Below are 72089 nucleotides of genomic sequence, written 5' to 3'. Positions count from 1 at the left end.
TGACCCCCCCGCCCCCCCTCCTTGTCCCAGCAGATGGACACTGGGCTCACACACACAGCCAGCGAGGCATGCAATCCACTTTGTACTGTACCTTGTCAGCTGGTATGGGAGCCCCACTGTGGTAAGGAGAGACGGCAATAAGAGCTGTGATTTGGCAGGTCTGCTGCTTTTCTATATTCCAGATGTGCAGTTTGACCTTTCAGCAGTTTCTTCACAGCCTCCATTGAGGAGAACAATGGGGCCCGTAGTACAATCTCCACAAAACCACTGCTGTTTATCACTCTAGCTCACAAAGCAACACTAAAGCTATTTACTGTTTCTGAAGCAGAATGACCAAACCTACAGTACAGTAACTATATCAACTCTCACTTGTGCACTTGTATGTTTTCATGTCTTAACTCAGGTATACATAGTACAAAAAGTGTCCTTTTTGTTGACTATGCGCCACAAATTCACCAGATGTTCAGTGCTGATCAAAGTAAAGACTCACAAACGTTTCATTTAGAACATCCATAAATCATTACAGATCATGTTCGACGTAAAAGCATTTAAAACGTGCACGAAAACCCCCCTCACAAGACATCACACTGGGATGTGATGTTCACTCTGGCTGCCTGAGTGGGTGTATATTTGGGCTTTGTGTGTGTTGGTGTGCTTGTGTTAATTAAACGCCTTTCTCCATGCATGCCCACAGAGTCCTTGTTAGCTTTTATCAAACTAAAATGATCACAGCAGGTCCTCCTCATAGAACGACATGAGAAACGGATTGTGCAAAACAGCAATAAACAAGTATTTTATTCTTTGTTTTGGTTGGTGAGTCGGGTTGAATGGCATCAAGGGAGACAGCATAGTCCCCTTTAGTCTCTATCTTTCTCAAGCTGAAAAACACTTTCAAAACTGCAGAAACACCAGACTGACACTAATGAACAATATGCAACAGTATTTGTGGCAGAGGAGGTAAAACAAACTCAAAGGGAGATGGTCTACCAAGAACCAGTGATCATTTAATACACTGGACCAGCCTTCGAATGAGTATGGACCATCTCTTTTGATCAGGTAATAAAGGAAATGTGTATAAATAAAGAAATCCACACTGTACAAACAAGCTGAAAAGGCTGTATGCAGTTATCCTTCTTCAATGGAGAAGCTGATGTCAAATACAATTGATTTGATTCCAGTGAGTCATCCAAGTGCAAATGTTGGCCAGCTCATGGTTCATGGGCTTTGCCATCACCTTCAGCTTGTGAAACCCATGTACGTTCAGTCATTCATTTGTGTCAGAGCGGTCAAACCCAAGAGGGCCAATATATACATGCAAGATGAAATAAATGACACTGTCAGGGCAGTTAATTGGTGTGTAACCTTTCCCTTGGATATTGCAGTGAAAGAATGACACAAAATGTAAAGGTTATACCACAACTTACATATACTATATTAGAGTCCTGGACCAATATCCCAAAGTACACAGGGTCTCTATGTTGAGTATCAGTATCAACATTTAGCTTTCAAAAGCATTGTTTATTTTGCAAAAGCAGATTCACAGCTTCTGTGAAAAACAATCACGTGCCCTCAGACACTGTACACACAAACAACACAGATAACCGTACACACAAACTCATACACACACTCTTACACACACATACACACACACACAGATACATACACACTTACACATGCACACAAACACTATTCATGTCAAATAAATGCTTGATTATAATGTATACAATGTTTCTGATCAGTCATCTGAAAAACTAATTCCATTTTCTCATTAGAGCTTTGTGCCCTAGGCACATTCTCATGTCAATGTTTATTACAGTAAAAACAGAAAATTAAAGTCATTGGCTTGTTCAGAACCAAAGCTGTGATTCATCACATTTACCAATGAGAGAAAAAGAAGAAAAAACGAAAGAGGGAGAAAGAGCGGGAAGAGTACTACACATAATGATATTTGTTATATAGATTTCTATAGATTTATAGAAATCTTACTTATTGCTACAGAGGGATTGCATTTACATAAAGTCTGACCTTTTTACCTGTGAAGAACTGCCACCATGCAATATTTGTATACTGTATATTTCAATACGTTAATGGGGAATATTTTTAGTTGACAAATTGTTTGGAGTAGGAATCATGTTCTATCAAACTACTACCCTCCTTTTAAAAATCAAACTATGTAAAATCTCTCCAGGGATATCCACTGGATATTTATAGTTGACTTTAATAAGAGGTCTTAAAGCCAAAGGGCCAGATATTATTTATGACTCCTCCAAAGCTTTTCAAACTGCCAGCCAACCTCATCTGACGCAAACAACAATTTGACCATTTTGACCCATTCTTTTCTAAGTCAATGTCATGTCCTGTCAAGGACAGTTAATTTTCCACAATGCATGATATACTGCCATGACATGATTGTCCCTCATTTTCACAATGTCCTATAGCTACCTTCTACTTTGGATGCAAAAATCTGAGGTGTGGTGAGATGAACTGAACAAATATTTTTTGTTCAATTCAGTTTATTTTGCCATAACGATAACTCATGCAATAGGAACAGTGTCGTCAGAATGTTTGTATGCAGCTTTTGTTCCTCTCACATGGCAGAAATTATCAATGGAATTCTAAACATGAAAATTTAAGCAACTTATCAAGAGACTACATTTACATTTAGTCATTTAGCAGACGATCTTATCCAGAGCGACTTACAGTAAGTACCGGGACATTCCCCCCGAGGCAAGTAGGGTGAAGTGCCGGGAATCGAACTAGCAACCTTCAGATTACTAGCCCGATTCCCTAACCGCTCAGCCACCTGACTCCCTTTAAGACATTAACACAATTAACAGTGACTGCCATCTGTAAAGAAAACAAAGGGCAACACTATCACAGTACAAGCCAATGAATAGTAGTTAATATAAACTTTGGTTGCCAAATAGGATTTTTTTTTTTTACTTAAGCGTGTTATTTCCACCAGGTATCTTAAATCAATGAAATATATAGAGGGGTGGATGGGAGGAAATCTGGTTAAGAAAACATTTGCCTAATTGGGTGTGCTCAAGCCTTCGGCGAGAGCACAACCTTTGTTCTCTCACATATATATTTATTTATTTATTTATTATTGTTTATTTTCGCCCCCCTAAGGATCAGTCAATATTTGGACTACATACACAACGGCGGTGTCAAAAGGTTCGTCTTGGTAGCGATTGCGTTGGTTGTATTTTTATTTACGTTCCGTTGCATGGTTTAAGTAGAAATTGCGTTTTTGTGGTGAAAAGTGAAGCTAACGGTGGCTAATTTGCTAGCCACAGTCACTGACGTTACTAACGTCACTACGTCACTAACGTCACGAAAACACACGTGACTACCTGTAGCAGAACATTCGTTTCACATCTGTTAACTTGGGGGATAGCTAGGCTAACTATAGCTTTACTGCAAGGCAGCTGCAGGAACGCCACAAGCAAAGAGGCCAGGGTGATAACTATTTACTCATTTTACTTTGTGATGTGAAACACAATTATGAAATGTAATGTACAATATTAGCTGATATTATTAAGGAAGGGGCCCACATCTACTTTTGGAAACGGTAGTCTACTATTTCACTGAAGCATTAGCATCATGACATTAGCCTCTGTTGCCCGGGCAACACATACTACAGTGGTCTATGATGCATCTGTTTTCAATCTTTAAAATAAACATTCCTCACAAATACATTTTCGTTGTAGGATTTATTATGACATTACATTACAAGTAAACGATTTGTGGGTGAAATTATCATTACCTGTGGTTTCAAACCAGTGTAGCTCACTGCAACGCTGTAGCCTACGCGAGACACTACAAAAACATCTACACAACATGTTCGGCACTCCCCTTACTTAAATCAAAAGTCTAACTACTAACCTGAACTTCATTGCCACAGCCTAAACTTTGTCAATCTGTTCATGAAAATAATTAATTTCAGCCTAAACCGTACAACGGAACGTTAAATCCAATTCAACCAACACAATCGCTACCAAGACAAACACAGCAGTAGTCTAGTACTGTACTGTAGTAGTAGAATTTACCGGGGCAGCTTCTCCACACAGGGCTATATCGCATTTTGCGTTGTTACTGACAATGATCGCTACCAGTGAGCTTTTTATGAATGAGCGATTTTCCACTAAATAAATGTCAAGCTTATTTACGTTTTTGGGGGCATATTTTCAGTTAGCAGATGGTACTGTTTGAATCGCGATTCCATCTTCTACTGCCGGGTAACGTCGTAGAATAATCTTCAAAGGGGGTTCTTTATTAATGAATGAATGCAATATGAGTAGGCTAAATGCCTGAAAATATCACGAGAAGGGAAAACTTAAAAGGACATTTAAGTCATAGAGATTAGGTCCATTTTTACACCGGTCTGCCAAATTTATTCGTTTTGATTCAGCTATGAGGCTACCTCTTGCAGGGGAAATGAGAAGACATCATATTTAATTCTACACTTCACTCGTATTTTCAGTTGTAAATGAGCAGCACAAAAAAAATGCTTTTAAATCTATGTAATGTTTATAAATAATAAGTATGCATTTTAATATAAAATATACAGATATATCAGTTGTAAAAATGTCATTCAAAAACGGACCCCTGTGCAACCGACGCAAGCAAGCACACCCTACAATTTCCCCAGAAATTGTACCCTCTAGTTTGCATTAGGATGCAGACTCATACACAATCCAAAATAAGTGAACAGCTGCTCAGATAGGGATTGCTGTTCAATAAATATTGTAACCTCTGGCTCAATGAACATTGTAAAAGATAAATACATTCATTATTATAATCTCACCAAATCTGTGTCTTGTTTCAAGAAAGCATACATGTAAACTCAAGGCTTTAGCCATTGATCCATAAAACTTCCAAACCAATATGAGCCTGTGATTGGAGATTATCTAATAAGACGTGAAAAACCTTGGATCGAAAGGAACAGAAGAGTGACAAAGTTCATCAGGGTGTGGTCGGTTAATTTTACATAATCCCAACATTGCAGCTGGTCTGTTGGAACCTTTTTTATCAGTCTGTGGACTCTCCACAATAGCCCTCCCTCCCCTCTTCTGGTCCAGTGACCCTTGAATGCACCCAGTGACACCGCCCCCCCCCCCCCCTCCCCCCATACCCCCTTCACAGGAAAGAAAGACAGCTCACACAGCCCTCATGTTTGAGAAGACAAGACACTGATGGGTCAAAGCCACTGAAACTGTTCACTGCCAACTCGTGTCCCATCCCTTACTGTTGTCCTAAAGACCTGCTTGCAAAATGTTCTGGTTGTAAAGTACAGTTTTTTTAGGGTGCTCACCAAATATATCATGACAAAAACAAATATTTATCGAATAAATATGAATAAATATGTCACTGGGAGTGTTAAGTCTCACAACATCTGTCAGGCAACAGTCCAGGCTAAAGGCCAATCATTTTCAAGGCCTCATTACATTTGTCTAAGACCATCTTGAATTCTCCTTCTTCATCTCACACGTCCAGACGTCCAGGCTTCAGACACATACCAGACATCTCGGAAACATGTGTCCTGACCTTTCCAGCAAGCCCCTCCATTTATTTTTTAATACACTTCCCCTTGTGAGGTGCCCTGCTCTCATAGCCACAGAAAAGGTCAAAGCAAGCGCTCATGTTTGATGTCCGCTCGCTGAATTAGCAGCGTCACCTTTAATCTTTTATAGAATAAGACCTTTTCACACTTTTTTTTGTGTGAAAAGGTGTTGTTTGTCTGCACTGCACTTTACTATGTAAAACTTATGATAACCTTGATACATCAAAATATGAAGTTACCTAGACATGACTGTCTGTTGTAAATGACCAGAATATGAGATTGCAGCCATCATGTTTTACTCAAGATGTTTTACATCAACAGTATATATGAGAAAAATGTTTTTGTTGCAGAGCTCTCATCCCACTTTGTCTCAATCTTACTAATATTATTCCAGTTGGAGCCAGACACAAACAAAGCTTTCAGAAAGTGTGCAGTGATACCCAGATAATTTTTCTTTGCCACTCTCAATTTCCTCTAATGGAAAAGGCAGCAGCAAAACAGACTGAATACTATGAAAAGGCTTTACAGCTCTTGCACAAACTCCACTCATCCCATATACAGACGTTCATTTAAAAAGCATGAGGGAAAAGGGGTTGGTGGGGGGAATTTATATTTCATTAATCAACAGTGGCAGGGCAAGCTCATTTGTAAGATGAAGAGAAATTCAGAAATTTAGGACATTGTGAAAAAATGACCCCCTTATGCGTGTAGACAGCTTCAGAGGGGGAGGCGGGGGAGGGGTCTGTCAACCTGACAGTGATCGATGATGCTGCTGGCGATCATGAACACAGAATTAGCGCATTAGGACTTGTATGATAAATAGACCGACCACCTCTCAGCCCCCCCCCCCCCATCACTTCAAAAGTGCAAGACAAATTGACTGCGCCTACTGATGAAACGGGTTCCAGTCACCAGCGTTTGCATGAAACCCGTCACCCATATTACCAAGCCTCAAGCCTGTCCAAATTAGGCTGGATTGGTCCTGAAAGAGCGGAAGTGGGAAATGGTGAGGATTAACCCTGACCATTGCTACAGGAGGGGAATAGGCTTTGGACTATATGGATTGCTGGGGTAGTTGACCAACTGACCTACTGGTAGGGCAAAGGCAAACTGACTATATACTCTATAGATTCAAACAGAACATCTTAAGCTACAGTGGAGCTACGGACATTTTCAACACTCTTGAGTGGTTCTCCAGCATGAAAGGTTTTAGGCTGCAAGTAAAGACCATTTTACAGCAAAGTTGCTGATCTATTTTTCCACAACATGTCAAAACTTCTCTGAAGTGTTATTAACCATAGTGGTTTACAACAATCTCTCTCAGTCGATGGTCCAGAAATATGAAGGGGCCAAATTCGACACGATATACTGTTTTAGGTACCTTGTACCCCTTTACAAAGCTGATATTTTGGCAAGTGACTAAATGTGTGTACTGTTACATGCCAGAAGCTTGGGAAACTGGCCCAAATGTGTTTAAGAGTGGGATGACTGTAAACCTCTGGCACTGAGACCACGGCTGCCCTCCTCTCCTTTCCCTTGCAGTGGCCCCTTCTCTCTCTGTAAAGTGCAAACAAAAAGAGGACACAAACAATGGATCACTTTGAGAGCTGAATGGCTTTGCGGGTCAAGCACTAAAACCCCCTTTTGACAGAAACACAGCCCATACTTGTTCTGCTGAAGAGAGGCCGACCCTCTCTGCAAAAAAATAATGAACGCTGCCTGTGCATTAAACTGATAAAACTGCTGGGACTGGAATCAGAGCTGCAGACAAATCACCTCTAATGGAAACAGACTGGAGCCTGTCCTCTTCACTACTTCTTCCCCTCACTCCAGATATACACTCTCCAGACCCCCAGGCATTCCAGTCTTTTCCTATGGTTAGAGTGGATCTGGCCATGTTTTTTATTTGGGTGTGCTTTGCCTTCGGCAAGGGCACAACCTTTGTTTTCTCACATATATATTATTGGGTGTGCTTTGCCTTCGGCAAGGGCACAACCTTTGTTCTCTCACATATATATTTATTTATTTATTATTTATTTTCACCCCCCTAAGGATCAGTCAATATTTGGACTACATACACAACGGCGGTGTCAAAAGGTTCGTATTGTTAGCGATTGCGTTGGTTGTATTTTTATTTACGTTCCGTTGCATGGTTTAAGTAGAAATTGTGTTTTTGTGGTGAAAAGTGAAGCTAACGGTGGCTAATTTGCTAGCCACAGTCACTGACGTTACTAACGTCACTACGTCACTAACGTCACGAAAACACGCGTGACTACCTGTAGCAGAACATTCGTTTCGCATCTGTTAACTTGGGGGATAGCTAGGCTAACTATAGCTTTACTGCAAGGCAGCTGCAGAAACGCCACAAGCAAAGAGGCCAGGGTGATAACTATTTACTCATTTTACTTTGTGATGTGAAACACAATTATGAAATGTAATGTACAATATTAGCTGATATTATTAAGGAAGTAGGCCCACATCTACTTTCGGAAACGGTAGTCTACTATTTCACTGAAGCATTAGCATGACATTAGCCTCTGTTGCCCGGGCAACACATACCACAGTGGTCTATGATGCACCTGTTTTCAATCGTTAAAATAAACATTCCTCACAAATACATTTTCTTTGTAGGATTTACTATGACATTACATTACAAGTAAACGATTTGTTGGTGAAATTATCATTACCTGTGGTTTCAAACCAGTGTTGCTCATTGCAACGCTGTAGCCTACGCGAGACACACGACAAAAACATCTAACTTACACAGCTGTTTAGGAAGTCAAACGGCGACAGAACATGTTCGGCACTCCCCTTACTTAAGTCTATCTAACTACTAACCTGAACTTCATTGCCACAGCCTAAACGTTGTCAATCTGTTCATGACAATAATTAATTTCAGCCTAAACCGTACAACGGAACGTTAAATCCAATTCAACCAAAGCAATCGCTACCAAGACGAACACAGCAGTAGTGTTGTACTGTACCGTAGTAGTACAATTTACCGGAGCAGATTCTCCACACAGGGCTATATCGCATTTTGCGTTGTTACTGACAATGATCGCTACCAGTGAGCTTTTTATGAATGAGCGATTTTCCACTAAATAAATGTCAAGCTTATTTACGTTTTGGGGGGCATATTTTCAGTTAGCAGATGGTACTGTTTGAATCGCGATTCCATCTTCTACTGCCGGGTAACGTCGTAGAATAATCTTCAAAGGGGGTTCTTTATTAATGAATGAATGCAATGAGTAGGCTAAATGCCTGAAAATATCATGAGAAGGGAAAAACTTAAAATGACGTTTAAGTCATAGAGATTAGGTCAATTTTTACACCGGTCTTCCAAATGTATTCGTTTTGATTCAACGATGAGGCTGCCTCTTGCAGGGGAAATGAGAAGACAGACATCTATTTCATTCTACACTTCACTCGTATTTTCAGTTGTAAATGAGCAGCAAAATCTATGTAATATTTATAAATAATAAGTATGCATTTTTATATAAAATATACAGAAATATCAGTTGTAAAAATGTCATTCAAAAACGGACCCCTGTGCAACCGACGCAAGCAAGCACACCCTACAATTTCCCCAGAAATTGTACCCTCTCTAGTTGTGTATTGTGGCTCCAAAGCTGGAGCAAATGATATGTTAAAGACTTGATACTGTATGAGATTAAATGCATCGTATGGGCATACAGAGTCTGTGGCAGATTATCACCAATGCGTACTACTGTATTTGTTAGTCAAATTTAATGTTCACCGGTCATCTCAAACAGGTACACTCTGCCACCCTTCCTACAGCAGCAGGTGGAACCACAGGGAGCTCACTATCAAATAAAAGTCAACATAAAACATAGAATATAGTTCCCATGCACACTCAGCCTACTGTGGCTCACATATGGCCTGTGGACTACAACCAGGATGTGTGTCTTCAGATGCCATATCTGTTGAGTTCTTGTCAGTTGTGTCTGTCTGTGCCTCAATCCTAGCTGAGATCCCCGGATCTGTCGGGGGGACAGATCAGATTCAGATCAGATTCAGGGATCAGATTCAGATTCAAGACCCTGGTATTGACCTTCCGAGCAGTGAACGGGACTGCACCCGTCTACATCAAGTCTCTCCTGCAGCCCTACACCCCCACCCGTCACCTACGGTCTTCTTCAGACTGGAGGTGGTGCTCGGTCATCCAGGCGGAGATGTCTGTGAGGCAGGCCTCAATCCTAGCTGAGATCCCCGGATCTGTCCCCCCGACAGATCCGGGGGGACAGATCGCCAAAACAGAACTTCTCATCATCCCGGCTAAACCCTCCATCTCCCACGATCTCTCAATCACCCTGGGATCTGCGACGGTGACCCCTTCATCCTCTGCCAGGAACCTTGGGGTTACCATGGACGACGAGCTCTCCCTCACGGCCCACATTGCTGCGGTCTCCCGGTCGTGTAGATTCACCCTCTACAACATCCGGAAGATCAGGAGATACCTGTCTGAGCACTCCACCCAGCTGCTAGTCCAAGCACTTGTCCTCTCCACTATTGCAACTCGCTGCTCGCTGGTCTCCCAGCATGTGCAACCCGCCCTCTTCAGAGGATTCAGAACGCAGTGGCCCGCCTGGTCTACAATCTACCCAGACGCTCCCATGTTACCCCGCTCCTCATCTCTCTCCACTGGCTACCTATCATGGCCCGTATCAGATTCAAGACCCTGGTATTGACCTTCCGAGCAGTGAACGGGACTGCACCCGTCTACATCAAGTCTCTCCTGCAGCCCTACACCCCCACCCGTCACCTACGGTCTTCTTCAGACAACCGCCTGGTGGTCCCACCGCTCAAGACCGCCCGGTCCCAACACAAGCTCTTCTCCTGTCTGGCCCCCCAGTGGTGGAATCAACTCCCCACTTCCATCAGAGACACTGACTGTCTCTCCACCTTCAAGAAAAGGCTCAAGACGCACTTGTTCCGGGAGTACAACGGTAATTAGGAATGGTTCGCTTGACCCGATGTTAGTTTCCTCAAGGATCACAATGACTCTTGCTTAGAGACTTGTTGCTCTTGTGGTTAATGGTAACTGACTTAAATTTTTGTACTCGCTGTGATATATTGTTTTATTATTGTTGCTTGCTTTTTTTTTCCACATGTACACTTGCACTTATAGCAGTTCATGTTGTTTAATTGTAACTTGTTTAACTACATGCTCTTATGGTTCTTCCCTTTGGCACTTATTTTGGTTGATCACAATGTGTGCTTCATGTTTTGGCTACTAGCAATGTTTTGTGGCTATCTCGTTGTTATGATCAGTGACCTATGCACTTTGTAAAGCTCTCTCTTGGAAGTCGCTTTGGATAAAAGCGTCTGCTAAATGAATAAATGTAAATGTAAATGTCTGTGGTTGCCCTAGTGCTTGGTAGGAGGTCAGTGGGCCTCTAATAGTGGTTTTACAGCACAGGCTGCAGGAGCAGCTGAGGTCTGAAGGCATGCAAGCTGTTCGGCCTTTCACATGTCCTGGCTGCTCCTCCCCGAGGTCAACAGCCATACACTGGTAGAGGGAAGGCCTCCCAGAGTTTAGGAACCCCATGCCAGTCATACTACAATGCGGTGTATTGCAGAGGTGGAGAGGAAGTGAGCCCTTACAAATGCAGTGGGACATTTATTTATGACAGAGCCACCAACATCATAGATTCAAAATCATCAGTCTTTATTTATTTATTTATTTTTTGGTTTGGATTTTTGTGAAGTCTTATTTAATATGAGTAAGAACAACATTGGAAAATAAATCGTTTAATGGTATAATTTGAATATAATTAATATCATGTCAAGTATTTTGTCTCTATAATCACTGAAATCTTCATTCAGGGAAACTGTTTAATGCAATATCATTCTCACCACATTTGTGTGTAGCATGCTTTTATAACTAATGTTCTGCATTACAGGCTACCACATACCTCATTTGGTTTACCCCCTACCCTGCAGAACCCAGGGCAACTGTGTGAGACTATCTTTCTCAGTGTCCATCTATTATCACCTGACAACTGTAGTTTCAGGGCTCCACCAGACATGGGGATTAAAAGTCTGACCTTTTACGATTGCTTTACTGAAATGATCTATTTTTTTTAACCATTTTATTTGAGAGAGCCAATGTTTTCCATTGCCTCCTTCACTGAGTAATTTTCAGCATTGAACTTGCGTCTAACCTTTTCCTGCTCCCTTTGTTTGGCTTTTGTTTGGCAACAGCTGTTATCATGGTTTTTTTGGTCAGCTGTGATTGCTCCAGGCAAAACAGGAGCAGATGGTGTTTTGCTATGCATGAATGGAGCGTTGGAGGAGTTTAGATTGAATAGGCCAAGTTTTGAATGGTGTCTACACAGCACCTGCCTCTTGTAGCAGAAGAGACATCCTAGTGGCATGATCTGTCTTGGCTTCTCTGCCTTCAAAAGGGGGATAAGAAAGGGAACAGAGGGGGAACCTTGTCGTGCACCGTCCATTTTTATTGATTTTCTTCAGAGCCATGGAATAATATAGTATACAGTCGGTTTGACTTAATTGGATATGACACAGCATGCACGTGTAATCTATCACCATGGTCTCTCGGTACACTTTATCAGTTTTGTTGCCATAGAAACACGTGAGCTCAGTAGTAGCCTGCATTAACAGGATACATTAGTTGCAATAAAAAGCTATTTCAGAGCTGGATCCTCTGCTGAACACAAAGACTATAAAGTACTGATGAAAAGAATTTGGAAAGTTACAATAGGCCAGAAGAAAAAGCAGGATGGTGTAATCTGGATCCAAACGAGTCTGAATTTAATGAAAGTGCCTTCCCTTCCTTGCAATCTGGGGACATCTGTCTGACTTCTGGGGACTTCGAGAACAGCTTTCTCAACTCAGTGATAGTTTTTTGTAGTTTTCAAATTGTCTACAACTCAATATAACATAAACACCTGCAAAGACATTCGGTGTGCAAACTGCTTAAAATCCTAATTGGGATTAGGCCAATTGCTTTATTCATTGCATGCAAATGTGTAACAAGCCTGAATCTTGGTATTATCAGTGTTGTATTATCATTGACCTTTCTGTAGTGGACAATAAGGTCTGTGGAATTCTCTCTCTCTGTCTCTCTGTTTGAGAAATGTGTTTGTGTTGGTTGTTCATGGTCAAACTACTAAACCTTTTGAAGCACTGCATAGACCTCTACATAAGACAAAAGACTGAAAAGCAATGAGAATGAGATTGACCTTTTTGTAGATAAACATCATTACATACTCAAAGACCTAAAGATCTTGGGTTTAATGTACAATAGAATCTAGATTATTGACTCTTGCAGGTGTCTCAGTGTAAATACATCACGTTCTTGGTTTACGGTATTGCATTCTGTGATTCCAATCCAATATAACAGAGATAACGCAGAGATATTTGAAGGATAAACAGAGTGCCTGTGATAGTGTGCGAGCAAGTTCCTGGCAGACCAGGGTCAGGAGAGTGGCAGATCAGGCTTACCTTGCCACAATTCAACAAAAGTGAGAGGGATAAGCCTAAAGACCGAATCACTATGTCACCAAGGCAACATCGTTGTGAAGAAATCCATGTGTGTGCGTGCATGTGTGTGTGTGTGTATTTCTAGCTATTTCTAGCCTATAAATGAGCCTAGCTCATTTATAGGCTCAGTTGTGCAAGTGCTTTTTTTGTAAAATACCCTAGCAGGCAATCATGAAGAAAAACTTTTTACATAGAGGAAATTGCTGTGGAATAAATTATATTTTGAGACATGTTCTAATGGCTCATGCTATAATCATTATGATAAAATGTTGTTAGAATATGGATTCATGATACATTTTTCAATGGCTGCATGAGTCATCACAACCTTTTTCAGACCCACCAAACCACTCTAGAAATTATTCTCTGAAGATGCTTTTCACCTCAACTATGTCAGTCCACCATGTAAAAGATTTCAAGTACTCTAAACAAAGGTTACCAGTGGTCAGAAAAGTCAACAGTGCATTTACCTAAGCCAGGGCAGCCAACAGGCACCTCAGAAAAGTTCACCATTGAACCATGAGGTCAATAGTGCTCTAAGCAAAGCCTCCGCAATTGGACTGCAAGGTCAAGAATTCCTTAAACATAGCTTGTCGCTGGGCTCAGCGCGTAATGGTTCTCTGAACAAAGCTAACCATTGGACTTGAGGGTCAACTGTTCTTTCTCCAGGACCAGGTGTGAGACTGAAGTATTATTTTGGTCTTGTTAAGATACTGTTTTGATTGGTGAAATGACAGGTCGGCATCTGAGAGCTGGTTCCAGACACGAGGACTGGCTACTGTGTGAGTCGACCAGTCAACCCGGTCAGTGGCAGCCGCCTATTGTTATCCCCACATTGTATCTGTGCATTGAACAGGAAAACAACAAAGGACCCAAATAAATCATTAAAACATTAGATTGCTTAGCATCCACATCTGGCTCCTTAGTCAAATACAGCATAATGCCAAGCCCCCCACTGCAGTGGGGAGTAAGACAATTGGGTCAATTTGTGACGACATGAATCACAAGACGTGTTACTGTCATTGTGTCCCTCATAAATTTGATCATATTTGCTTAATGGCAGGAGGTGAATATAGTGCAGAATGGCATGCCATCTACTATTTTGAGTAGATTTGAGTCCTTAAATAGTGATTCATTGATCCCACAGACAGCATTTATTTTTGCCTGTTTCTGCATTTAGAATGTATTCAAGTTGTAATTTTACATCCCCTAAATGGATATAATCATCTGAAATGTGTTGTGGATGCAGCAGTGTTTGGAAAACAACTGTAACCTTTTTATTGGGGAGTTCCATAACTCCATCCCTGGCTGTGAGATATTTGTACACACAGTCACCGCAGTGCTATGGGGTTATGGAATAACAAGGAGGCCCATGCATTATTAATGCCCTCCGCCGTGAATCTGTTCAGAATAATAACAACCATTTCCCATAGCCTCATTACTGTGTGTTTTTAAAGTATGTGTTTGGTCGCCATGGACACTCCACTTTTACATTCCCTCCCTCTGTTGTGATTCAGGTCATGCGCGATCTTGCTGCTTTTAATTTTCACTCCATCATAAGCGCTTTATGACCACTGCCAGTGCTTATTTGCAGTTTTTCAAGCGGGTCTCTTCACCACGGCTTCTGACAGGACAGATGCTGCAATTAATCACAGCCGAGAAATGGGCATCGTTTCCACACAGAGCTGAGGACCCAATCACAATAGCAGCAGCTCAAGCTCAACCCAAATTACAAATGCCTTCTCAAACTAAGAAATTGAATAGAAAGCACAATTTGAAAATTCTATCAAGGTGGTATAAAATATGCATGAGAACAGATTCTCCCCTTAATTTGTATCTAACACTCGTCTAGATTTCACAATTGCTTCGCTGAAAAAAGGCTGTCCTAGTCCAGAGGCTTCTGTTCCCTAGTGTGGAAATATGATAATGATTGTTTGCTAGCCTTACCTCCCCCCACACACCGTATTCAAGGCAGCTCAGAACCCCATGGAGACAGCTTGGATGAAGTGGTTCATATGTAGCAAGAAAGAGTCAGAATCCAAACCACTGATCAGTGAGAATGGGACTGTTATTGAGACAAGTACCAGTTACATGGTGATCTTGTCAGGACTCAACACTATATATACATATGCGTATACATATATACATGTATGTATATATATATATACATATATATATATATATACACACTTTTTGCACACAATCACATTTGTAATCACTTTGAAACTGTACACACTATAATCATGGAAAACATGAATGGACATATCCCTGCAAAGGTTTTGTTTTTTTACATACTGTACATACGTATATGACTTTTTAGAAAACATACAAATCTCTTTTTTCATCTTTAAATGATTATTTGAATAATTATTAATTATCTTTTTTATTTTCAATAACTAACAAGACATGAAGAAATACTTCATACAAAATCATAGTTACTATCATTTTTTAAATGAACCAATTCCTTGAAATAAATATTTGTGATTGTTATTTTAATTTCAAACAAGGAGACACAATGAAATATATAATACTTCATACAAAATTATGGCTACTATCATATTAGTGATGGAATGTCTCTGTTTGTTTTTGTTTCATGGCTAAGAAAAACTCAAACTAACGTTCCATTTAAGAGCTCAAAGCAAGTTCATACTGAAATGCATTTATTCTATGGACAATTTTCCAAAGCAGTTGATTTTATCTGTAAGCAAAATACAAACAAATGAAAAGCTGCTTATGTAACTCATAAAAAAGTATAAAAGAGCAGAAATGCACTATGTGGTATAGCAATCCACAGGTCATTTACCAATGTTTTAATTAAAGCCTCACATATTAAAACTTTACAACATGTGATATGAAAAATTTACAACTGTTCTCCTAATGGATGTAATTACGTCTGGCAAAAAATACCTCCTTTACCTTTTCAGTTACTTTTTCATTGCAACAAATGGCTCTGCTAGTTTTTTTTTCTTTTACTTTCAATAAGATTACTGTATCAAGGAGATGTGTAAAAATACATCAATCGTGAAACCATCAAACTTGATCCTGGACTTTACCATAAAATATCCCCTTTATTACACAAAATAAAACATAATTTAGTTGTGAAACATCTGAGGTAAAAACTAATACATAAAAGGAGGATTTTTTTGGAGTGCCAGTTACACACTTTGGAGTCAACGAGCTTGAGGGTATTTTACTGGAAAGAGGACATCTGATTTCTCCCAACTCTACAAAACACATACAGCAGATTACAGTTACAGTTTGATGACATATGATGACATGAATGATCTAAGGCAGTTAATGTCTTCGTTCCTCCATCTAGCAATTCCCATCCCCTGGACATTTTTCAGTTCCCTTTCTTTCCTCGAGACATTGTCTGCCTTCATGACATTGGATGAATGTGCTCAGAAATGGCCTGAAATGCATGATGATTTGTTCGAAAAGTTCCCTTAGGCCATTGTTAAACAGTTACATCTGCAGGAATGTGGGGGGTAGAGAAAGAGAGGGACAAGGTAGAATATACTGGCCAGCGAGGAAACAGACATTTTCCATGTGTGGGTTAGTGTGTGGGTTTGTACCTATAAGTCTCTCAGTTCAGGTGCTCTTTTCGAGAGGCCAGAGCTGCCAAAAGCTCGGTTGAAATCCATTCATCTGTCCAGTAGTTAGGCTGAATTGACTGCTTTGACCCCATAAATAAAGCTTTGTCGTTAAATAAAAACAGGCCTTTTCCCTGTGAAGGGTATGCCAGTCTTTTCAGAAATGTGCCCTACCGCCCCCCCAAGTCATTTTACAAATTGACAATTGAGAGTAAGACCAACAAACAAAACAACAAACGAACAATCAATGGGCACACGCCTATAGACTTTTCCTTGTAGCACGGCCTATTTTATAGACAAAAATCCAGCTAAGGTATTTGCCCCTTTACATGTGTATGCATATCCGTCTATAACAATGGACAGTTCTTTGTAAAACATTCTAATTCTTACACACTTCTTAAGTGCAACTTAAAAAAGCAACATGAAATGATGCTTTTATTCTATTCTTCTTCGAGATAAGAATTCCATTTGGCTCAGTAGATGCTGACCTGGGACAGGACTTGGGCGTGGGCCTGGATTTGAGAGGGGTGAGGCTGTTGGGTGGCGGGCTGAGGGCTGCCCAGGGAGGCGGAGCCGCCCACTGAGTGTGGCGTACCGGGTGAGTGATGTGGTGGGGAACACTGGGACTGATGCTGCTGCTGCTGCTGTTGCTGCTGCTGGATATGCTGCTGCATCTGCTGCTGGTGCATCTGCTGCATCTGCATGTGTTGGATCTGCAGTTGCTGTTGCTGCATGTGCTGCTGCTGCTGTTGCTGCTGCTGCTGCTGCTGCTGCTGTTGTTGTTGTTGTTGTTGTTGTTGCTGCTGCATGTGGTGCTGCTGCAGTTGCTGCTGGAGGTGGTGTTGGAAATGCTGATGCTGCATCTGCTGCTGGATCTGCTGGTGGTGCATCTGCTGCTGCTGCAGCTGGTGGTGCTGCAGGTGCTGCTGCATCTGCTGCTGCTGTTGCTGCTGCTGCTGGATATGCTGCATGGCATGCTGCTGCACTGGCTGCATGGGGGGGCTCATCTGGGACACGGCGGTGGACTGGGCTCCGGCCACCATGGCACCTCCAGCGCCCATCTGGCCCAGCAGCTGTGATGGCACTCCGCCGCCAGATGGCATGTTCTGGTGGGCCACCGCCACAGAGGTAACGATCTGGCTGCCCCCCAGCCTCATCTGCAGTGGCTTGGGGGCGATGGCCCGGGGCATGGCGTTCTGGAGGGCCTGGGCAGCTGCGGACATAGAGGCGTGCTGGGAGAGGGGTGAGGGCAGCACCAGGCCTGGGGATAGGCTGGTGGAGGCCAGGGTCTGTTGCACAGAGCGGATGGTCTGAGCTTCTGCTGACTCTGCTGCAGCCTGGAAGAAACAATAATGTGTTAGTCATATGTAAAGAATGATTATACACAAATGCAGAACCCATTTGAACCCGTTTGAAAGAGGACTCTCTCGCAGAAGTAAAACAACAACAGCAGAAGGGTGACAAGCTCCGTGTGAAAATGTGAATATTCAATTTACTGCATGTCAGTATCAAATTCCTGTTTCTGTCAGGTGAAAAGTGAAAGCAGAGTCTCACCTTGGAAACCAGGCTGGCACGGTATGCAGCAAGGGCTTTCAAATACTCCTTTTTGGCAGCCTCTGTTTTGCTTTTGTACACCTGCAATGACAAGAAGGACAGGTGTGAACGACAGGTGAGAAACAAAGGGTCTCTCAATGCTTCTTTTCACCTGAGGCAATTTCATAAAGTGTCAAAACTGTCTGCTTTGTAGGTCTGGGTCTATCAATTTCCTTTCTCTTTTACCCATGAAGTCAGAACTCAATAAACCTGGAATTTAGTATCACACTCCATACTGCTAAGCAACAAAACTGCAAGGTATTGATTGACAAACAGAGAGTTAAAATTGCAATTTAACTTAATTCACACTATTAAAGTAATTATTTGTATTCGCTAACAATCAAGTGGTACGTCTTCAACCAGACGGAAAACATGTTTGTCTCACCTGCTTCTGTTCCTCTCCCAAGCCATCCCACATCGATGCTACAATCTTGGAGACTTCTCCAAAGGTGGCGTTGGGGTTCTGGCCTTTAATGGCCGCCTGTGTGTCTCTGAAGAACAGGGCGTAGGCCGACACTGGCTTCTGGGGCTCATTGGGATCCTTCTTCTTCTTCTTCTTGGGGGTCTTGGGCTTCTTCCCAGCATCTGGAGCTGGGCGCTTTTCTCCAATCACCTGCCACAATCAAAATAGTCTTCCTTAGACAGAGCTTTTGTTACACACACAAGGTTTGTGACGCCAATTGACATCAACCTCATGTTGAACCTCAATGCAAAGCATTTCTTTGATAATATTTTGTTCTGATGGTATCCAAAAGGTATTTGGTCCCAACTCACCCTGTTGCCATCATCTTGGTCGTCCTCATTGATGGAGCTGGAAGGTGAAGGCGTAGCAGACTTGCTAGCGGGCGGAGAGGGTGAGGTGTGGGCAATGTTCGGTCCCATCATGTTGAGGCCTAGCTGGGCGTTGAGCTGGGACTGGTTGATGGTAGTGAGCTGGTTCCGTGACATCATAGCATTGGGGTTGTTCATACTGATGATGGACCTCATCACCATGGCAGGGTTGGGGGGATACTGGCGAAGGTGGCCCTGGCCAATGTTCTGAACAAGAGGAGGAACACCCAAAAAATTGAATCAGTCCATTGCATTCCTACATTCAGCAGAAGAATCAGGCCATCATTCTCCAGTGTGTCAGTTATCACATGATACAAAACCCTTGTACACACACCCTATATGAATCAAGGATGAACAAAATAAAAAACTGTAATCTCAGTTACTGAAAATGAAAAACTATCTAGATGCATGCAAACCCAACTTGGTCTGCCAGAAATACACGGTTGCATAACTTGCACTGACTTGGTTGAAAACCCCTTTGTGTGCTTAGGCTTTTGAATGTCATATCCCTAGTCCGTATGAATGGAATGGATCATAGCATATTCTGTATCCTTCAGATGGGTACATCAACTCAAAATCCATTGAAAGGGAACAGTCACATTTTGTATGTGCCATAACTAACTTTGGATATCTGCTCCCCAACAACTCAAAAGGCATTTTTGAAAAGTGTGACATTTCGAAGGTAAAAACTTTCACTGCTTCGGTGATTGAAGCATACAACGATAACTCCAGTGCATTTAAGAGATGAAATTATATCTGCTGGCAGCTTTCATAGATCACACTTTGACTGCAAAAGAGTGAAATAATGTAGTTCTGTATAATCAACTCAATAAATCAACTTGCTGAGGGGAATCAGATTTGAGTGTCTTGGACATTTTGCTCTCTTTTACTATCCTGTGTCTAATCAAATAACACATTCAGTGGTTTTTATACATTTTCTTGATAAAACGTTTAGGTCTTCAAAATGTATTTTTGGAGAGGGGGGAGGTGAAGTGTTTGCATTGATTGCAGTGAGGATGAAATGACTAGGATTCCCAGTCTGCCAAGAGGGAAGATAGATCAGAGAGCCAGTACTGCTGACAAGGAACACAGAAAATGAATGAAGAAGGAGGAGGAGAAGAAGAACAAGAAAAAAGAAGTGAACACAGAAAGGTGATTTGTTCTCCCTGGGCACATCCATCTGGTATTCAGCAGCACAAACTCAATCTCTACCAACATCAACACATCATAACACCACGCACCTGGATTTATTGCAATGGAAAAAAACTCATGAACTCCCGGTCTTCAAAACAATATTCTTACACCTTCTCAGACAAAAAACATATTGGATTTACAATCCATTTCTTTCTCATATGCCATGTCTACTGCTAATCATAAACACAATCTACCAGGCGAAATGTATTCCATATTTACATCTGCATAGAAGCTTCTGTAAAAGCGGGAGCATTATTCAGAGTTGTTTTTCATCCTGATATTGCAAATATGGTGCCATTCAATTCCCTCCCTGAATAAATGCCGTGAGCCTGTGTGAGCGACTATGATTTACATATCTGCAGTCTAGAATGTTCTAGTTGATGTGGAAGTCTCATTGTCATCTCCATTAGTGAGCACACAAGGGCTCTAACAGTGCTCTCTACTCCTTGAGAACATCAAAGATGCACACTGAGCTCATTAGCCGTGACCATCTGTATAATAACACTTTGGTCCAATCCCACTGATGCAATTTCACTTACTGCAATGACTCATTCTGCAGTTTTTTCCCACACATAATTTTCTCTCCAAATGGCCTTTCCTTGTTCAAAGGGCACTTATAAAATGCTTTTACTTTAAAAAGAGAAGGCCACTGATAGTTCTTATTGGTTTGTGTAAAATATGGTCACATCTTGTCGATCTCTCTCAACTATTACTCAACTGTCACAGGATAGATGAATGAATGGAGTGTTGATTTTATGTTATCCAACATAAAAAGACATTAACCAATACTAGTTCAAGTGATATAAAAAAACATTTTACAGTTACCTTGATTAAGAAGCTGTGTGTGAATCTGCAAAAAGTCAGTTTATTCCAATCCTTCTGTTTTCTCATTTGCATTTTGATTGCAATATTGTCTGCAGTCACAGAGTAGACATCTAACTACTTATTTTGATAGTCATCATAAATCTGTAAAAAAGTCCTTATCTTGAGTGCACAGTGGCCAGATGTGCCCAGCCCCCGACCCACTCCAACCCCCTCCTAAACCCCTCCTAAACCCCTCCTTTGCCAGTCTCCATCCACATCCTCTTGTATGGGTGTGTGTGTGTGTGTGCGTGTGTGTGTGAGAGCTTGTCTTTGTGAATGAGTCTGTGCATGTTTGTATATCAAACACTAGTAAGCTAGTAAGAGCCAAAGCAATCTATCCTCCAATCAATAAATCTGTCTGATGGAAACATTGAGAGGAAAATACTCGACTTGTACTCTTTAAAACCCTGAGCTCAGGACAACTCCAGTAAAAAGGACCCAGCTTGACCCATGTACCGGTCAAGCCACCACAAGTCCATTGACTTGTTTGATGGAAGACTGTTTTCTGGAAAAATCATTCTATCCTCTCCTCAACATCAAAGCATTGCAACAACTATCAGACGCAATAAAACACAGCAACAATGACCAACATCCTTCTGTCACACACAGGGCAATACACACAGCAGCTGGTTTTGAAAAATGCTATATTACTTATTCACACGCACAAGTGCAGAGGATAAAAATCTCAATAGGGAGGTCAATGAAAACAGCATAGAGTCTGTTCTTGAAGATATTGGAATCAGAATTTGGGGAGGTGGGGAATTTATTAACAGTGGCACTGTGTGAGCTGTAACAGGCTGAAAAGAATGTTAACAAGTTCAATTTCCATTCAATCAACGACAGAGCTCTTGGAAATGTTCCATTGCAGGCGAAGGGTAAAATCATCTATATGGTAATTATAGGATGAATCCCCCAGTAACTTTCGCCAGCATGAAAGGTCAGTCCTATTAAAGATAGTTTATCAGTCCTCTGCACATATTCCTTTACTGGTCTTCTAAACGGGAACATCATTTTATTTTCATTCCCATTTTCGGCTACCTGCAGAACTCAGTGCTTAAGCCAAATGAGAAAAATGGAATTTTGAATGCTGGTAAAGCTATAATAGCATGAAGATAAATTGTTTTTCTCTCTTTACCCCCTGTCTCAGGGCAACACACCTTATTTTGTCCTCCTCTGCATACATAGTTCAGCCAACCTTTCTTAACCTACACAGCCCCCCAAAACTCTCCACCCCCACACCCAGCCTGAAATGTATTCTAATTCTCCACACCCCTCCTTTTTTTCCCTGACCATGACTCCCTCCCCTTGCAACAGTGCCTCGCACCCTTCCCCTGCTTCTCCTCATGCACTGTGGGTATTTAAAACTTGTTCAACATGATATCATTTCATTTCAAGCACTGCCTGAGAAAACCAAATTAAAGAATCAATCACATAGAAGGTCAGGTTGAGACTTCATTACAAGTATTGCATGCCTGCATGAATATCTTTCATTTCTGTCTGACCCAATATGTCACAATAGCTGTCTGCAGTAAGAAAAAGGATAGAAAAAAAAACAGGACGGGAGGGAAAATCCACTCTCTGAAATTGATGTACAACTGATGTCAGTCGTACTAGGCTTGGAAGGGAGATAAGAGCGCGAAAAAAAAAAAAAAGACATGCTCCCTGCAACAAGGGTCACATTTTCCAGTACATTTAGGACACACTAGTATGAATTGGTTCAATTTCATCATAGAAACCACCATCTGCAAATTACTTACTTATATCCGATTGCGTTGTTGAGCATTGTCTAAAGCTCAACTATTCAATCAAAATTGTCATGGTCCAATCGATAATCACAAAATGTAGCTAAAGGTGCATATCTACAAACACAACCTAGGTCATCTCTCACAACAAATGTAATCATGTGCACTACATCTCTGTATCTATTTATGTTAGAAAACACAGCAAAAGTATAAACAAAATGGATCTCTATTCTGATCTCCACTCTTGGTGGCTACTGTACATTTCCAACCCAATTATAAATGACATTCTGTAGAGAATGTTTCATGTACTGCTCTGCTTGTGTTTACCTGTGAAGGGAAGCAAGCTAAAAAGATGGAAGAGATAGCCTGTTTTTTTCTGAACAAGAATAGAAGACCTGTGCAGCAGCCAGTGAAATAGGTCGAGCTGTGAGTAAAGCAATACTGGCAGCTCTACCTCCAATACTATTTGGCACCATTGAGACCCAATCACAAATCAGGAGGACACATGCTGGGAGACAAAAATGAGAGTCAGGAGCTTGTTAGGAGAGCAGATTAAATAAATAATGACTTCACATTCAGGGCTTGCCAGGCGTTTTTGCAGCCGAGAAATGTATTTCTCTTTGTAGAACCACAGCATCTGTGGCCAATTTGCAAGACATACGCAAGGCATTAGGGGAAGGGAATAGAGGCAATTCTCAAAGAGTACAGGTACAGACATTGGTTTGTTTCTAATAACGTTGGGACAGGCTATCACAGAGAGGATTTATTTACCGTCAGGCAGTTATGAGAAGAAAACTAAAAATTATGTTTGGGGAATATGTGGATCATAGAAAAAAGTAATTGTAACACTGCATGGTTTATATGGGTGTCAAATAACTCATATTGTGATGCTGAATGTTGATATCACTTTGAAACACATTGAAAGACCTTTGCTTGTGTAGTGTCGTTCTATATAATGAATTGCAAAAGATAAGGTTACTTATTTAATCAAACTTTGATTTTCCCCTTTCAAAGCCAAGACAATGACGTAAATCAATGGAATTTTCAATGCCTTGTCTCACTGTTCAGGACTTTTGGGGATCAATCCCATTTGCACACAAAATAAGAGGCAACCGTAAGCCTTTCTGTGGTACAATGTGCGGTGAGTGATAAAGAGAGAGCAGTGTGCCAGTGACAATGCCACAAGGCAAGGAGCAGAAACCTACATTCTCAACTCACTTTTAATAGAGTCTCCTCACAATCGGAGACATGAGCCATGCAAATGGTGTTAAAGAGGAATAATGTTTGAGAATCAAATCTAATCCTCCACCAAGTCGTGAGAACAGTCAGGACGGTAATTGTGTCAAGGTTTCGTTTCTTCCAGATGTAGAAAGCTTAACTGACCATGAAATGAAAATTCTTTAGGCAAAAGCCTTCTGGGACTTTATTTTAAAAACTGCAATTATTTTACATGCCAACAGCATTGAAGGGAAAAAAGTTATAAAATGTGTGGTGCCTAGTCATATAGCAATGTAAATAAATATATTTAATGTGACAGCAGTGTGTAACAAAAAGGTGGGGGGGTATAAAGCCTATTTGATATAAACAGACAGTAAAAAGATAATGAAATTTTCCCTCAATGGTGGTTCACAAAACAAACCCGCTATCAATATCATCATCTCTGCCAGTGATACTCTTGGCTTCCATTTCTTTTCCCCTAAATGAATCCACAATTTTCTGTAATAGGGCTCTAAGACAACTAGTCAGGCAGTGACATTTCCATTTTTCCTCCTCAGTGCCTCTGTGTCTGTGGCATTTGAAAATGCCTTTTTCTATCAACAATCTTAAAATCTTTACCACGTAACATTATCAGTATAAAATACGTGATTGCTTGGGACCACTATTCCACATTTTAGTGTTCACATCAATGGGCAGCAGGGTTAAGCTTCAAATCCATTCATTGACTTCTTGGCTAAGTACTAGCTCTGAAAGGTTAATTCTAGAAGCCCTTGGTTATTCAACACATAGAGTAAAAAAACTAAACTGCAACAAGGTATTGTAGTTGGGTTTATTCAGGCGCAGAGAACTAAAGGCATGGAATTCCTATGTGACAGCTAGTTGACAGCACAATGCATCAGAATTTGCTGTCGGTCTTTCTGGAACATACATCATAAAAAAAAGGAGTGTAGTATTAGGGTGCACCAATATACCACAGTAAAAAGACGAGTCATGTTGAACACACAATGTTTGACCCTCATTACTGCAATGTTGTACTTTCTTTCTTACTTTGTAAACAAGACCAGATGCTGTGGCAGGTGCAGCAACTGCAGGAGGTGGGTGATTTACACAGTGAAGGTTATGGCTCAGTGGAACGGCTCATGTAGGTCTGGCTACTCATACTTTCATAAGTGTCATGGAGTCGAAGTTCCAGCATAGGGCCAGTTTGTCGTACTCACCACTGGAAGGCCGTTGTTGCCAGCCAGACCCTCTTGATCCATCATGTTCCGTGAGATGGTGATGGAGGGCAGCTCCAGACTCTGAGGCGGGAACTGGGGGGTGAAGGGACCCCTGTGGTGAGGTGGAGGGTCTGGGACTCCTGGGAAGGGTGTGTCCACCTCTGATAAGCCCAAGCCAGACTCCGTCTCTGGAGGGGGGGTGATGGGAGGGATTTCGAACTCCTCATCGCCCAGGCTGGGGGTGTGAAATGTCTGAAGAAGAAAGAGGAGAGTTCCATGTTGTTAATGACAATACATACTACATAGACTCTTAGGATCAAAGCAATGGTTTAAACTATCTATCAAGGTGTGGTGGATCTCTCCATTGCACATCAAAACTTGTGTTCCAGTGATTAAAGGAAAGAACTTTGCTTTAAATTGGAGTGGTGATACACTTGCCTATTAACAAACTGAGATATAACATTTCGTAAAACCTATTCAAGTCCACTCTGAGCTGAGGCGGGGGAAGAATGTGCAGAATGGAGACGATGTCAAATCCGAAAATATCAAGCAGCAATCATGAGAGAGGAGCAACATGAAAAAAGCTCTTAATCTTAGGGGGGGGGGGGGGGTTAAGGTGGGTAGGGTTGGAAGATGTTGGGCGGAGAAAGTGCGGAGAAAACACACGTCACACAGAGATGGGTTTAAAGAACATTTTCAGAGATTATTGCACTTTGCCAGAAGTGTTTCTCTTTGTTCCCCGTGCTTGCACCCTTAAATCTGCTCATCAAACAGCCTAATCCCTCTCCCTTCTGAATTAAAGCTTTTGGACACACTTAATTTGCTTATTTGGCTTCTTGGAGATGGGACTGCTCACCTACTCCGGGCTTGTCTTCATCTGCACATTCCATAAGCCAGTCTTCGAAAGGCCAATGTATTCACGCCTCAACAATGACCACATTTCAGCAACATCCAGATAAGTTTGGTCACAGGCATGTTGGGAATCAACTGCTCCCTCTCCTCCATATCAAAGTTTTACGTTGAGTTCAAACCCGTCTCTCTATGCCTTGGGTCAGTGTTTTATCATTGTTGATTCACATGTTGCCAGGATAGGCTTGGGGAGAGAACATATGTCAATCTCATTCTCCCTCTCTCCAGTCTGGCAGTGGAATAATACAAAAGGAAAGCAGTGGGGGGAATGTGCCAACATAGCCCTTGATTAGAGTATATTAATGTTCCCCTCGCTTGCCTTAGCACACAGACACTTGAAACTAAATCATTGCCTACTCAAGGCAGCTGTCTTAACAAGCGCTGAAAAATTCCAGTGGAAGAGATGGCTAGTAGAGTTATCTTTAAAAAAAGTTCCCTTAATTTATTTCCATATATCAGTGTTTTGGTTTAAATTTGCTTGTTTCACAACTGTTAAATCTGTATGTTTCTCTGAAGGAGCCACATCTTCAGCCCAGCTTTTTCTTCAACTCTATCTGTGAGAAGCAGACAAACTAACTAGAAACAACCATTGTACTCTGCTTCCATCTCGTCCCTGAGCCCAAAGGAAACAAACCCCTTTCTGGAACATTCTTCACTTCCATGCCTAATAACAGCGGAGAGTCCAAACTAATCAAAACAAAAAGTGTTTAACATAAATAAAATGGACAGTCATGACTCAACGCTGGAGTGTCCAGGCTGACATATGGAAGTGATCAGGGGAAGAAGATCATCTCAGACAATCAAAACCTGAACCTGTCATTAGGGAAGATTGACGTGCAGTAAAAAATTGTTTGTTTGGCTACTTTTACAGTCCTCTCCATTATGGTCAAGGAGAGAGACAAGCCATGGTTTCAATTGGTGTCTCTCATATGGATACAATTTGCAATGCAAGCAAATTTCCTCAGGCATTACAATGTGTAAGTGAAATCAGGGCAGCGTACAGGACTATATATAGACAGTCTTGCCCTATGGGCTAGTGTACTGTGGCCTGAATTACAGTGCCAACCGAGAGCTCTGAGACAACCATGGTTGAAGGTGAGCTGAGGTGAATTCCATTTTTATAGTAAAACAGAGCAAATGTGACTGCGACCTTTAAGATAAACACAGACATGCCCTTCAAGGGCAGCAATGGAAGGATTTGGTTTCTGCTAAACAGCACAGAAGTGAAGGAGAGAAAAGTAAGGGGGGAGAGAGAGATAAAGAAAGAAAGACAGAGGGGAAGAGAACAAATGGAGTGGGATCACTCCCAAACACTACGCCCGTGCCTCATCTGCCGCAGTTAATGATGATCCAAATTAACATCTGCACGAGAAGAGTTGCAAATGGAGACACAGAGACACGTCTCGTCCGGGAGTATGGAAGGTGTCAGCTGTCACTGATGGCCTGCTCCTCTGGGAGGAGGTGCCAGACTAAGGAGAGCCTGGTGGAGCCCAGAGAGAGAGTGTGTTACAGCCTTGCACACTGCCTGGTGTCACTTCACATAAAGCCTGCCTAATTCTGCACTGGGAGCAGCTTAGGGGGGGGCTCTGATCTCAGATTAAGAGATGCACAATCCACTTTCTTCACATCAGCGCCTGATTATCCATTTAAATTGTTCTGAAAGCTCAGCAGAGGCAAGTGCCAAGCCAGATGCTGGCTCTGGGTGTGAGAGCATGTATGTGTGAGTGTGTGTGTGACGGGAAGCTCCGTTGGCAAGCTCAGGGTCCGATGGTACAGTGGTGGGGGGCAGAACAGGCCTTGTAAGAGAGAGTCCAGATCTCATGCCCCAGCAGATGTGCAGGGAATCTCCCTGACACCATGTGCCATGTACACTACTCATGCATTACAGTGCAAGCATGGTGGTAAGTACTATTAACTCCCAAAGACATTGAAAAAGCTACATGATTAATGAGAGATTTCCAGATTCAGGGACCCCATCCCACTTTTCATGGTGCCAGTACTGGAGTGTCTCTCCTAACATCAAACAGGGTCATAGTAAAGCTTTGAGGCAATATCTTCAGCCTTTCAATAAATGTTGTAATCCAATTCGCTGATGCAATAACCAAGACTTGTTAAAGGCAGCACCATAGAATTACTGCATATAATAGGCACCAGGATCGATACACCAGGACAACGGCTCCTGTTTCCAATATCAGATGGGCCAGAAAAGACCAGCTACTCAAATGACATCACTGAGGCCCACAATCAACATGTTTCAAATTTGGACCATCTTAAATCCATTTCTACATATTTATAGTTCATTACACCTCTCTAATTTGATTGAAAGGGAGAATGGATCCCTCTGTGTGAAACTAAACCCCCTATGCATAGTATCATGTTCCCTTAGGCGAGTAGTCTAGCTCTCAGTCTGAAGGTACTGTATGCTTTAACAAGCACACCAAGGTCATCTTATCTCCTCATGTAAGTGCGCATTGTAATAATACACCAACCTCAATCCAAAACCAGCCAATATTACTTTATCTAGTGCATTAGATATTTCCTGGTTTCTTTTTACTTTCTAGCATGTTTTATTCTGAATTGAAGAATATTCTGTGAGTTCTAATCCTACTGAGCCAAATAGTACCAAGTTTAAGAAGGTCTGGCAGTTTTTTTAAGTTGCCCTTTGGTTCCAGTTGAAAACAATGTCTGTGTAAATGACGCTGCATAAATGTAGCTGCTGTCAAAGTTAGTTGTTCATCACAGAGCAAGATCCATTTTGGCTGGCACTGGTGCAGAAGCCTTCTCTTCCACTGCACCCAAAGCCCAATGCTGACACATTAAGTAGATTAATATGGTGCAACAGCAGAGAGAAAACTCATTTCAGTGTGAAATTACACAACAGAAAGTGGAGAGTCACTTTAATTTTACTTCAGCTCAGGTTACAAAAAACGATACGGCATCCACTCCAATCATGTTTTCATTGGAAAATAAAAGAATCTGTGCTCTGCGGTTACACTCCTTCCCTACATTCCCACTCCTCGCAGTTTTCGCTTCTATGGAATTGGATATATCAGTGTTGTATATCATGACAAAGGTAAAATTGCATAACCACTATGTTAATTTTTTATATTTGTAATGCAAAATTGTATGATCATTATTTTTATGTATTTTAACCTTTGATACTTGTAATGTAATGTATGTTTTAAATGTTAGATATTGGTATTGTAATGTATGTTTTAAATGTTTGATATCTGTATGTAAGGTTTATATGTGGACCCCACTAAAGGTAGCTCTGTCTTAGGGTAGAGCTAATGGGGATCCTTCTAAATAAACAAATAAATAAACAAACTCCCTCTCTCTCTCTGAAAATGGAAGAGTGAAGACAAAATGTAGGCTAAAGTACAATGCCATCTGCGCTATAACACTGGAAACAGTTGTTCCTTTTGATAAAATGCAAATGACTCAGGCTGTTGTATCAAGTCCTTACCAGACCAGCCCCCATCCTGACCCAGCGGGCCCTCACAGCTGGAGCTGAACGCTTTCTGAACACTCTGTAAACGCTCTGTGAACAGCTTGTGCTGGCGTGGCCTCGCCACGCTGAGCCTCACCAGTCCAGTAGATGTGCAGGATGCACCCAGTCGGAGCAAATGTGGGGGGAAATTAAACTTCTCCCTTTAAGTCTCTTGCTTTGTACTCTGGTCATTCAGTGGATTTGAGGTCAAAGGACCCCGCTCGTAACAGCCCTGCACCTGAATGTAGCAGGAAAATTGCTATGGAGCTAACGATACAGGGAACTGCTGTTTCCTGCTAACTACTCCAGTTAAGATGCTTTTATACCATTTCAAAAAAGGCCTTAATTTTCCCTGCTGTAAGATGATTATTTGATAGGGTTAAACATCTCAAGGGAGATTACTGTTTTAGTTTGATTAGGAATGGCTTGGTTAAACTACAAAGGCTGACAAGTATTTTTGGAGGTTTGTGTCTAATGACAGGGTTGAAGTGAAGGAGTACACTGATATATTTAGCACACTGTTGAGTTTTAATCCAGCCAAAGCTCTGAGTGAAAGCTCTGGGAAAGTCACAGAGCCTAACTGTTCCCAACCTGCACGTGCCTTTCATGAAATATACACTTTATACCTATAACACAGACACTTCTATTGTATTATGATGCCAGGTGGCATGTTGTAACATTGTCAACTGTCAGGTAAAAGAATGGTAAGGTGGGTGACAGAGCTAGCTCTCATCTGGCTCCTTCATGGCCTCTTTGAATGAGAATGAAAACAGGTGTCTTTTTGGAAAGATACCTTGGCTATCTGAGTGCTGTCCAGGCAGTCACATTACAGAGGTTTCACAATCCACACTGTTGCTCTAAAGGAAGTTTTTATGTTGAACTGGGCTGATCTTTTGCATCTCTGCAAAATTATGTGTGTATAGATGTATATGAGGTCCAGGCCTCGATGGGTGTTTCCAACATTGTATCGTGCGTGCACAGTAGCCTATCCAGTATGCAGTCGGAGACAGGTGAACATTTTATTAACAATGTTTAGAACCAACCAGATTTCAGACTAATATCATCTGAAATGTGTTGATTCAGAAAAGATTTGGTCTGTCAGACTCTGCCATCCCTGATCTACTCTTAAATACTGAGCTTGTATTAAGTAACAGTGATATGGCATACTTACATCACCAGCTGCAAGCAGGGCACCGTTCGCCTCCGCCATATTCATGTAGTTGTTGTTGTTCTGGAACTGCAAGAGAAGAAGAGCGCTGATCATTATCAACATGACCTTATATCAACATTACATCAACTGATGAAACATGAGACATCTCCCTTTCAGAATGGGTGTCCATCCATTCATGGGTGTATCACTTGGTGTCACGTGTTTACATTGTGAGTTAACCCCTCGCTCTCCTTGCATCCTGACAACTATTGCTTCATTATTTGTTGGAACGATGCCTATCCTGGGAGAGGCCTGGCCAATTCAGTACGGGATAATTAGATTGCGGGCCTGGCTATTCAGACCTTATGAGATGGCAATTAAGGAGGGGTTTGCATCACAAAGCAAAGTATCGAGATGCAGTGGCAGGTTATTAACTTGAAGTAACCCATGATGGTGATGGTGGTGGTAGTGGGGGCTGAAGCTGCTTAGGAACAAGATGGTGGCGAGTAGGACTAGATTATTGTAGGTTTGGGTTTGGTCGGGCTCATAAGTGGGGGTTAAGTGTAGATGAGCTATTAAATACAGTGGCGCTTTGGGTAAGAAATAGCATGGTGCTTTCACAACCGACTCCTCTAAACCCACACACAGCCTCCTCCCTGGCAAAATGGCTGCCACTTCCTTTCTTCTGAGACACAAGCGTGCTGACAGATAGGAACAATGGGACAGAGAATGAAGAATTATGGCCTAGCAGCTGGGCCCTGGAGCACAATGCACCTCTCTGTGAGTGAGCAGCGCCAACCCAGCCTACACAGGGAGGCAGAAAGAGCAAACCACAGTGTGTTGCGTCTTCATACGAAAACCCCAAGACACTTTCCCAGTTCAACAAAGCAGTGGAGTAATCTCCTTTTGTGTATTTATTACAAAGTCATTATTTCAAAACATTATGAATGCAGAACTCAAACAGAAGTAGAAGGGGGGGGGGGTGGTTCTTATCTTAGTGAATGCCAAACAATAGTGGAAACAAATTAAGATCAGAGCGAAATGAGAAGTGCGTTCATTTATTTTCTGCTCCTTTGTTTTTTCTTCTTCTCTGTCCCTCCTTTTCTTCTGAGTGGTTAGTATGCGAATGTAATTACCGCAAGAACTGCGTCTAATCAACTGCGAATGGTATCCATTAATTAGTCTGTGCCCTGGAGAGAGAAGGGAGAATCAGCGGCTATGTTAACAGTGTAACGCACCAACGAGAAAGGAAGCCACAAGGCCCGCTAGCAGTTGGCAAAGCAGGTGGTTTGAGCAGCACTCTAGTCCATTGCCAGACCTCTCACCTGGTGCTGCCCTTCTAAACTGCATCTTAGCTGGGCACTGCAGAACAAACACAGTCTTGCACATGCACAGACGAATAGATAAAGTTTACTGAAAAACATCTGACAATTAGAGGTCCTCCCTTCCCAGCCCCAGTAACTTGGAGACCTGACATAGCCAGGGTACGTCAGATATTCTCAGAAGCACTCGGCTAGTAATTAACCTCTCAGAAGGCTTATCTGTGGAGTGTTACCCTGCCCCCCCCCTTCTTCTTCTTCTTCTTTAGATTACAAATTGAAGTCTCTGAGATATCCTTCTCCTATTCAAACACAGGGAACATTGTGCCGATGTGGAAAGAGATAGGGTTTCTTGCAGTCTTGTCTTTGTCCCACCCCACCCCTTGTGTTATCCTAGATGTGAGTAACATGTTCCAGAATGTGAACAAACATTGCTTCATGAAGTTACTGACTGATTTGCACATTGTAATTGTATGGAAACTACTAAGAGTGTGCATATATCAAGCTGGAGGAGTGAAGGCTACTGTTTCTAATGTTTGGTGTTTTTCATTTCCGAAGCAAAAACCTGTCTTGCACAACCTCTCTACCCATCACACATCTTTACCTTTAATAAAGCACGTATCAAAGAATGAACCAGAGGGATAATTTAATGTTCAAATCAAACCCCCTCACCAGCGATGGTGCAATCAGGAAAGGCCAAGCATTAATTAGTGGTGTGAAATTCTCTGGGCTCCGTTTCCTCGGGGTAGGTTTCCAGGCTCCTCTGAGAACAGGTCCAATTCTCCTCGGAGAACCCCCTAACTAACAACCCAGGAAATGTCCCCAGCCACCGGTATCAATCTTGACCATTAAGAGCTCTGTAGCGGCAGGGCATTGGCCCAGACCTCGGTGGAGAAGCCAGGCAGAACAGACAGAGGATCTTGTTATTGTTATTCTCGATTCATTTTGGCCAAACGCGTTTTAATGTTCATGTTCACGGGCCTGGCCGATTGAGTCAAATGCCAGATGAAATTAGATGTGATTGGAGGGACCGTGCAGCTGACGGCTGGGAAGGCACTGAAATGGGTCAGAGCAGACAATGAGCGCTCTGTAATTAAAATGATGAGAGGAGCTGGATGAGTGCAGTAACAGCCTTGTTAGGGCAAACAATGCTACGCTCACAGAAAGCTTTTTGGCAGCGTAGTCCTTTGCCACTGGTGGTGGGAGATGGGCCAATCAGCGGAGTCGTATCACTTGATCATGACAGGGTAGGATGTTACTGAAATGTTATCAGAGGGTGTTCTTTACTTAACCAAGGAACTGACTGGAAAAAATCTATAGGAACACAGCAGCAACAGCCCGGCTGTGACAAAGCCTTTAGACGGCCCAGCACACTGAAGCCCAGCATGTTCCCGAAAACAAGTGATATCTCTCTTTTCCGCTCTCTTTCTCCCCTCTCTCTCTTTCTCCTGGAGGGCTCTGGCTGAGGGGAACGAGCATCGAGAGCAGAGCTCTTTTAAAACAGCCGTGGGATAGGAGGCTTTTATTAACAGGGTGAACCCATGGCCAAAGAAGCTGTGTAATATGAGCTGTGGTGAGCGCCAGACACGGCTAAACGACTGAGCAAACACTGGCCAGGCAGTGTTTTCATTCCCACTTGTGCCCTACCAGCACATTTCTTCAATAAATGTTTCAGAACAGAGAATTAAGAGCTTACATAGCGCCTGATCCCACACTGTACTATTTCAACGATCACAGGGAGATTGAAAAGCATGCTTCCTCTAGTTGACTCATGCTGAGACGAATATCAATTCCCTCCTCTCTTGGAGATAGTGGAGTGCAATCAATTCATTTTAGTAACTCTCCTCTGTTTCAGATTTCCTTCCTATAACTGTCTCTCTTTTTTTGTCTCTCTTTTTCTGATAAATTTGATAATTCAGTACTTCCAAGATTTGCCTGGGGACATACTACAACGTAATTTACCAAATGCATCTTAGCTTCCACCATTCAAAGACATATTTGGAGAATCTCAACACTCAAACTAAACATCAATCAGCTCTGCAACCTCTTCAATATATTTGGCACGAATGTAGGCAATGTCATTTGAAAGGGAAATATTTCAACACAATATGTATAACCTTAGACCAAGAATATTCTTATGAAACTGTGTCCAGCGGGAAATAAGCTGTTTGGCAGCTATTACACCAAACAAAATTATTCCAACCCCGGGGCACATGCAATATTACACCAACATGACCCCATCTAACCCAAATATGATGGGGAAACCACACATATCCTATAAGTAAACATGGACTGGACAAGTTTGATCCACAAAATACACGCCTGAAGAGCATCTGATAGTGTAGCAAACTGCCAGTAAGATATAGTGTCCATTTGGAGATAGAATTCTCTGTGCAGGTCCACCAACTGGAGAGCAAAACCTATGTGGACGAGTGGAATGAATATACAGTACATGTTTGGGCTTTTTTTTTTTTTACAACAGAGAAAAAGGCACTTAGATTTTACAATAACGGTCAGAGCCACATTATCAGCCTGCTTGTCTGACAGCAGGTAAGCAACTTGGCCATGTTCCTCTTCCCTGCAGAAACCCAGCAACTAATTCAATCACGAGCAGACGCTTGCCAGAAACATATCAGCTGCTGACAAGCGATTTTACAGTTCAGCTTGAGCTCAGTAATCACAGCCTTGTCTCTGTTCTCTGGGACACGATGCTTGTGCTAATATGTTCTCCAGTCATATCTAGAAAAGAGAGCATGAACACTACTGTTATTTATAAAAAATAAAATAAAATAAAAAGAAGAAGAAAAAACGGTGGTTGCCCCGAGAGACCAAAAGTAATTTGCTTTGGTATTATATCTTTTGGTACGTTTTTCTTGGTCTTGGGTTTGGAAGAATGCCCGTTTAAGACCCTTTCATTTTACAAAAAAGGGAGGAGACCCAACACAAGTGGCACCCTTTCCTCCCCGCCCAGCTCCCGCCCTTCTGGGCCAGTCGTAGCGCAGGGTAAACAGAAACCTCTGGGAAGGTTACCTTCTGATTCCCCTGGTCCTCCTCACTAAATACATACTCATTTACAACCCAATTCAGCGTAAACACTGCAGCTGCCACTAGTGTGATCGCAGGAGCCATTCACGCTCGCAGCACGTCTCCACGCATGCAGTGCATCCTGACATATACACACCTGACAGATATGCAGTATGTCTATATATTCCCCCTATGTGTTCTGTAGTCAATTTGTAAAGCGACTCCACAGCACACTGGGTTCACGCAGTCAGCTCCCATGCTGGTTTCTGATCTGCAGGCCCAATCGATTGGTAATTCAGTTTAAAGATAAAACCATTACTCTGCTCGCACAGCACAGGCTGTTCGGCACATAAGGACCGCTCTTGGAAAAAACACCAATGGTGTCATTAAAGGGAAGTTCTCTCCCAGTGTCTCTCTGTCCTTCCGGCTCTGTCTCTCAGAGCGAGGATTGAGGAAAGGCCTGGGCAGATTAGAACTGTGTGGTGGGACAGGCCTGAGAGCAGGGCTGGGTCTTATCAGATGCCTGGATCTGGCTGATGACAGTTTCATTCAGTCTGTGTCCTGATTGTCTCCTCTTTTACAGCACTGTGCCCAGCCCTGGTCTTTGTCTCCTCATGCCTGTTTGCTTTAATAAATCTGGACCTGGAGGACAAGTTTAACTCCTTGCAGGGATATCAAACACCACCATAAAAGACCACCTGTTTCCTCTGGTTCACAACCAGTGTTTGGTGTCTGATCTGGGTGAAATAAATGTGGGATCCCAGGTGCTGGTGCCCACTGAAAGGCGGGGTACACAATTTGGTGAATATTGACTTAAAACATGAACAAAAAATAAGACTCTCTCTGCCCCCCACTCCCCCACCCCTCTCTCTCTGAAATTTGAGATCAGGAAATTAGAGATGCTCCTACTTGGGAGTTAACCCTCAATAGGGACTCAGATACAGCATGTATGCGCATGTTAGGAACATTGCTTATTTTTACTTTACATAAAGCTTAACATAGACTGCAATTAAAAAAAAACGAGTTTCTTTTCATTTTTACAGTTCAGAAAATATGTATTCCTTCTTTTCACATTTCTTTTGTGGGTCCCGCTTGTTATGGCAGTGTTGAAGGATTGTTTAATTGTTTAACTGTGTTTTGTGACAGAGATATTTGTATTGAGGTCTCAAAGCAAGCTGAATATTGTTATTTTCCAGACATATAATAGCCAGTGATTTTAGATGCTTGGTGTGAAGTCACTCCCAAAAGTAGGAATTATAGAATCCTCCACTTCAATGTTGACATGTTTGCAATGTTCAGACTTTCACCTGACAGCACTGGAATCAGTCCACAGATTCAAACCTGTATTTGGTAGCAAAACTACAACCAAAGAAATGGTAGTGGTGCATGAGATTAGCAATAAATTCACATCTAGCTCATTTAAATACTAAGAAGATAACCTTCCAACCTCTCCCCCCTCTCTCTTTAGCTCAATCTGGTCTGCACTCTCCTGAGCAAATCTTAAAAGAAAGCACAAGCTAAATGTGAGTTTCATCTTTGATCTAGCGGGGTGCAGAGCCATTGGCCCATAGCCCACAAAAGGGCTTAGGCAGTAGAGAGGGCCCCAGAAACATGGTGCTGCTTTCCCACAACGGCTGCTGCCTATAAATGTGCACTTTTTGAGAAATGGCATGAAAAAAAGTACTAGCTTGGTGGTGTTGTCTTGCATTTGCCTTTAAGCCATGTCTTGAGGCTGTTTACTCTGTCCGGCTTTGAAGTAACTCCAGCTGAAGATGCTATCACAGGTGTAGATTTGAAACACGGGCTACTTTCTCACTGTACATGCTCTACAAGAGCTGTAGCCTTCTGTGAGTTTAAAGGCTCATTACCTGTGCTGTGTTTAAGGACAATTCAGGAAAGCTTTTTACCTCTGAAAATGCCTTTTGTTTTGATAGTGGTAATCCGGATGGCACAGCCACTGTACTTGGTTTAACAGGTGGCTATGAGCTCAGGGACCTGGAACTCTTTTGTGAGTTACTGAGAATTAGTTACTCAGAATGAAGTTTATTATTGCTCTGGCAGCATACATACGTCTCCATTCCCTGGATACCATTACTGGTTACTGCACTCATTAGAACTGGCATTGGTAGTGTAAACAGCTAAGACAAGGTCCTGTGGGGGTAAACTAATGTTTAGGGGGCTAGGTGTTATACTGTAATGTTTTAATGACATGAAAAGAAAGAAAAACATTGAATTTAGGTTGAAACAACATGAATGAATTAGGTTATCCATGCAATTGAATGCATCTTAACAAATCTTCTGGATTAAAGTATTGTGACAATAGTTCAAACGTGAAATTTTGGTAGACTTATTAATGTAATGGAAAAACAATGTTGATGTACTTTTGGAGTCTACAACTGGTCTTTATGCTTCTCTCCTTACTCATAAATCAAACTGCTTTAGGCGAGGAATGGATTTTAATACCTAGGACTTTCTTTTCTATGCATGTTTTGGTAAGGATACAGCTGTAAACTGGCGTGGGTGTATCTAGCCCATTTTGCCTCTGTCGTTTCCATTTATTCTTTCGATAAGCCTACAGTAAGTACAAACCGACCAGTTCTTCAATCTCTATAAATCTGAGAAACACAAACTGCTGAGCGGTGACTCATATATCAGTCTATTATACACTACAGGGCTGACTGTATTAAACAAATGGCCATGCCTGCAGCAGGAGACGAGAGGCAGTATAGGAGAGCAGAGGTTATTGTCTAATTTAAATCTTGGCTCCCTTCCCAGAGCTGTACCACATTCCAATTTGTGGCTGTGTTGCTTGGCGCTACTGACAGAGGTCCTGCTGCAAATACTGTTGGGCCCCTCTCCAGAAATGTGTCTGGAAACTGACGATCAACAGGTCAGCGGAGATTAAGATTGAAGCAAATTAGCTGAAATGACCAAAATTGTACAGCGTAAGGATGTTTTCTTTTGTGTTTTCAACACACCTGTCTAATTTCCAATACTTGATACAGTGCATGTCTGTTAATTGAGGGCTGGTGCTCAACAGCACACGTCTGTCACTGAAGCCTGACTGCTTGCACAATTCTTTTTTAAGATTCTATAATGACAGGGCAGCAGCAAAAAAAGACAACTGCAGATACAAAAGACAGCTGTTGATCTATTACCCACAAATTAAAGACAATTAACTGTTCCAAGCATACACAGTCTGGCATATAACATTCATACATTTGACAGACAGGACATCTCTTGGCAACAGGACAAGTTAAATCTAAATAACAAACCTGATGTCTGTTCTATTGAAAATATTTTTTAAGTGAAAGGGTCCATCAACGTGCTTTGCTCGTGTTTTTAACAGTATTTACAGCCAAAATGTCGTTTCAATGTTTCCAATTTGAAAAGAAGCGTAAGATTATGATACCAGTGTGGCATAATTACAAATATTAATCTTCACCATTCATTTCATATCATAGCAGTGACATTTAGACAGGCTAGTAACAAAGAGAAACTACAGATCTGTTTAGACACAAAGTAGAATGATTCTATTCCTCAGCACAGCAATCAAAGGCACCTGGAATGACAGTCTACAGAGTCACTGAAACCCACCATGTTTTTCAAGGATTTCATTTTAACAGGAGGGTAAAAGCAAAGCTTAGCTAGCAAAGCATTCAAAAGAGGAAAAAAGAAACCTCTCTCCAGAAATAAGCTTTTGTGAAGCTGACACTTAAACAGTGTGTGACCAATCAAATGCAGCCATGTCCCCTAAAAAGTATGAATTTCCCCAAGGACAATATCAGGCTAAGCGTTTGCTTTTACGAGTAATGTACAAGCCAATCATATAAGTAATAAAGTCAGTCATGTACATACTTTACTACCACAAACCAGCATCTGGAATGGGGGACTGCAAAGTTATGGTAATGTCATCTAGTTTTTTCCCCCTCTTTCAACTGGGCTGAAGTTAAATGTCATATACCATTGCAAAATCATGATCCAACTGATGATTTGTTAGGTGTGTGAGACCATGTGGATATACATTTCAGTGATGAATAGGTTATTAATGTATAGTGCTATTTTTGCATTAGCTACAGTTAATCCATCAAGGGTGTACAGTAGGCTATGAAAACTACTTCAGAAAAGGTTACACACAATTTAAAAGAACAATTTTAAGCGATACAGCTGCACATTTTATTAGTCCAACACCACTTCTAGGGTAACATTCTTTGCTGCTAAGTGTCTATAGGTAAGGATTCCATCGATTTCCTCCATTGACCACCGCTCCAGGAGAGCACTTTTCTACCATTTCTAGACCAGGAGGCTAAAAAAGGGGGTCAGTGACATGGTGTGTTTGAGCCTTGACCTCTATTTTAGGGCAAATAGGAGGCACAATGTGAGTTTCTGCACCAAAATAAATGTGTGTGCCGCAGGTTCTCCAACCCAGGCGCCTTCTCTTCCACACAGAGCGTCATTGGTCTCCATTCGTCTTCATTAGGCTGGTGTTTGACCCGCTTCTCCTCATCTCTGTAAGTACACAGTCTGCTGGGAGCGGCTGCCTCTACTTCAGGCGGCAGCCTAGATCTCATCTACACCATCATAGCAGTCTTCGTTTGGAGGTTGAGGAGGCTCGGACCAACACACCGCCGCAAAGTGCCATTCAAGACGATTGGGCGGGACAGGTGAATAAAATAAAATGGCACTGTCTTTTAGTTGGGAGGAGGAAATAGCCTATGTCTGTCATCGTGTCATCGGGCACTTTACCTGGAGGCAGAGAGGCAAATTCAACAGACGCGTAGGAATAATTAATATCTCCATTCATCTCAGCTAAAGACATCGACCCAATTAGCTGGGCACATTGACTGGCAGCCATTATATTTGGCTTCTTCTAATCAGGAGTTAGTGCCACTCACGCTTGCCCCAAATAAAGGCTCATGAATTGATGAAGATTACTATTACACTGTGAAACAATCATGATGTCTTTATTCCAATCTGCACAGTCTGCATATTTTCCATCGTGATTCACTGTGACTTATTAGCCAATGGGACGCTAGCTTGAGGACATCTCTGCAGAGCTATAGTATGTAAATGAGAGGATTTCATTTGGGAGAGGTTTACCATTAACTAAATTCATCCTTTTATGAGTCATGAGAAAGAGGTGATGCACATCAGAATAAAACCACCTGATTAAATCTTTGTTATCCATTTGGTAATCCATATGGTTTGTCGCTCATAATTTGTTACTCCTATTGCCCACAGACCCATACGTGCTGGTTGGTCTGGTCTGCTCAGTTGTCAGATCCAGGAACTCAAAAGATCAGGAACAACAATAGCCTGAGGGGCAGCCAGTGAGCTCTGACATCCTATCATACAAACTGTACAGCATGTTGATCTGACTGCCTGTCTGTCCCTATAATGGTTCAAATATTTATATAAGACAATATAAGACCCCCCCCCCCCCACACACACACACACACACACACACACACACACACACACACACACACACACACACACACTTGGTAAATAATATGTATAACCAATCAGGATGAATATCAAAAGCAACCTCATATGTATATATATACAACATCCAGAGTATACTTTTCAAGTTTACAGCTATTTTCTGTGATGAGATTATAATACAATAAAAGGATAACAACAAACGTTGAACTGAGATGTTAACTCATGATAGAAAGTCTAACAAAGGCAGTGTTCACTGCAATCCATATGGGTAATTATGAGACAAATCTACTTAATCTTTTATTTGGGAAAACTGAGCCAAATAGTAAAAGAAGTAGGCTGAACTATAGTGTTACGCTGCACTGCATTGACAAACAATTCTTTCAGATTATTTTGTAATCATTTTAATAAAAAGAATATGGTTTCTGTGTTCCAAAATACACAAATAATGCTCTGGGGCATGATTTGTCATTGTTATTCAGGACTTTCTCACCTACACTTAAAACATGATCCTTCTGGATTTTAATTAAGCACCAAGGTACCTCCCAGGGGGTCTGCCTTGGCAAAGAAAACCACTTTGATTTATGTACTACTTTGTTGTTCCTGCTTGAGGCTTGCCTGTTGTGAGGACTCCAGTGATAAATATGCGAATGGAGCAATTATTCTTATTTGTTAATTAGTTCCTGTTGCCAATATATTCTAGGGAAAATGTCAATACCCTGCAACAGTGGTGGAATGTAGGACCATCCAATAATTTCAAAGTCTCCACCCTCTTACAATTAAACAGTAAAAACAATTTGCCAGTTATGACACTTCATCGCGTGGTAAACTTTGATACCAGATTAAATAAATGCCATTTCCGAATGCAGTAGCAGTAATTGTATGGAACCGATTGGCTTTTAAAACACTAATTAACACTCAACCTCGTGGCTGTCCAACTGGATCCCTCTAATGTGAGGCATTCACACTTGTGAATTAGCCTAAATATCATGCTTCTCTCAGGCCTCTGTTTAGCCTGGAGAGATATTAGCACAGCCCACTCTTATGATGAAGAGTCATAGACCTATTCATCTGTTTGAGTAAACAAATTAAAACAGCATGTGGAAAATATGAGTGGCTATTTGTTGTTAAAAATGCTAGAGCCAAAGATATAAGGGAATTTACAATTTGTGCACCATCGCAACATGGACAGCCCTGCACATTGGATACAGAACAAAAAGGTTTTGACATAATAAAAAAAAATGTGGAAAATAGAACACAATTTTTTAATGTGTTCACTCTTCCATCATTAGAAGGATGACAAATAAACAGGCACATAATTACACAAATGTATGTGTTTCATGTTTACAAAAAGTAGACAATCTCTAATAGAAAGCGCTTAATCAGTTGATGTGCCTCTAGTGTTAGCTTATTAGCTAATTTGTGCTTATCTTGATCTATTTCTATTCCTAAAATATCACAGCCACATAGAAACTGTTGAAAATACTTCATGGGGTGATAAACTAATATTAGGATTTCCATGTTCAGTGAAGTAAGTATTGCTTACTAAGTTATCATAAAGTGACCATGGATAGACCCCAGTCCATGTGTGAAATGTCAAGGTCCAGAGATTCCCGTCTCGATATAGCAACAGCAAGAACATGATCCAACCTACTAAAGCTAACAGATATGCTGCTGCTTATGATAACAAGCAATGACCCGTGGAAACACTAAGCAACTAACCTTGAACAGAGGAAAACACGAGAGCCACCATAACAAGATAAATGCATTTCTTAAAATATCCTGTTGAATACAGTCTTTGAATATAGGTGAGTACACTGTAGGTTTGTATGTCAAACCCCATGATAGCTATGCCCCTGAAACAGTTTCAGAGGCAGAGCTGGTAGAGTAAGGTTCTCTTAGATGCTCATCATATGTAATGGAGTCATGTATCTACAGGGGTGCAAGGGGGTTCACTACGATTAGCTTGCGTAACTACTGAAGGTCACAACAGCTCTGCCGAGCAGCCACCAGCCTTCATAAAACCATGCAGCGTATCATTATTTTCACAGTGTTTCATTATGGACGGTTAACCTTGGCTAACTCCTTGCTAACGCTTTAATCAACTGCCTGTAATGTCTCTGATACAGTGTACTCACTCTACTTCTCTTATGTTTTATCAGTTTGAAAGGTAAAAAGGGTCCTGTGCATCGTCAAGGAAAGAGAGCTCCTCACACAGGTGCAGCAGGTGTCTGAAGAGATACATCGTTGAGTAAAGGCCTCAGAGGAGCAGGCTCGAGGGTTATTGTCTATTGTCAGAGAAACGAGATCGTTTTTCTTCTTAGGAATGTATGTATGAAAGACCTGTGAATAGCCGTCTCAGGAAGGATGGTCTGTAAATGCAGTGGCTTCTCTCTCCTCTGCCTCGTCTCTGCCACCCCTGCCATCCCACACTGCAGCCACCTGTGAGAGTTCACAGGGCAATGACACAGCAATGGCGGCACATGAGAACATGAGGTCATACCACAGGGTTTGTCTACCAATAGATAGCCTGAGGTTCACGAACAACACACCCTTTCAAAAAAGACTATCTTTCTATCACTAGACTTAACGCAAGGCAAATCATCTGAAGAACAATTGTAGGCGGAATTCAATCTCTAAGCCCCTCCTGAATGGTTTACCGATGAAGAAAGAGACAAAGAAAGGAGTACACTAACAACTACTTCACTAAGTTTCCACCATCCACATCAATACTGCTTTCAGGGCCCAGATGGAGGCCAGCTGCACTGTGTCCCTAATTGGGTCTTTATTAGAACATTGTACATGCACCTTTCAATTATGGCCGGAGGAAAAGGGAGGAATTCATTTGTTTAGGATACTTCTGTGGCCACTAAAAATCGCATCAGCAATGAGGCAACCTATGTACATTTTTTGGAAAGACTCTACAAAGGAACTACTTTTCACTTTTAACATGCACGTGAAATAAATATTAGAGCTGGGCCAGCTAAGAGAGGAACCACATGTTTGTTAGCTTTGAAAAACCTCTTGCTCCAACTTTACAGTATTTTTACAAATCTTTGACAGCATGTTTCCTCATTTAGCGAATGGACAAAACACAGGCAACTATGTCAGACACAAAAGTCAAACACAAGTTGTCTGACTTGTGTTTGTATTTTATTGTGTTTGTGTATGTATCTTCATACATGGAATAATACATATTCTAGTCATAGAGTCTTGTAGCAACAAATACTGTATCTGTAAGACAGAGATCAATGTACAAAAGAACAAAAGTGTATCTCTCTCTCTATTCTTTCTCTGTGCACTGACTCTTAATTCACATTAATTGCTCTGGGTTGAACAGTCAAACACTATTATAATAAAAAACATACATATAATAATTTGCATCACTATAAAGTGCCTGGTTATGATACCAGTCCCCTTGCAACTAAAAAAGACATAAGTACATGACTATAATTGTGATTCCCCTATGCAGAAAGTGGTACAAAATGTATCCTTCATATGAAACTATGCATTTAATATCAGATAGTAGGTCCAAAAAAATGGAGAGCATGAAAATAGGGAATATTTCCCAAAAGTGGCTATTACAGATGAATATAATAAGATGACAATTTCTATGAGTTTTTCAGTTTACAAAGGACATAACAGTGCCTATGTAAATCTTGAAACCATTTAATTTGAACATGATTTATGGCAAATTACATTTCCAGGAAAAACAAAGGACTTGGTGCAATAGAATATTCTTATCAGTCTAATGCATGTCTATAAAAGATCCAATTAAAATCTGGCGAAGTGTGATGGCACTTTTCCAATTTATATGAGCTTTTGAGGGGACTATTAAAGTTGTATTTATTACTTGAAGATGACTGTAAATGTGACAGAATTAATGCTATACTAAAATTGGATTAGCCGAGATGGTAACATTACAATGTTGTGCGACATATATAATGTTGGGGGAGGGGGCAGTCTACAATCAATGTCTATGACCCTGGAAGGCCAACACTGGGAAAACATGGTCCCCCGATCTCCATAACACTTAGTCCATCTGTGGGGGATGCCCTTTCTGTCTGGAAACTCAAAAAAGCTGAACTGGCTGGAGATAAACATTAAACAACATGCCTTGAGTACACAAAGAACCTGCACACACCCAAGGCAAAGCCTTCTTTTGCAAAATACTTCGTTGGACAGTAGCAGTTCATTTAAATATTCCCCCTCTCCCCTTTTTATTTGAACATTCAAATAGTAGTTGTACTTACCCTTATTATCTAGGCTCTTTGCTCAGTGGGTTGGAGGAACATTTGCATACCATTGCATATCTGCTGCCATTGTCACTCTCTAAAGGACAACCTGGTCGCTTATAGCATTATAGGAATGCATAGTGTAGCCAGTGGCAGCTGAACAATGGATAGATTAATCACCTCTGTGTGATTTCTTTTGCCCAACATGTAATATCAGAGATGCCTCTCGGTCTCTACAGTGCACTAATGAGGGGAGATTTCACCCTTGCAACAATGCACTACCCTGCGAATGAATGTCACTACAGTGAGTGAATAATACCTCCATGAGAAGAAAAGACAGGCTCTCTTTGTAAAAGGGTCACAGAAAAGGTTCACAAGAAAATGATCTTTGAAAACAACTCAGTCCTCATGGATTTCTTGACAGGGCTTTATTTATATGTGTTGAGTGAAGGACCATGCATATCTTGTTCTGGAAAATATATTAATGTATTTCATCAACTTTTGTGTGGCTAGCGGTTAGATTAAAGGTTTTGTCACTTGAGAGTTTCGATTCAGCCTCTTAAACCATTAACAAGAATTCAACAAAAGATATATAAAATATGACATGGCTGCCTCTATGAAACAATACTTTAAAAATGTGTGTCTACAAAAATGAAAGTCTAGGCTAATCATTTATATGACACATGTATTGAATCAACCAACCACAAATGATTGACTGGTCCCTTAGCAAACATCCTAATTCACAGTAAAAGCAGTTTCTAGGCCACAGGGAATTTAAGTCTTTAATAAGTCAGTGAGGTTGGTGCTTTTAGAGATGTTGTGAGACAAAGCTAGATTGAAATGTTTTATCATGGTGGAAAAATATTGCAGATACTCCGAAGTCTGGTTTATGGGTGCACAATCTTTATCTGAGAAACATCAGGCTACTTTGACATATTAGTTTAGCTATATATATATATGCCTTTAGTTGGTCGGTTAATTAGTCAGTATGTGATCAGTAGCATACAGTACACTGTAAAAACACATTTCGTCTTGCAAGAATAATTAAAACTGCAGTAATAGCAGAAAGTGTGGTGTGGAATTGAGTAGAATAATTACTCTTTTTAAAATGTGAGATTGGAGAGACAAAAATGTAAGGGGCAATTTTCTGTTGATTATAATGTGGAATAAAATCCATAATCTCCATCTTGGCTGCAATGATCAGCAATTAGGAAAAGTATTTACGTCATTGAACTCATCAAGAGAGGAAAAAACACAGCCACTTTGAGGTTCAACACATCATTACCACAAACAAACTGTTCACTGATTAGAGGAACGGAGGCCAGTTGCTAACTTAAAACTAAAACTCATACACGTTCAATCAACTCTGAGATGTGGGTAGAAGTCATGGTAATGACTGTGACATGTGGCCTTTTAAGGAACACCCTTCTTTTCATGTGTCCTCATGCCAAATAACAACAGTGTACCAGGAATTTGTGTCTCACAATAAATGCAGGTAATCTGACACCAAACATGAAACCTCTTTCCCATTTTACTTAAGTGTTGTGCTTTTGCGGCTGTCAAAGGCCTCTGAGCTGTCCAGAGGAAGTGGGATGTTTTCTGAGCGTGAGCTCTAAATGAAGCATGCTAGCTGATGTTTGAGGAGATGTAATGGAGTGGATTTACGAGCGCTGGTGTTGGGATTAAAGATGGTCGTCATGAGCGCTGATCAGGGTAATGGTCTGTGTCAGCCTGAGATTTACATATTCAACAGCTTCTCAACTCCACCTCATGAAGACTATCGCAGTGTGTTTAGTGAATAGACAAGACCTCGCAGTGTTGACTTGCTTCAGTATGAAATGAACAAGTGCACATAGACACAAAGTAAATAGGACTCCGATTACCTTTTAGGCGTGTGTATATGCCAACAGGGATCAAAGTAATGATCTTGATCAACATATTCTATAGGAAGCAGAGAACATTATCAGCTAATGTTTTACTTTACTCTTTTTTATTTTTTACATAATGCACTCTATGCAACAGTCACTTACCATCTGCAAGCATGATTGGTGGGTACACCCATACTATTATCTAAATCCTGCTACAGAAATGTTATCATTCCAGACTGGCACAGCTTTCATGGCAACAATTATTTGGCTTGTTCTGTATGCATAGTTCTGGGGGAACACAGGAAGCTTTAGGAAGCATGCAGGAAGTCAAAGTATGTGGATAAAAACCACACATGACATGTTTGATCAAGCTAACACACATTTTTTATGTAGTCCTACATGGGGAATCACCAGAATTAGCAGAATAATTCAAATGTAGACAGATAAGTCATTATTAGGCAAGAGATTCTATATACAGTAGTACTTCAGGCAAACAACACATTTTGCAAATCAATTCAGGAAAATTTGCTGTTTAATAAATCTGTTGAAAAGGGCCTTTGACAAGGTGCAATTAAATGATCAGGAACACATCAGGCATTCACTTCCTGTACAGAAAAGCCTCTAACGTGTCCATCTAGTAACATCAATCAACGTTTAGACATGACAAAGTGGGCAGCTTCTCAAGGTAGACCCATTTTAAAGTTGTGTTTGGATATGTTTAGACTCAGTTTGATGAAATGGCACCAGCTGTGTACACTGGCAAGATGCACACGGCCCTGTTTGAGGAGTGTCTTAACCCCTTCACTCCCACTCAACAGAAGAGGAAACAAAGAGGGGGGGGGGGGGGGGAATGTGGCCAGAGGACAATAGGGAGATATTGCCCTGAGGGTTTGCTGGTGTGAAGGCACTGTAATTTAGCATCTCTGTAGCCTACCAATTTCCTTTCTGCTTTGTTTTCCATACAGATGGATGAGACAATGGGATCCAAGCCATCGAGTCAGGCTTTTGTTTCACCTGTACCACATTTACGAGCTAAATAAAGTGCTCTGATATGTGCAGCTGCAGACTTTCTTACAAATGTGTTATAGTTAGGGCAGCTTCCCTTCATCCATGTTCTAACAGTGGGCTCATAGTAAATGCAAATGTGATATAAGTCATAGAAATTACTTTATACTTTATTCATCATGCAGTAGTGCAGGAGACTGCAACACTGGGAACACACAGACACGCCTGTAGATGTGTGTACCTCTGAGTTTTTTCGTCTGCATTTTCACATCCTGTTATCCTTCCACCGAGGGTAGCCAGGAGCAGTGATCAGCCACAACCATGTGCAAAGTCCAAGTGCTCACCTCATGCCTGGATAGGAGAGCGATCTGTTCTGCATGTGTTTATTGGCCTTCTTTTACAGAGGAAACTCTTGTGAGCAAGGGGAGAACATGCAAACTCCACACAGAACTGCCCAGGAGATAGCCCTGGACCTTCTTGAGGCAACAGTGCAAGCCACCGTGCAATCGCAAGTGATCTTCCAACCCTTTAAAAGTCAGAGGAACTAGGTTTTTTTATGTAGATCTCTAATCTAGCTCTGGCTCTGAGATCCCACTTCCTGTTCAGTTCACAGTTTTTTTCTTATTTTTTTAACCAAACTAAATTATATTTTGTCACAATGACACCTACCATCAAGGAAACAGAAAGATTCAGGCCTTCATTCCGCAAGAAAGAAAACCTTTCAGAAATAAAATGTCTTCAACAAATCTGCTCAACTAATTTTGATATACATTTTCTCTATAGTCAACAGACTAAACATACGAGTGACTGTGTTAAAGTGTATTTCAGTGTTATGAATAACTTTGCAAACAGAACTGTGGTGTCGGTGGGTGATAGCCTGTTCTGTTAACATCTGCAGCTAATTATCTCTGCCAGAAAAGCTAATGAAACGTTAGATGAAATGTGTATTATAACTTAAACATTATTCAACTCCAGAAGAGTGGAGCACCTGGCCATAAATGTGCAAGTAACAAGGGCCTTGGCTCATGAAGGCCTTTCAGTCAATCAAGTTTGACTTTGAGACATGCTGAAACCAGTTCAAAACAAGCCAAAAATCTGTTGGTTGTGACGTTTTATGCCGACTTTGCCTAGTTAAAGGCCACATCATTCAAAGTGTCCCACTTCTGAAAGGTTTCAAGTAGAAAAGAAACAAATGTACTTCTGCAACCAAAGATTAAAAAAAAATATGTAGGCATTTATTTATTTTAAGCCTTTTGGAGTGAGACCATTTTCTTGTAAATTTCACTGACTACAACCACATGTGCTTTTGGTATAAACCAAAGACCCAGTAAAAAACCCAAGCCATTACCACAGAAAAAATGAATGTAATGTACGACTGCACACTATTTATGAAGGACCAACTAATCAGTGACAAAAATAGTTCCTGTGGGTTTGCCCCTAAACACTGTTACCTTGTGTTCAAACTTGAATCAAAGCACTTTAGCAGAGACACACCCTGCTGCGACAAGCCTGTCATACACCTGAACACAATCCATGCTATTAAATATTGAGATGCAGGAATAATAACCAAGGCAGCATGAGCAAGAGTGCTTTAAATCAGCCTTAATGATATTTTTCATCAAGGCCCCAGAGTTCAATTCCACTAGATTACAGCAGCTCATTTTCCTTGTAATGTACATTATATTAACATATTCAGCGGTGGGAAGTTATTGCATGGTCCTCCTCACCACTGCTGTTTCTCCTTCATCCTACTGCCAAATAACAGGCAGCTTCATTAGTCATGACTGCAGCACCTAATTAAGTTTGTGCCTCTCGTTTGGGTTTTCTGTAGATTTAAAAGAATCTCTGATCTTTGAAAATGCCTTTGGGCCCTTCTTTTCTGTGTTGTCATTAAAATTGAATTAAGTCCTTTGCCAACATTTTGAGAGGGTATAGCTGTTTATGTATCAAATTTAGTATCTATTGACTGTCGAAGGCACGGTTGAAGCACTGTGGTGTAAGAAGTTGATGTGGAAGCTTGTAAATGGATGGCATGTGTAATACTTCATCTCACCATGACTCGCAAACATGACACATCATCTGAATGATTAACTGTTGTGTTGTGCTACCTTGAAATTAGTTAAGTCACATAATTAAGGTGTTTGTGTTTTAAACACAAAAGTCAACATTGGCATGAGATATGTGTTACTTAATGAGATGCATAGCAAGTGGACAGACATCTATTTCTGTTTAATTTATACTGTATTGGTGTTTTGGCCTACACCATTATGTCCCTTATTGGCAATTTAATGTTGGTTCTAGAAGTTTGCATGCACAATAACAGGTTGTACCTGCTATATGAATAACATGCTAACATTACTGTATGCACAAAAGCTGCATATACAATAACTAATATTTCTGTATAGCTTTATTGATGGCACCATCAATGAAGCTACAGGCAATACTAGGAAGTCATGCTACTACATACTTTGGATGGAGTTGTATAAATCTTTTTGTTAATGGGGAAATTAGATAGCCAGACATTTAGGCCAAACAATGCAAACCATTTAGAATCTGACACAATGTTCCAGTCAGAGTTTGCATGTCCCCTGACGGTGATAAGGACTAAGATGATAAGTGTTCTGTAGCATCAAGTCCATGGTGTTTTGAGACATGGAGTTGTCTGGTGGTCTACATGCATGTCACAACCCAATGCAATCTTTAAGTCTCTTTTAAAAGGATGAGCAAGGTGTGTCTCTTGAAAAAAGAAATGTCTCCACTTACAGTGCTTTAGCACCACACAGCTGGTCTGAACAACCACAACTCATTAAAGCCCAACCCATTGGGTTACAATTGGGTTACAACAACACAGATTATTTGTTTTGATAAACAGCCAAATACATTTGTCAGGAACAGTTAGTATTGTTGTCTATCTAAGAAACGAAGTCTGGTAGATTTGGCATGCAAGTGTGTTCAGTCTGTTTCAAGCTTCTATCATAGAGATGTATGGGTTGGATAGAAAAAAGCAACAGCAGTTAAACCCAATATATATACATCTACCCAAGACCTTGTGTCACAAGAATGTCACATTACCATTAAGGACCAAAGCAAAAACAAATTAATGTTTAAAGCTTTTTAAACTAACATACGCTAGTTTGATATAAATTAGTCTGCTTAGATTCATCTGGTCATGGATCTTTCCACATTGACCAAAGTTGAAATGCTATGCAATACAATGTACATAAAAATGAAAAGTGTACGAGACTCTTTTCTTATAAGATAAAACTTAGCCCTAAAGACATGCGTAATTAAGTCTAAAACCTTCACCATTCTGTCTAGGCTCCTTGCATGCACCAAGAGACAATAAGTTTGAGTGAAAATGCAGAGCGTAGCATTAACACCAGCGTAAACATCGTGTAGCTGTTATAAATAAACACTGTAGATTTACTGTTTCGTAGACCATATTTTGATTGAGGATCCAGTGCTGACCAGGGCACTGCGCAGTAAAACAGTGAATCACATCGGTTATGATGAGAAACTGGCATGCCACAATACTGTCCAAAAGCTATGCTACATAACACAGAGTATGATCTTACCTTATTGAAGTTGTAGTAGCCCAGACAGTGGGCAAAATCCAGGTTTGGTGGATCTCCTGGAATAGGATTTCCTCCGGCAGATGGATAAAACCTTACATCCATGATGTGTCGAGAAACCGCGCACTTGTACTGAGAATAAGGTTCAATTTGTTTCTACGTTTTTACAATCCACGCGCACAGAGAAAGGCGGCGAAACGGGAAGCTCTGTCGGGACTTCAGATAGAAGTGGACATAAGATTGGGCAGGGGGTAAACTACGAAGTTTTGGTATTCCTCATCTATTTGTTGAATAACCTCTTCAGAGCTTAGAAACTCCAATAAAGGTTGGCCAGTGTCCAAGCGTTTCCTCAAGGCGTATTATATCTGCGCCAAGCCGCGGTGTTTGCCCATGCATTTAGAAGCAGCTGCTGTACACAAAGAAGCCACGCGACCGGCAGCGACAGACTCCACAATTTACCTTTCGCCGTTCAGATGGTGTGGAAATAACAAAAAATATTTAGCAGATGCCTAATAGCCATTTAACAAGTCCAACGCGCAGTAAAGGCACTGCCCATGCAAGCATCGGTGCGTACTCTTGCTCTCACGTTTTGTTCAGAAGTTATGTTGTTCTTCAAGTTTTCAAAGTCTAGCCTAGTTGGAAAAGTTTATTATTCATCGCATAAACCAAGATTCTATTGGTAGCCGAACTGTTTCAATAGCATTATTCTACCCGTTGCTGTAGTGGTTACTCAGACAAAAACGGAAATACTGTTGCATCCGATCGATGGTGTATAATTAGTGGATTTTGCTGTACTAGGCTACACAACCTCCATCAGCCTTTGGCTCTATTCGTTATAATGATGAACAAGCCAAATGTGTGAACAAACCGGGGCCACTCCCCACACACCACACGCCACTCCCCACTTTGCCCAGCATCTGCTTCAGTGATAACAGTTAATAACTTTCTAAAATGCATTAAGGCTCCGTACTTGTCAGAGTTACAGTGGTAATTTAATTATGACATAATATGCGTGCTACATTTTTAGAAGCTAAATTACAGGTGACACCAGATGAAATGCACCGACTATCAACTGATAATAAACATAAATAACCACCATTTAGAAAAGTGGATACTTGAAATTAACTGTATTTTTAATCAAGTGTACTTGATTACTAATATAAACTTGAGTTACCAATACTAAGCCAACATGCAAGTTATGCAACGCCATAAGTATAAACATGTAATGCTAAAAAAAACAAGAATTAGTCTGGAGCAGTTTGTCATATTACAAGTGTCCTTACAGTGTTTCAGCAATGAATATGCATTTAATTGTAACTAGATTGATGGTAATATAATTAATTTCAGAGCAAAATTTGGAGATGTTGTAGACTACTAGAATGTGGCCACACATATACTGTAGATAATGATAACCTTGACTTTCAATTACACCATGTGGCACCATGTGGACCCAAGGCCTATTTGACTTACTTCATCCACCTGCCTACACATGTAGCTCTTTGCTTGCTTTGACCACTATATAATACTTGCATTGTATATTAGCAACAACAAAGAGATCCCTGACACCTTTTCCAATACCTCACTGCCAATATCACACCATACACCAAAATACACAAATGCACTAATGCACTTCTACAGATATGCTGGCAAACACACATAACCCCATGCATTCACATGTTCCATTCAAGTCTATGACTCTCTCATTCATCACTCTCTCAGTTCATTAATGAAACACAGTTTGTCAACTCCTTTGTGATTTAAACTCAATATATGTGATGTTAGTTTGTAGGTGATTTGCATGTATAGTGTACTTTAGGGCCTATATGATAAGGACCAAATCAAAGAGGTATTCTTCAAGATCTCATGGTATGCCATCCTGGAGATTATCCAGCTTTTGCACCCATGACTATTGCCTAAAGAAGGTAGACATAATGAATACCCCATGTAAGTTAGCCAAGAAATACATTTAGCATTTATATATTTGTTGACCCATTCTTGTTCTTTTAGGCTATGTTCTTGCATGATAAGGCTGCTTACGTGCCCCACAAAGCTTTACACATGCAGAGATACACCCACATGTATGCAGTGCATCACATTTAATCTCCCTCACCCCCTTACGCACAGACACACATATAAACCCACACAGTCTCACACACTATATATCAGATAAGACACCCCATGCTCGATTTCTAATTCACTGGCTCGGTTATTGGATGTGTTGGTTTTTGAATACAACACGGCTTTGTTTTGGGTCTTTGGGTTGGTGTTGTTATTTATTTCCGTGTTTAATGTTGTTTGCCTGTGCAGCTGGGGAACTGAATTAATTTCCTTTTTGTTGGTTGGGTGTCAGTGTCCCAGCCAGATGAATTATGCCTTGCTACCATGTGTCATTTCCTCTCTGCCTGGCAACACTGGAACCATTTGGTAACCTGAAAACAAATTATCTTCTGTTGGCTCTCGTTCAAATTCAATTAAATCAGCGCAGAGTAATTATATCGGGGTACAAAAGAGTAATAAATGCAAAATAATTAATTAACCTAATAATCTTTATTTATGCTCCCCTCATATTAAGTATGTGATTCCTCCATTGTACACTGCCCTCGCAAATAACTGCTGACGGATATTAGTATCTGAACTCCCTCTGCCGGTCCTGCAGTAGTGATAGCGAATGTTCATTATTCTTATCTCAACCATGTCATGCTAAGACATATTAGGATGCAACCTCAGGTACTTGTCACACTCACACCTATTATGATTATGATCTTATTCAGTCATGGAGAAAATATGCATGATGCAGCTGCATCAGCTAAAGATGCAGTATCTGTTGGAGAGAACTTAGGAAACTAAGTATTACATGATGTGTTTTGAACATAAAAGGACTTTGACAACATTAAAACTTGGCTGTTTCTTTCTGTGAAGAAAACACACTGCATTTTGAATGCTGTCAGTTATTTTTCATCAGGGAGAAATTCAAACAAATATTTGATGGTGGACTGTAGCCTTTATCTCTAGTCAAGGACACCATGTATTGGTATATAGTGCAGTTGTATCAAAGTTGTGTCAAGTCTATTATCTCTAAACAGTAGCTTGGAATCCACAGCTTGAACATCACAAAGTCACCTTGATGTGAGAGAGACACTTGTCCTTGCCCTTTATGTTTTCACTGCTACAGAAGAGTAGCAGTAGAAATACAGTAGTTTGATTAACTCTGTAGTTAAGAAGACAATGCCTGCACCATACCACACACCAGACTGACTCTACAGTGTATTTTTTTTTAAATAGGACAAGCTAAAAAATGTGCCGGTGTTAATGCATCTTACACTAAGATATCTTACAAGGAACACGAAAGCCAGGACAAGTAAGGCATCGATCAGACACCAAAAAGGAAATGTTCCCATCTTACACCCATATGTGTTTGCTGCACACCGGGGGCAAAATAGGCACGGCGATAGATGCTTTTGAACTAGCCTTGTTCATTCGAGGCTGAGTCCAGTGTTGGTGATCACTCAGTTAGTTCATAGACACAAAATCCTAACACACAAATACAACTCAGTCACTCACAGATAAAGAGTGGCCTGCAGCTAGTCGCTGAGTAGTAAACATGAAGGGATAATGCAGCTCTAACCCTAAAGAGACATCCTAATGTGGAAATGTATTACTAATCCTTATCCTAGCCTTCTGGGTGACTCCATCACAGGGAAATACACTTGCTCGAGTGTTGATTACTATAATAACATCTTCTAATAAAATCATGTCTTTTGTACATTTTCACAAAATTGTCTTTTATTTTTCATCTGAGGGCAGATGTTCTATGCTATCTCCGCTGTGATGAGGCGTGGGTAAAGCTCAGACCACGTCCAGTGGTTTGCAGAAGGGGCTGTTGTTTTTCACTTATCTGATTGGTTGTGATTCAGTATGACACAAATTATTTCCCTAATATAGACTGGTACATTTCTTCTCCAGTGTTCATTGCCTCCTGAAGCTGATGATTTAAATGGACTTTAAATGGATCCCAAGGACCATGTTCTGGTACAGCTAGTATCCTGCACAATCCCTCATTCACAAGCACTCTCTCCTTCTTCTCTCGCTCTATGTGCTGTGCATGTTTACGTTTTATGTTGTGCCTTTGAGGGCCATTGCCTCCATTACACTGTTCAGTAATGATGAGAGAGATTAAAGATTAAAGGCAGTCCCCCCCTAGTCCTCAATATTACTGGGTGCTGTATTATTAGCCATGTTTGTGTTCCATTGTCCTCGTCCTTGAGATCATATCTACATTATAAAAATGTGCATGTAAACATGTTAACTATTTGTAAAACCATTATTAATCTCAAATCAAATTTTTAAGAAAGATTTTTAGGAATATCCACTCTGTACATTTTTTATTGTCTGCTGACACCAACGGATATAAACAATAAGCAAATGTAGGAAGTACTTGGAAGTCCTAGAACCTACTTGGTTTTGCTAGTCTTAAAATAATTTAGTTAAGTAACTTGTGTATAGTAGGCAGAGAGGGTTAAATATACCGACAAACTACATCCTAAGTAAATCTAAATTTTCAAGATTTGATTGTACACCATTGAAAGTGATGACATTTGTCCTTGAGAAAAAGAAAATCACCCTTTGTGGTCTAACTCAGTACTGGCTTTGCTTGAATAAAATTATGTTAGTCCCATTGAGTCTAAATGAATCTTCTCTTCTGGGCCTGAGCACCCCAATGAGGAATCTCTTCTGCACTCATATCAATCTGCAGGATACTTTGTTACATTATTCTCAATTAAAACCTGTCCTTAGCAGCATTAGTCATCTTAGTGCTCATCACTCATAGTAATTAGTGCATGCCTTCAGTTCCTCGCACTGGAAGAGGATATTTCAATATCCTACTAAGCAATTGAGAGATATGACTGTGATTGACATTCTGTGAAACTCAGGAAGTAATTACATTATATGCTTTAGTGTTTTTTTTTATTGGAATGATTTTACATTTCACAAGGCTTTCACAAATCTATGTTGGAAATGAATGTTTAAATTATTGTTTGATTTCTCCTCAGAACTATCTCTATATTTAAACCTGAGTCAGTACAATGTACCCCGTGGAGTCTTCATAGATAGATAAACCATAGTTCAAAACAGTGGCAAACAAACTAATGTTGTTGTTGTGCCATGGTCACATGTTTAATCAAATGAAAGCACTGTCTGGGACCAAAGCTGATCCATTAGACTTCTTGTGGTGATGTGTTTTGCCATGACTGAACAGTCTACTAAAAGCTAATGTAAAGTATATTTTATGGTTTTGTAAAAACTCATCCATTATCTTTTATTCAGTAAGGGGTCTACTGCAGAGGGAAAGGGAAACAAGAAGAGGAAATGTCTCCCGAAGCAGAAAAGAGCATGGTTTCCAAAATGCTAAAGTATAATGAGATTTCTTCCCACATCATCTTTTGATGGATAGTTTCAGCTTGCCATTTGCTAAATGAAATCAATTATTCCGCCACAATCTGCCATGGCGCATTTCTTTGTTCCTGTACTCACCAGTGCTCAGAATGAGAATTTTGTCCCTCCTGTCAAAGAACTCAAAATGAACATTATCACTGAGGTGTTGTCACATTCTGTCAAACATCACAGGCTACTATCATACTTACTTATTTATTTTTTAGGTTTACTGAACTGCATGTTCTGTAATACTGAAGCATTCTTTAAGCCCAATACCAGCACATTATGATTTGACATTTCCGTTTACAAAACGTTTACGGTAGGAAGCATCTTCCAACCATTTCCTTTCAAAATCGGTTAGCACTGCCCCATCAAAGAAGTCTCAGTGTCCTTCCTAATCTGGCCTCCCTTTATCCTGAGGTTTTCCCAGGTCACATCAGTGCAGTCTTCTCTCATCTCCACAGCACACATAAAAGGTGCTTTGCACCCTTCGAAAAATAAATCTAAGGCTGGGGCGATGGAGGCAGAGTTGATTTCAAAAGTCCTTTGCTCCTCATATGTGTCCACTAATGGCAGAGATAATGCTGACAACTCCATGACATCAAAGGCAGGTTATTCTGTTTGATTCAATGTGACCACTCTAATGGCTGTCACTGGCCATATACTGATGTTTATATCATGAGTTTGGAAGAATCTCATAAATATTTATGTACCACCGCAGCAGTTAACACTCACCCCTCACGTAGGAGAACAGCTGCAGGGTTGTTTTTGGTGCTGTGTGGTGCTGCTGTGAGATGTGCATACTGCCCAATGGACACACTCACAGAAATGCCATGGGCTACAGGCCGTCTTAATATGGGGCTTGCTTGAAAAAACACCTTACCGCTTTTATATATTGTCCTTTTCAGACAGAAATTAAATTGAGGATGCACAGGCAGTGCATATTTATAAGTTATAGGTTCAAATCGACTCTTAAAAACATCTGCATTTGTTCTTCATGGCCCCACACCTTAAAGAAGGATCCTGTTTTTATTTTTCCTTCGGCTTTGAACCTCATTTTATAGTTTATAACATTATGCACAAACCAATTCAAAAAGCGTTTCCTCCAGCCATTATCTCAATGAAATCATGGCTCATCCTTACAATAGCTGATTGTTCAAACACATTAAACCCGATTTGAGAATACTGTTGGCCGTTGTGTTTTGAATTAAATGTCAACACGGGTGTAAAACAAAATGTAAAATCATATTCTACTGAATATAAATGTGTCATTTGCTGATATAGATGAGTCTGGTGGAGAGAAAGCCTCATCTCCATGGTGATAAATTAACTGAAGCATGTCCCCGCTTGAGTGACACATCTTTGATTTGTAGCAAGTAGTTAATTTCAATCCTAATCCACCGTGCTATCATTTACCTCAACTTCCTGTCACAGCCCCAACCCGACAGTACCCTGGCCATAGCTCCGAGGACGCCGCCACCAAATAAATGAGACAGTCACACAACACTACCAAACGCAAGTGACAGCATGCTAACATAAATAACAATGACAGTACACAACACACTATCTGTGGATTGTGGTTTCAAATAGAGCGTTTTGCAGTTACAACCAATTTAAAATGACGCTTCATAGAGATTATTTGGGTCAGTGTAGTATTTAATTCCCACAGTATAATTACAGTATGAAGGTAGAAACCTTGTATTTACTTTCCACGGTTGTAGATGAGACTCAGTTTTAGTTTTAGTTTTAGTAAAGTTGAACTAGAGAGGGTACAATTTCTGGGGAAATTGTGGGGTTTGCTTGCGTCAGTTGCAAACCCAGTAGGTCCATTTTGCATACTTGAGTATGCATACTTATTATTTATGAAGATGGCATAGGCCTACATTAAAAAGCATACATTTGTTGCTGCTCATTTACACTTACTACTAAGATACAAAGAGTGAAGTGTAGAGTGAAACAGGGTTCTGTTGTCATTTCCCTTACTGCAAAAGGGAATGGTGATAGGCTATGTTGTAGCCTCATATAGTGGAAACAGTTGCATCAAAACGAAGAAATTGGGAAATCCTTTCCCCCAAAGACTGTCCTAACCTGTATCCCAACGATGTCACTAGCAGCATCTTAGCTGGAATCGGAATTCAAACATTACTCTCTGCAAACGAAAAACATGCCCCCAAAAACGTAAATAAGCTTGAAATGTACTTCTGGAAAACTGGCTGATATAACAAGTTTACTAGAAGGGATCATTATGTATCAGTAACAACAAGACTAGGGGGTCATGTGGTGTGACTGGCTATCCTCACTGTAAGTAAGGACATGACATTGTCTGTGTAGTGCAATAATTAAAAAAATTTTAGGGGTGGGAAAATAATAAATAAATATAAACTTTTTATAAATAGGAAATATATGAGAGAGAATATAGGTTGTGCCTTGCCGTTCGGCTGTGATTGTATGACCGGGTTGGATGTTTGCAGCTATTTTAGTTACTTAATAGTTGGGTGTGCTTTGCCTTCGGCAAGGGCACAACCTTTGTTCTCTCACATAACGTTATATATTTATTTTTTTATTTTTTATTTTCCCACCCCTAAGTCTCAGTCAATATTTGGACTACATAGACAACCTAGGTGTCAAAAGTTTCGTCTTGGTAGCGATTGAGGTGCTTGTATTTGTATTTACGTTCCGTTGCAGGGTTTAAGTAGAAATTAAGTTTTTGTGGCGAAAAGTGAAGCGAACGGTGGCTAACTTGCTAGCCACAGTCACTGACGCTACTAACGTCACTAACGTCACGAAAACTCACGTGACTATCTCTAGCAGAACATTAGTTTAGCAGCTCGTTAACTTCTGGGAGATGGATAGGCTGACTGCATTACCGCAAGGCGGCTGCAGAAACGCCACAAGCAGAGGCCTGGGTAATAACTATTTGCTCATTTTACTTTGTGATATGACACACAATTGTGATGTGTAACGTACAATATAAGATGAAATTATTAAGGAAGTACATCTACTTTCGGAAACAGTAATCTACTATTTCACTGAAGCGTTAGTATCATGACATTAGCCTCTGTTCCCCGGGCAACACATACTGCAGCGGTCTATGATCCATCTGTTTTCAATCGTTAAAATAAACATTCCTCACAAATACATTTTCGTTGTAGGATTTATTATGACATTAGATTACAAGTAAACGATTTGTGGGTGAAATTATCATTACCTGTGGTTTCAAACCAGTGTAGCTCACTGCAACACTGTAGCCTACGCGAGACCCTAGTGCACAGTACTGTAGCTAACAAAAACATCTCCACAGCTGTTTAGGAAGTCAAACGGCGACAGAACATGTTCGGCACTCCCCTTACTTAAATCAAAAGTCTATCTAACTACTAACCTGAACTTCATTGCCACAGCCTAAACTTTGTCAATCTGTTGATGAAAATTATTAATTTCAGCCTAAACCGTACAACAGAACAGTAAATCGAATTAAACCAACGCAATAGCTACCAAGACGAACACCGCAGTAGTCTAGTAGTACTGTAGTAGTACAATTTACCGGGGCAGCTTCTCCACACAGGGCTATATCGCATTTTGCGTTGTTACTTACAATGATCGCTACCAGTTTTTATGAATGAGCGATTTTCCACTAAATAAATGTCAAGCTTATTTACGTTTTTGGGGGCATATTTTCAGTTAGCAGATGGTGTTTGAATCGCGATTCCATCTTCTACTGCCGGGCTAACGTCGTAGAATAATCTCCAAAGGGGGTTCTTTATTAATGAATGAATGCAATATGAGTAGGCCAAATGCCTGAAAATATCACGAGAAGGGAAAAACTTAAAAGGACGTTTAAGTCATAGAGATTAGGTCAATTTTTACACCAGTCTGCCAAATTTATTCGTTTTGATTCAACTATGAGGCTGCCTCTTGCAGGGGAAATGAGAAGACATCTATTTCATTCTACACTTCACTCGTATTTTGAGTTGTAAATGAGCAGCAAAAAAAATATTATTTTAAATCTATGTAATCTTTATAAATAATAAGTATGCATTTTTATATAAAATATACAGAAATATCAGTAAAAATGGCATTAAAAAACAGACCCCTGTGCAACCGACGCAAGCAAGCACACCCTACAATTTCCCCAGAAATTGTACCCTCTCTAGTTAATAGTTACATCAGCTACTGCCCAGCAGATGTGATTCAATTGTATACAGTGGTGTAGATATGCCCTATAAGCAGTCCTACACAGTACATTGTTATTGCAACGATGACTAAGAGATTAAAGTATATAGTCCGCAGTCTTGGACAACGTCAAACATGCTCTTGGGTGATAGAGCCTGGAATTATTATTATCTATATTATTGTTGCCTGCTTTTCTACAGGTACACTCTTGCACTTTTGAGGTTCATGTCGTTTAATTGTAACTTGTTTAACTGCATGCTCTTATGTTTCTTCCCATTGGCACTTATTTGGTTTTCACAATGTATGCTTCATGTTTTGGCTACCCGCAATGTTTTGGGGCTATCTCATTTTTATGATCAGTGACCTATGCACTTTTGTAAAACTTGGAAGTCGCTTTGGATAAAAGCGTCTGCTAAATGAATACATGTAAATGTAAAATGTAATTGTAACATTGAAAGCTTTCTATTTCTACATGTAAGCAATGAGCCATTGGATCCACAAATGACACCAGAGGGCCACAGCAGAGTAGGTTTCATTTGTGTAATGCTACGAACATCTCACCTTGATCAAGCTAGTTGAATGGATTCCTCCATTAGAATATTGCCAGTTATTTTCAGTATTGTTATGTTTTATTCCATAAGTCTATTGTTATGTCTATGTTGGTGGTGGTCGTCGGAGGGGCCGTAGGTGCAGATTGGCAGCCACGCTTCTGTACCACCACCGGTTTGACTGTGTCTGAATGAATGCTGGAATTTGTAAAGCGACCTTGAGTACTCTGAGTAGTAGAAAGCGCTATATAAGATCAATGATATATATATATATATATATATATATATATATATATATATATATATATATATATATATTGCTGTATCCATGAGTTTGGTCTCTTTAATCTCCTATGTGATGTTACTATATCATTATTTACCTTTAACCTAATAGCTGACACAAACAATATGTTTTTGAAAGCAGATCTGAAGATAAAGGAGAAAACAGAGAGAGGAGAACAGGGGTAGAATAAAGTAGATCTGTGCAGACACTCCATTTACTCACAAACACAGTTTTGGGTTATTGAGAATGATAACAATGTAGGGAGGGCCCTTTGTTTGGTCACACACAGACACATGTTTCTCTGAGGCTGACATGATTGCCATTCTTCCTCTCGTTTCTATCTGGGCAACATCAATCTGTATTGAGGGGCCTGTCAGAACTGTCTCAGTCACAGCGGAAAGCCGGGCTCCTATAGCACTGGGCTATATGAAGAGCTGGCGCTAACCACCAGGATCCTAGGAGGATGAGAGGGGAGATCAAGCTGCTGGGTGACTGAGGAGAGAGACTCAATCCTGCTCTTTATGTGTCAGGAGGCAGGTTTAGTGAAAAACTCAGACTTTAGCACTAAAGCCTTATATAGGTTGACAGGAACAGATGTATTCTCGTTGCCATGTCCAATATACCATCAATACTGGAGAAGATGGAAGAGTGAATAGTGAATAACAACAACTGGATTGGATGTATAGATGAAAAATGTGCAGCATACATGGGAAACCCTCCATGGTGAATTTAGTTTACTTCTTTTAAACAGACATTCAGACAAAATAGCATGACATCGTAATTCCACTAAAATGCTTATTTGAGTATTCAGGATTACATTTCATAATAACTCTATATATAGAGTCAATGAAACACAAAAAACTAGTGTAAAATGTGAGCATAGACTTATCTGTGTTTTGAAATTTCTCTCAACTTTAGGATAAAAAAGATTGTATTAGCGGGGAGGCAATATTTCACTGGCTGGAATAGGTGCAGGCAATCTGCCTTTAGAGTGGAGAAGGCAGCAGTGTTTTATAATGGAAGAAATTCAATGTGACATGTCGAGAATGAATTGCTCAGTCAACCAGAAATATCCCTTGTTCTAATGGCTTGGGACAGTCAATGGCGTGTTCCCTCCCCTCCCCCTACCTCCATCTTTCTCTCTTTCTCTTTCTGAGAGCATCTATGTGTAAACACAACACACTGCTGTAACAAATGATGTTATGAACGATCCATGACAACTGAAATACTGCTGTATTGTAAGTTGTATGTTTAAACATAAACAATTATCTCAACGAGACTCAAGACTTGATGATGATAGCTGAACCTAATTGACCTTTGAAAAACGAAATTTGCTGTGATTTGATGGCTATTCATTCTAATGTACTCCATGGATACATTTGTCAAATACATTTGGTCTGTTTCAAAGGTTAATCCGCCAATCAAGTGAAGGCAAATGTAGAACATCAAGGTATCAAAACATCCTATATGAATCAAGAATATACAGATGGAGATGTATTTAACCTTATCAGAAAAGTCAGCCGAAAACATGCAGGAAATTGTGTATACACTGTCAGCGTACTTAGTTCAAATATTTGTAGTCTCTGTCACTAGATATGGAGGAAATGTTGCCTGGTGATTTGAAATATACATTTCCTTCACTAGAAAGATAGGAAATGTATTGTTGTGTATCCTTTACCAGGATTGGTTTTTGAGTGTATGCACTCGATATGATTGGCACTTTAGATGTCGCTACCTTATATGAAATATGATCTCTTGAGTAGTGTAATCATGGGTTGGAAGATTGCATTCTATTATCCAGGAATGAAAATGATGAATTGAAACTTGAGGAATGTCTCAGATGTCACATTGGTTATAGGGCTATTTTGCACACACGCTCAATTTCATTGTGTGCTGGTGTGTATGTGTGTGTGCGTGCGTAACAGTGGTATTGTTGGAGATTGTGCCGATTCTCTCCTCTCATCAGCAGGTTTTGTGGGCAACGACACAGCATATAATCTGCCCCTGGGAAGAGTTAGCTCCCAGTCAGTGATGGGAGGGGACCACTGGCTCCCTGAGTGCCAAACAATTCTACATTCATGAACTCAAACTGAGAAACTGCTCTCTCAACTGGTTGACTAAAAATAGACTAAAAATAAACTTCTGGGAAATTACAGATATACGTTTTCTGATAACACGTTACTGTTGTTGGTACATATTAACCAGCTTTACAAACATGGTGACCTTTATGAGAAGCTAAGGTTTAATACACTTTATGGTTAACAAGGAATGATTACTAGAACCATTATTCTCGTAAGACATAACTTGATTTACTTAAAAAGAGAAAAAAAATCAATGTTTGCTTGTGGTGAGTTGGGAGATAAGGTCAAATACAATGAATCCGACAGTGTCATCGGCTCATTAGCAGTGGAGACCACCAACCCCCATCCCCCTAACAGGACCTGATGCACTGGCCTGTCTCCGTAGCTAGACCCAGGCTCTGGCTGTGTTAGCAAGCCTAATGCTCTTTCTCTGAGGTATTAGCATTAAGCTGGCCCATAATTCTCTGTGAATTTGGAGAAAGAGGCTCGCTATGCAGCTCAAACTGTTCAGCACAATGTTTAAAATCACCACACCATTAGTCAAATCTCCCTAGCCATGAAAAAAAGAAGAAGAAAAAAGAAAAATCACAACGGAATATGCATGCATAAATTCAAATACATTTGTTGCCATGGCAACCATTCAGCATGTCATTCACATGTCAAGCTGCATCAGCGGCGAAGGGGTCCATTGTCTAGGGCCCCTGACGACAGAACCCCCTCTGTTGCTGCACGCTGGCCTGGGCCAGATTCAGCCCTGTCAACTAACCCCCCTCCTCTCACCACCACCACCACCGTTGGCCTCCACCCTTATGACCGACATCCAGGTCATCTACCACACTGTTAGTTCTCTTTAATTCACGTTTGGTTAGCTTTTCAGCACTAATGGCACAGCAAATGACCGTCAGGAAAAAGAAGAGGGGGGGGGGGGGTAGACACACACACACATGATGACAGGGTCATGACAATTTTTTATTCTTTTCTTTTAAGAAAAAAAGGGATTATAAAGAGAGCCGTTTCTTTCAGACCAACACCTCCAAATATTCCTGCTTTTATTTGATAGATTTAAAGGGTGGAGGGGGCAACGAAGGAGCCTGAGAGTGTAGGACAGGCTGTCAAGAATACTTTAACAGTCACAATGGAAGAAAGACCATTTGACTTCTGCAATGTTTTCTAACATGGTCTGGTGTTACTGTTGATTGACATTGGCCCAGGATTTCCCTTGTGAATACTTGTCAGTTCTGCCGTGTTTGTTTGTACATACAGTACTATATATAAGGCTTTGTGAAAATGGTACACTAGGTTGGGCACCCTTTCATTTTTACTGTGTCTACTTCAAACTCAATGTCTCAGTAATCAAATTCAGCATGCTTAATTATGCCTTGATTAATGTTGAGATAATGTTGTTGACTCAGTTGCTTGTACACAGAAACAAGATGAAATAACACATTTATGAGTTTCTTTCCAAGAACATTTGTATCGTTCAGTCAGGCTTCATGCATCGTAGTTCATTTAAGTTCTTTAATAGAAATAACAGACTGACTGTTGACTTAATACTCAATATTTTGATAATGAACATGTTTCGCCGGCAGGCTGGACAATAAACGTTTCTAATGTGTTGAGGAGGACATACTGTACTGCATCCTGTACTAAATTGAACAGAAGCTCTGGCATGTAATCCATCTCTTTGAAATACAATGTTGAACTGTTGAAACTGTAGACTCAACAATGGTTTGGGTTCCAGATAAAACTTCAAATTGATGGCTGATACCTGTGACAAGCTAGTCAGAGTGACGGACAGTGCTCATACTGTGGTACTTCGCAACTTGGTAAAGCTGTGCAAATGGTTGTGGCGGACACTAGCTCACATTTTTCATTAAAATTGTCTTGAAAATCTATTCACAATGTTCTGTAGCTACCATGTTGTTTCAGTGGCTTTGAGGTAGAGTTTACTCTCCTGAGGTGAAGTAGAACTAGACAGAGGAGCATGCTCATACAACCATCTTTCTCAGCAGACCTTTAGTAGGGAACACAACCATAGCGCTCTATTTGATCATCTGTCAGAATCCAATCAATATACATCAGTGAGGATAATATATTGTATTGAACAGTGTATAAATCTGTGTTGTTGTCAATTCAATGTGGTTCTGTTTGAAATACTCCGGGACAGCTCTTAATTAAATGAACATGCACATAATCCAGTATGCAATTGTTTCCCAAACAACACAGTCCAATAAAATATATGGCAAGCTTGTGGTGTGCAAGCATTACTGCCACTAATCCATACTTTAGATTTCTATTGTTACACACTCTATAGATGTTTATGTTTGGGGCTGTGTTGTGGCTATTCTTTTGTTTTTGTGTGCAGAGATGATCATTTTAGAGTATCCTTTATTGCCTCTTCTTACACTCACTAAACAGTGCAACACTGACACCACAGAGAATTACATGATAAAAGCTTATAACATTTTCTGCATATTTATATGAATAACATGGAAGTTAAAATGGAGACGGGAAAAGGAGGAAAGAACAAGGAAGAGAGAGAGAGCGAGAGAGAGATTTGTTTCTTGTGTCGTGGCTCAGAGCAATTCAAACAACAGTGAAATGATTAGCTCAGTGCAAGGGGCTTGAGAGCTGAATAAATGATAACTTTATTTCTGTATATTAAAAATGAATCACAGTGGCATTTTTATAATAAAATAGGGGTATATAACCATGGAAATGAAGGGTAATTGATGTGTTGCAACATTTCCAGAGTTGTTTTGGACCCAGTGGATGCATAATGAAAGAAATTCAATCAAGGTTTTTTTTTGTAACTAACATCTGTTCTACAACATGTACCTATGAATACATTGCCTACTATTGTTGCTCAACATGCACAATGAATAATGGTCTTCTTCCAAAAACAACCAAACACTATTTATTATGACCTATCAAACTGTGTCCATGTGTTAGTGATATAATATAGGCTATCAATAGTATAAATTATACCAGGCAGGATTTTGAATTCAGTTTCACATACCAAGACATTTCACCTAACACAATCTCTTTAATCATGTGCCGCTAGTTTATAATGCAATTTGCTCAAGCACGCCAAACACATGCTAAATAAATCCCTGCATTAAGCCCTTCACTTCAGAGTCAACTTTGGCTTTATGATTGAAAGTCGGAAAGAATGGTGAGACAATCGTGTATGAAAACTGCAGGATAATGAGCCTAAACAGATGAGAGTCCTGAAACTGCTCTCCGACCCTCAGATTAAGATATAAGTGTGAGAAAGGGAGTGCACCAGTGGCTCCTTAACAATTCCCTCCTCTGGTGAAAGTTTGGTGTGGGAGTTCTGGCAAAAGAGATGTGAGCAAGTCTCAGCAGCTCTCCTCACAGCCAGCAGAAGAGCTAATGAGGCAGTAATCGGAGGTGTGGGATGTTGTCCTTTAGAAAAGAATGGGGTCAGCAATGCACAATGAGAAGGACAACAAAGACAGGGGGTGAGTGGCGTTGGCGCAAACGATAGACGTTTGGTCGGACCTGCACAGTCAGCATATACTTCAAAAGCCCAGAGACAGAATATTCATCAAATTTTCAATGGGGGGGGGGGGGACGACGACGACATATGAAAGGGCCTTTGAGAGCTTTGTTCCACCATTTTCCTTTTTGAGTGATTGTAATCCAGCCTTCATACCCTCAGAGTTCTGGAACAAGCGTCCGAAGCACGCAAACTGTCAGAAAGTGATGGCAAACCGTAGAATTCGCCTGACATAGACAGGGGGACTAGTTTTTCCTCAACTTGGATTTCTGAGCAGTGTTACTGCATGATACGCCACTTTAGAAAGGTGTTTCCTTCATCAATGTTTTGAACCTATACAAAACCAAACAATAACGTTGGACAATCTTTTTACAGCATTACCCAAGATATGCATCTCTGCCAAAATGTATAATGTAAATTAATCATGCTCTATCTAATCATGCTTTATTCTAGTTGGATCTGATTTATGGATCTGAGATGCCTCAGAGTGCATAAATTGTACTTATCAAATCAATTTTCTTTCTTCAATTTTCTATTCAACAATAAAACAGTGATGGCCTTCATGTAGATGCTTTTTGTCTATCGGTGCAACTTCACAATTTACCAGCCAGTTTTTCAACTCAAATGTATCTTAGGTGTCCAACTCTAACCCACAATCAGAGAGACTGATTGCCTTTTTTTGTTGGTCTTTATTCAAATGGAAGACACTTGAATTTCTGCAATTAGACCAGCCTTTGACTGACCCCTGTATACATGGCTTCATTCAAAGCTATCAAAACGCAACAATCTGTCTCTATTGTCTGAGCACCGGAAAAGGGTAGAGAAGGATAGTATGTAACAATGCCAACGTGAGCTGATCAAATACAAAAGCCCATTTGACTTCTCACAACGAATGGTGGTTTTAAGAAGACTAATGTATGGACAGGAACTACAAAACATTGAAATGATGGCAACACAATCATTTGATTTAGGATTTCACCAACATTGCATCATCAGTGTCGAACACACAAAGACAATACATTTTCACAATGGATACTCACAAACCAGTGATCTCACTCAAGTCATTCTTAGCAATAGAGCTAATGTAAAGATGGACAAACTGTAGCAGGATCAGTAGAATGTGAGAGGCAGGTTTGTATAGGGATCCTGCAGTCTGATGTTATTCTTCCTTGCATCATGTGGTCCCAGATGGCCCATGGAGCCAGCCATCTGGGTGCTACATGTCCACACCAGAAAGACTGTGTCCTCGTGTCCACCATCTCCTCAGATTTAGGGTCTGGGTTTGCTTTTCCCAGGCCCTGCTTCTATAAACACTCACCAATCTCCCCCTAACCTCCTGAACAACACCATCAATGTCTCCCTAACCTCCCAGACAACAGCCCCCATTCTCTGCCTAACCTCCTGGACAACTCCCCTCGATCTCCCCCAACATGCGACTGTAGCATATCCTCTCTGCCTCTTCTCCATCTCAGTCATTTTATTATCCAGCTGAGCACTGGAGGCTGTGACACACAGCTCCCACTAACACGACCTTGGGGAGATTATACTAGATGGAAAATTGCCCTGCACTTCATCATAGTTTCCTAACTCTACATGGGAGCAACGTCCATTGAATACAAATGGGGGAAACAAGTCAAGCTAATGAGATTTCATTCGCAGGGATGACATTGACACGCATTTGTTTTTATAAAACTACTTTGATGGTGTACTCTCCATGCTCGGCAATAGGTTAACTAGAAATCAAGTGAAGACTTTTGGGCTAATTAGCACTGCAGCTGTCAGCGACATTGACAGGTTGGGAGCCATGCTCTAATATCAGCCACAGATGGGCTTTCCTGCTTGAGAGCACCCAAATGCCCTCAACCAAACTTTGAAGTGATGTAAAAATATGGAGCATATTAGAAATATAATGAGAATCAGAAATACTGAGTTAGTCTGTGTGTGTGTGTGTGTGTGTGTGTGTGTGTGTGTGTGTGCGTGTGTGTGTGTGTGTCTGTGTGTGTGTGTGTGTGTGTGTGTGTGTGTGTGTGTGTATGCATGTCATGTGTGCAAACAGGGTTTTTTCATAAAACAGATGGAAGTATAGTTATAGATGAAAGAAAGTGCATGTGTTACAGTATCTATGTGTGTACTGTTTCAGATTCACATGCCTTTCTGGCTTTCAATGTTATCAGCATATGTTTAACCCTCATTTGACTCTTTTAATGTTTTGTATTAATGATGTGAATGTCTATGGTATACTGTACCTACTTGTCGAACACATATTGTATTGGGAAGGTTGATTCACTTACATACATTACAAATGTGACAGTCAGTATAGATTTAAAGTGACTCTTAGACATTCTCGTCAAGCTTCCAGAATACATCACTCTGATTTAAAATGGCTATAAAGTTAAGTGCAGGAAAAAGTAATTGTTTCGCTAATACACGGGTCAGATCAATGATGTAATCATTGCACCAATGAAGATGTCCAATGAAATATGTATCATAGACAAAAAAAAAATGATTCAAAAGAATAGTAAGAGCCAGCGACTGCAATTTTACGTAGCTACTACTAAACATGATGAGTGACAAAAAATTTGGGCATTTCAAGTTCATCTCTTGTTAATTTCAAATTAACGTTCTTCTGAGTGAATACTATACAACCTCCATGTGAGTGAATGAGAAAGCTTGTGAGAGCAACACACAGTAGAGGGACATTGGATTCAGAGTACAACCTTTGGTCAAACATTTTTGGCGGTGCCATAGATCTCTCTTTTTATTTTTGTCGGTCAATTTTTTTTCTGTGTTCTCATTTGAAACATCTATTGACCTTGTGTGCAATGATCAAAGACTGAGACTCTTCAACAGGGAGGTATTGAACACTCATTTGACAAGGGTCTGTCAAACGCTGTTGCCATGGTGACAGGCGCTCGCTAAACAAGGCATCGTTGATGCTTTTGTGCTCATGCAGAAAGACAGTAAATTACAAATGGGAGAGATAGTTTCCATTAAGGATCTGCAGCTGTGTTTGTAATGATTACTTTCTATCATTAATTGCTTTAGTTTCAGCAGGGAGAAGCCCTAATGATACATGAACCTTAATACACACTGCTATGAGCCCCATTATGCTTTTGGATTTGGTGTTCAGGGCGCGTCCAGCAGAGGACAGCCATTGATCTTCCTATCCACTCTGATAATAATCCCCCTAGCAATTCACTTGCACTTTTATGGAGAAGGCCATAATTGAGATGTATCCATTTACTTCAATTGGCTACTTTCTTTTTTTGCTCTGCCTGCCTCTTGCTTTCACAATAAGCACTCCAGGTAAACTCAATTTCACAAATACAATAACTCCATCATGTGCAACCAGGTGGTGTTTGAGGCAACAGATGGTGTCACTTCCCATCCCGGATCGTGCACAAGCCGTTTTTGACAAGGGCAAAGGTGAGAAATGACAGGGACGTGTTTGTCTCCGGGGAACGTCTAGCTTGGGTCCTGATCATCTGACTCGATCTGACAGAGATGGATCAGAAAACAGGACAGGTTCATCTTGACAAGCTGGCAGACCAAGACATTAGTCAATCAACAAACTGGGTGGACAATATCTAAGTCCTGTATTATAAGATTCAGAGATTACAACTTTTTTTCAAACCATCGGCAAAGCCTTTATAGTGCTGTGGTCCAGAACATCGAAAGAATGTTAGCTACGCAAGAACCGTCTTTTATGAGTATGATGCATCTGATTTGAAATTTGCTTGACTCAAAGTCGCTTTTCGTCTACAGAAGGCAGCAAAGATTGTGAAGGAGGAGTGAGCTATAAATATTTGAGAGAACAAAAGAGCAATTGAGTGTTGATGCGTAGGTGTTCTACCATCTGTTCAGACAACACAGACACTAGGTTATGGAATCTTCGTATTCATGAGAGAAGAACATGAGCTGTAAGTGATGTTCTCATGCTCTTTGACCCCCAGTAGAGAGGCATAACACATGAACTAGGACAGTATTTTCCCAGTCTGTTATGTTGTTGGATGTAAATTTAGTGACGGTACAAAATCGCTATTGCACATTTGTCAGAGCAGACGAGTAAAATCAAGCTTCCTTTTTGGCAGCCATCTCAACAATATTCAAAACAAACTGTCATCTCCTAGCAGGAGATATCCCTGTCACTATCCTTTAACTCAAAAAGACTGAAGCTAGCCTATCCCAGGGAGCCCTCCCTTTTGCCATGCTTACTGTGTCCTGTCAAAAGCTAGCTACACCAGGCTAAGTGGCTAGTTAGACCAAATCCATCAAGGGATATAAAGTGTTCCCAGCAAAGCCATCCTTCACTCTGTCAACCCTGACTGTAGAAAAGCCATTTATTTTTGCATTGCTGAGATAATGAACTGTAGATGTTATCTTCTGTTCTGAAATTGTCATGCTTTTTAGAATACTTTATGTGGCAGAACCATCAAGTTCATTAGCTTTGAGGTTCAGACCTGGTAATTGAAATCCATTAGGAATATGTCAAATGTATCTGATGGCTAATATAAGTACATTTCATGGAAGCTAGGGCAGGTTCTTTAACCAAATGTGTGTCTGACAGAAGCCGAACACACTGACATGCACAAACAGACACATTCAATACATTCAAAAGAGAGAGAGAGGAAGAAAAAGGGAAAGATAGCCAGAGATAGAAAAAAATAGAAAAACAAAAAGAGAGACAGAGAGTGA

At 40.7% G+C, this 72089-nt stretch overlaps 1 protein-coding gene across 1 annotated transcript; it reads right to left on the bottom strand.

The window, feature by feature from the left end:
* Window positions 1-15529: 15529 nt before the first annotated feature.
* On the bottom strand, window positions 15530-52175 carry tox3 (TOX high mobility group box family member 3). The gene is made up of 7 exons (XM_062470959.1): window positions 51360-52175; window positions 30913-30978; window positions 25343-25594; window positions 19051-19314; window positions 18662-18889; window positions 18238-18318; window positions 15530-18020 (listed from the first exon to the last, which is right to left on the bottom strand). The coding sequence occupies exons 1-7, from the start codon at window positions 51459-51461 to the stop codon at window positions 17157-17159; spliced, it is 1857 nt and encodes a 618-aa protein (XP_062326943.1). The 5' UTR covers window positions 51462-52175; the 3' UTR covers window positions 15530-17156.
* Between the last annotated feature and the right edge of the window lie 19914 nt (window positions 52176-72089).

Source organism: Osmerus eperlanus, chromosome 10 (assembly GCF_963692335.1).
Source record: "Osmerus eperlanus chromosome 10, fOsmEpe2.1, whole genome shotgun sequence".
In the NCBI taxonomy this organism is placed as follows: Eukaryota; Metazoa; Chordata; class Actinopteri; order Osmeriformes; family Osmeridae; genus Osmerus; species Osmerus eperlanus.
This window is presented reverse-complemented; position numbering and strand designations above follow the sequence as displayed.

What these genes read in the sequence shown, in the direction of transcription:
- tox3 (XM_062470959.1), bottom strand. Translation starts at nt 51,461, where the DNA reads ATGGATGTAAGGTTTTATCCATCTGCCGGAGGAAATCCTATTCCAGGA. An exon ending in CCCTGCTTGCAGCTGGTGAT is followed by an intron (nt 25,595 to 30,912) that starts GTAAGTATGCCA and finishes TTTCTTCTTCAG; the next exon opens with ACATTTCACACCCCCAGCCT. An exon ending in GCAACAACGGCCTTCCAGTG is followed by an intron (nt 19,315 to 25,342) that starts GTGAGTACGACA and finishes CCTCTTGTTCAG; the next exon opens with AACATTGGCCAGGGCCACCT.